This window comes from Frieseomelitta varia, unplaced genomic scaffold (assembly GCF_011392965.1).
Source record: "Frieseomelitta varia isolate USP_RPSP 00005682 unplaced genomic scaffold, Fvar_1.2 scaffold_130, whole genome shotgun sequence".
Taxonomy (NCBI): domain Eukaryota; kingdom Metazoa; phylum Arthropoda; class Insecta; order Hymenoptera; family Apidae; genus Frieseomelitta; species Frieseomelitta varia.
Window position 1 is genome coordinate 238,218 of NW_025108973.1, and position 72,089 is coordinate 310,306.

The following is a 72,089-nucleotide window of genomic DNA, read 5'->3' on the forward strand; positions in this document are numbered from 1 at the left end:
TACATACATACTATTTTACCTGAATGTAATGAGCAATTAGTAAGAGTTAATAACAAAATTAAAATGTAATTGTGAAATTGCATTGTGTGCGAACATTTGCACATGTGTTTCTTTAAACAGTAATATAAATAGGAGAGATATTTAGAGGAATAATTTTAATTTCTATCTCGTACAATGTAACAAATTACGTATAGATTTCTCGATAGATTTTTCTAAATTATCGAGGGGGTGTTACCGGCTGGTCAGTAGTCAGAAATGGATTTGACAATCTTCTTGTTCGAACATCTGCCAAGATGTAGTAGCATGTGGTTCTTAAGATTGGTCGGTTTACTGAAACCACGGCTACAAATATGGCACCTAAATGGCCATAGCCCATTATGCACGTACATATGACTCTTAAGATCTCCCGGCGTTGGGAACGACTTGGAGCATTGTGAACACTTGTGTGGTTTTTCCTGAAACATAAACGTAAAAGCACCCTTCACTGCGGATTTATACTGCGAATAAATTGAATCAAATCATTGCTTTGCGAAACAATGTAATTCCAACTTGAAAAATTTTTAGTTTCGCTTATAAGATAAGACCGTAATTTTTACAATAAATTAAAAATAGCTACTTATCGTTATGTATCAGAACATATAGCTGTAAATCTTTTATTTTTCGTAGAGAAGTCTACAATAAGTACACACATTTGCTCCTTTCATTGTAATTTGTACTTGGAAAAAACAAGGTTTATTATACATTTTAGGAAACAGTATTAATGAAAATTTGCTGTTCTCATTAGTTACAAATATTTTGCAACGAGATATTGAAATTGCATTGTTTTTCGTACTTGAATTTAAATATTTTATCTTTTGAAATTTAATCGTTTGTCCTATGTAGCAACAAAATAGCTTAAAAAGCTATGTTTCTATACTATGCTTCCAATACAATAATTGCAAGTCCGTCGTATTTATTAATTAAATATAAATTTAAGACAAATGTAACACAATTTTTCATATATAAGTACTCATTTTTCTTAAGCGTTTACTGTCTCTCTTTAAAAAAAAAAAGAAAAAAAACAAATGCCCCTGTCGATACTGTAAAACATGTATACTTCGATTCCGAAAATCTTCGATGAAGAATCTCTTTAAAAAGAATTTAATAAATATTACTCTAACTCATGTATTTTTTTTATCGAATACTAGCACAATAATTAGAAAATTTCTTCTATAGTACAAATTACTACTTAAATAAAGATAAAATTCTAAACTTATTTTTATTTCATCAATTCACAAAAATATATAAAAATTTATGAAATGTTATACTGATAAGAAACTACAAAATGAAATATAATAATAGATAGAGAAAAATATAAAAAGGCGACAATGATTGCGAAAGAATTTATACAAAAATAAATTGCTGTTCATTATTGTATAAATTGAAGTTAAAACTCATGAACTTTGAAAGAATAAAAGAACTTACAACATTAACTTGTTTCGAATTTGACTAGATAGTTCAATTAATCTTGATTAACATAATCATTTTCTTTCGTTAATGTGTATTTTAATATTTTAAAATATTTTGTTCCAGCTCATTTATACCATCTTCTTACTCTTTCAAAATCAAAAAAAAATAAAATTTCTTTACACTCAATTATAATCTGCAAAGAGACTAACTCACTATGCGTTGAATTTTCATAAGGGATGAATGAGGATGAAAGAAATTTTATTTTTCACTTTCAATTTCTTTGTTTAATATTTTTATATTTCTTTAAATGCAGCACTACACAGAGATAAAATTCTAAAAAAATTTACCTGAACGATCGTCGAACGTCAAGAAGGAAGAAAGAATAAAGATGCAAGTGGCGGTTCGATCGACTTGCCGATCGACAATAAAAGAACGCGTACTCTCGCGAAAACACGATGAAAAGGTGGCAAGGTTGAAGTGGGATGAGCGGCAAGACACGTGAAAGAAGAAGGGAATGGAGGAGGAACACGAATGGAAGTGAGTAGAAACGAAGGAGAAAGATGGCAGGGAAGATAGTATACAGGTAAAGGTAGACGAGAGATAGAGGCGGAAAGCGATGTTAACATAAGATCGAAGAGAGAACCAGAAGAGTCTGCCTCTGGGTATATTCTCCGTCTCCCTAATTGGATTGCATTCCAAGCAGTAGCGAGTAATGGACCAATTACAGTAGCTGATGGCAAGAGCAACCTATATGGCTCCCGAGATATCATTACTTCGCTGGATTAGAGAAACTCATACGGGGGTTTCCGCTCTGATAAATAAAAACTTCGACCGATCTTTTACCACTCGCGCCTCGCGTTACCGCTCCGCGTACCGGTTTCCTGCGTTTTCCCGATCACTGCCAGTCTTACACCCGGGACAAAATGAAGATAAACTCCCTAAAGGGACACGATACGACTTTCGATTCTCAAAAAGAACCGATTTATCTTTCCTTCTTCTACTATTCTACTTTTGATCATTTGTTACTTTATGGAGGAACTTTAATATCAAATATCTGGACACTTTGACTAATTTGTAGCAACAACAAGATTCTAAAAAGTTATATTATTTTGTATTACCATTTATTGAAGAAACATAACAATGAAGGAGGATATGAATTATATATTTATGAATATTTTAAATATTCATTAATTAATTTTTTGTCCTCGAATAATGTTATTAACAAAATGCAAATTGATTTAATTAAAAAGTGAAGCTTTTCAAAGTAAGATATTTTATGTGATTATTTGCTCACGAATATAAATTAAAGACCGAATGCTGACGATATAAAAATATTCATCTCTTTCAGTAAAAGCAGCTTGTTTGGAACGTACCTTGATGTGAGTCATACGATGATAGTAGAGATTCGAGGAGGCCGTAAACTTCTTACCGCAAACGAGACACTGATGAGGTTTTTCACCACTATGGATTCGCTTGTGCGTATTCAACGAGCTCGATGTTGAGAAACCCTTGTTGCACACCATACAAACATGCGGTTTCTCTCCTTCAATTTAACAACAAAATCAAATTACTTGACCGATGGTCAATTGTTAAAGGACTTACGTCCTTAGATGTAATAGATTGTTACCCTTTTCAATCATGTCATATTAAAACATCCTTTTCCGTTTTCAAACCAGTATTTCCACAATAAGTGAACTACGCGAAATCTCTCTAAATTTCCTGCGTACTTATCATTAATTACATTAAAAATCTTTTCCCTCATTTTAAATTCCATTGTTTCTTAAGTTCATGCAATGATGTAACATTAATGCAGTGTTAATATCTGGTTTGAAAATCACTGATTAATATGAATGAATTATTATTCACTTACCTGTGTGTGTTCTCATGTGACGTTTCAGGAGAGACGGTCGGTCAAAGGATTTCCCACAAACTTCACACGGCAACAGTACTCTCTCTCCTCTTTTAATCGTCGTTAAAATACTACAGTCTAAATGATCCCCTGTCAAGGATAACGTTGATGACGAGGATTCCTCAGACGTAGACTCGTATTCGTCTACCTCGTAGTACGGATGTGAAATCGTTGATGACGAATGATGAGAGAGCAATGCCATGGATAAGTCTAATGGGGATTCTTGAGCACAAAATCTGGTTAGTTAAACTTTATCATTGAGATCTTACTAAATGATGGACTTAAGAGAAAAGACATAAAAATAAATCTCTGTTTCTTTAAAGTATTTTATGGTTTGAAAACATTAAAATAATAAATTTTCATAATAAACTAAACATTTAATAATAAATAACTATTTTTCCCTCAAGTCCTTCATGTATTCATATGAATAAAATATTCACATTGTAGTAGTGTAATTGTGTAATTTCAAATCATAACTTTCTTTCATATATAATAAGAATTAAAATCACTATCCTAAATGAGTATTTTAAAAAAATGGTCGATTAATATGATTATACTATAATAGCCAGCTATATAAATATATATATAATTTATAATTATTCCAATGCCATTGAAATGACACATTCCCTTCTCTTTGAACATACTCCTTCAATAATGATCCCGCTTTTACTTGTCTTTACACGGAATTTTATCCCATCTTCACCTATATCGCAATTCTACCTTATCTCATATAATAATATCCATTTTCTCGGTTTCTTTCAAGGTCCGATCTCCTAGCAAATATCCCTGATCGCGACTGTAACCATCCCTCTCATGGTCACCCGTTTATCCGGCGGTTCTCTTCTTCGGTCGGCGAGCCCTCCTGTTCGGAATTGAAGGTTCGCTGGCATTGTACTGTCTTTTATATCCCCCGGTAAGCGCAGGGGTCTGCGCATTTGAATCATGAGCGAACGAACGAGGCACCTTGTGATCCAGCCGACAAAAATACCGGCGCATATTTGCATTTCAGATTTGTTAGCCGACTTTCTTTCCTTCTTTTTCGATTGGCTCGCGATTGCGCCGATTAACGCGATTGCACCCGGTCAAGATTTCAATCGCCGAACACAGACTGGCTGTTCTGCCTTCGCATCGGCACAGCGATTTTTTTCTGAAGGCATGAACTTATGTAAAAAGAATTCGTGCCTATAATATTCTTAGAAATCTTTTTGTCGTTAATCTTTTGCAATTTTCCAGAGACACTATTTAATATTGTAAGACGTATGAGTGAAATTTAAATTGATGCATTTAAATTTCACTCATTTGGAAGGTCTGTGGAATGCTGTGATTTTTGTGTTATTTAAGTCTTTAACTTACCATCTAAAATGGAGTCAATCGTGCATCTATACAAAGCAGACCTCGAGCACATGTCGTGTGGTATAAAGACGAAATCTTGTTCTGCCGTAGGAAGAAACCAAGCCACTAATTCCGTATCCGGTTGAACATCTTTTATTACTTCAAAAATTGGATCCCCTGCATCATATAAACGAACAGAAAAAATAAACATGAAGAAGTGAACGTCTAATTAGGTTTTACTAAAGGAAACGTATTGTTCACTAAATATAGAAACTACTTTGCAGAAGGAATACATTTAAAGATGTATCATGCAAGATGTGTCTAATCTATATTGTAACATACGTGTAACACGAATTTCAAGTTTATATTCAAGTTAAATATTCAAAACAAACTTAATTTATTTATTAAGTGATTGCATACGTATAATGATTATCAACTTGATGATTACGTAAAATGTTAAATATTATTTAATATCCTGAACAAACGATATTTGTTACTTATACAGATATCTATCGATCGAAACATAGAAAACAGATTAAGTTCTGTAATAGAATATTAATAATTTGAATAGAAAATTTATCACGACTGACATGGACGTACCATTGCTATATCATGTTGAATCTCATAATTTATTTTATTTTTATAATGTTAACATACCTTTCACTTTGGTACCAATTAAATTTACTTGTTCGTCGTAAGATTGAACTATACGGAGGAATCTTATCCAATTGCACTGACGCTTGTTAAGGCTGTAATTTGAAAAGAAGACTTCATCGTAGCAGCCGTATTCGCGTCTGATCTGAAACAAATCGTAGTTATGAGAAACTTGCATTAGAACGTAGAGAAAAAACCGTATGGGTTGATCCGATTATAATTGCTACCTGTATATAAAACATTCTAACGTGGCATAGCATGATCCTTTCATATTTAAAAAGAATTTAAAGCAATGAATATTTCTTTTCAACTTATTTCTGTTCTTTGTTTCTCTTATCGATTGACTTAATTAAAGTAAGAAGAGAGAGAGAATTCTAATAATCATCGTATTAACTATTTCATTAAATTTTGAAGATGTACTTGTTTTAATAAAAATTTAGAAGTTAAATATGAATTATAAAAGTCATAAAATAGTTATATTTTTTAGTTGAAAATGTTCGTTTTTTAAAAATAATTTTGTAATTCAGAGTACAATGAAAGAAAGTATTAATTTTTAATATAGATATTAATTAATCAAAAAAACTGAAAGCCACATAAATATTTAAATTATAATATAGACGTACATATATACTTATGTTTGACGAATTTCTTTATTATGATGCGAGTCTTTAATCTTATTCAGATTTCTTAAATAAAGGAATTCAGATGACGATTTTTTAATACGAAGAGCGTTTAGAATTATTATTCATATATCTCCAGCTATTATATCCTATTATCTTATATTCATTCTCTTTTACAGCTTCAACATACGAAAATGTTTTTGCAACTCATTCTAACTCAATACTTATAATCTAGGAGCCATCGCTCAATTTTGCAAGTCTAAACTGTGTATCTATCTATCAACACTAATTGCTGAAGAAACATGAAAACTCTCAAAGACGTTTTTTTAACACAGACAAGAATTGAAGCGACGAAATATGTTACTTACATCATTGTCATCAAGAAGGGAGTAAAGATCGATTTTGTCGAATCGAATGGAGCCCTGAAAGGGGTAGATCAACGTTCCTGCCGGAATAAGCACGTTTGACCATACGGATATCCTGACGTCCGTAACTAAACTGCCTGAATCATTCTTGAAGAGACCCTTGTAGTTTGATCGATCATTCGCTAGTGCCAAGGAAAATTCTTTTGGTATCAGGACGCACGTTTCCATAACAGAGGCCCCGTAAAGGGTTGCTTTGGGGAAATCACAGCTACTGTTGTCTCCACTATTGTAAACACTTTTCTCGATGGATCACACACGACAAGATCCTCGATTCTTTCTCTTACTGAATGTTCATCATCAGATGACCGACAAAATGACTAAACGTCGATGTTCTTTTTCAGTTGTTTCTGTTCAGAAATGTTATCTTCGGCAAGAGAAATGATAACTGAAAGGTGACGAAAGCGATTCTCTGAGTTTTCAAATTTTCGTTGAGAGCCACCACTTCCTTCGAGATTGAACAAAAATGAATTTTTCAAGTACAAAGACACAGAAAGACACTGTGTATGTGTATGTATATGTATATATGTGTGGAGCACACTCGAAACTGTCCCGTGTTCCCGGTTTAACGTCGTTTTCGTATCCGTTCCCTACTTAGATCTAGACAGGGAACACGATCCAATTGATATACCCACCGGGCGGGCAGATCGAGCCAAATTCGAAAATTGGAGCAAATAGAGCAAGTGCGGCGTGCGATGACGGCAAAGTGAAATTTCAGTTGCGAGCGTGAGGGTCGTTCGTCCTCCAAGGTGCAAGGGCCTCGGCTGACTGGATAGGATTAACCGACTGATCTTGACCTTGCGACGGGTTACCAGCATTTGCTACCGAATGGGTAGCCCTTCCCCTTCTTTACCTCTTTTCCCACTCACAGTACATGGCCCGCTGCAGACTTTTTCAGTGGCGTAGTCCTCTGTTTGTATCTTGATTTCACTCTCTCGTTCTTTCTGCCAGTTTCTTTTCAATCACTTCCTTCGTCTTACGATCGATCAACATTTTGCACTTTAAACGACTGTTATTTCTACTGCGCGTAACGCAATTCGTTTGTGTTCTATCGAACGGAGTAACGAAACAAAAGCTCATTAGAGACCAAGAGTAGCCGAACGGTACGTACGCCAATGGATCTCTTTGCCCCACTATGTTCATCCTGTGGCGAGTGCACTTGGTGTATAGAACGAGTATCGGCTGCTTCACCATTACAAGGAAGCCGGCTCGTCGTCCTCGTCGTCGTCATCGTCGTCTTCTTCACCCTTCTACCATCGCTGCAGCACCGTAAAGAGAGAACCCACGTGGGCGATTGGGCACCTGTCGCTCCCTGTGCCCTTTCCTTCTCCCTCGCGCTTCGTTCACATTCATATCCATCCTTTTCTAGTTCCCTACCACGTCTTTCCGCTTCCACGCCCTACCATATCCTTTTATCCGACCGCTCTCCTGCTCCTCACCATTTCTTCCACCTAACAGCCTTCTGGACTCTCTTATTTCTTTCTTTCGTCGCGTTTCCTCGGGCCTGCACCTTGGCGATCTTCTGCCAACCAGCCGAGCCTGCCTCCCTGATTCCACACCGTTCGCTCTCGCTTCAACTAACTTCTTCTCCCACCTTTGTCCAACTTCTTTCTTTCTTTCCTTCTTTCTTTCTCGTTCATCAATCTCTTCTTCTTCTTCTTCTTCTTCGACTTTTGCTTCGTCGCTTACCGCCACTCTTGATCTCTTTCTCTCGGTCTTCTTCTCCGTTCATCGTCATTCGCTCTACCTGTCACCTGAAAACTTCTCCTTTTATTCATTCGTTACGACCGAACATCGAGGAATAAAGTTACGAAATCGAGCGGGGAGCCACTCGTACGTTTTTTCATGATCCAGCTTCTTTTTTTCTTGATTAGGAATCTTTGAGGAGCGATACATTTCTCTCGTACAGTCAATGCATGGAAATGTTGACGAATTTGAAAGATTTTTAAGTTCTCTTGGAATTAATCGATGTTCCAATGATAGGCTGTTGTGTATGCAAAGTTAAAAAAAATATTTTTAGATTGTATTGTTGGAATTACTGGTGTACTTTATATATATATAATAAATTTATGTATATATATATATACTATACTTATTTATAAATTTATAAACTTCTTTTTTATTTACAGTCATTATTCTATATTACTGTTACGATTATAATATTCGTAAACATATACCAATCGTAAATTACTAACATTTATATTAAATACTTACTATATATAAATTATACGTACATTAATCATTGGTTGTCTCTTACTCTTAATGTTTGGTAGTCGCTCGATCTTCAGTAGTAGCCTGATCCTCAGTAGTTACTTGATCTTCTGTAGTCGCTTCATCGTCTGTTATTTGATCGTCAGTAGTACTTTGATCTTCCGTTGTTTCTTGATCTTCAGTAATCTCTTCATCCGTCAATGGTTCATATTGTGTGCCTTTTGGACTTCTGGGTATATTTCTTATATCAAATATTTTTTTTGCAGTTTCTCGAATTCTAATTGATGGATATTTTTTTTCAATAGTTTAATATTAACAAATGTAAAATAATTGTACATTAAATAAAATGATAGACTAAATATAGATGTAAAAAATAATTACCTTATGTAATAGTAAGACCCTACAATTATAGCTGCAACTACAATTAAAAAAAGAATCAACACAAAAACACCGACATAATCTTCATGGGGCAGCCAACCAAAAAAGAAACGCGTCGCCTGATCTTCCATCAAATGTGTACGCCAATTTGGAGGCCCTAAAACTTTAAAATAATGTAAATAACATTGTCAAAGTAATTGAAATCAGGAAATGAAAAGCATTGTAAAATATTAAATATTGAAATTTTGAATTCAAATTTTTGTTCTAAATCGTGTACTATCTACTAAAAAGGTAGTTCACTATGTTATCATAAGTGGATAAAATTTCTTAAAAATGCTGCGTTCTGATAAAATATTAAGATCAAAAAATTTTTAATTGCTTTCACAAGAGAAATATTAAATCATGTAAAATTCACTTAGGGAAAATTTTCAAATAATAACATCCCTAGGAGATCTTGAATATAATGTTACCCACACTGTTACCGGTTTTTCCGGTTCTCACAAGATTCTGCCAGGACTCGTTTAGTAAATTGTGCATATATTAAAAATGTACATGATTTTATATATAATAATTTTAGTCGATATGTTGTCTATGTATGTAATGCATTTGAATTGTTCTATGTTCTTTCTATCTCATATTTATTATAAGTAATTATAAATGAATAGTCAACTTTGATTATTTTTCTGTATCAGAAATATCAGATATACAATTTTACATTTAAGATTTTTATCATAAGTTTGTGATAGTTAGAATAATCAATGGTAATCCTATCATTATGAAAACGAGAAAGTTATATTATATTGCAATCTCTTATTAAAATGTCATTCTTTTAGCAAAAATTTCCTTAGAGACAATATATCAATGGCCCATTATATTCTTGTTATAATAATATCCTTTGATGAAAGATCAAAGTACTATATAAATTTATAGTATAAGTTTATACTTCTTATATAAGAATATAATTTATAGATACAAGTGTAGATAATTCTAATAAATCTAAACCAAAAATAGAGGAAATATACATATATTCTAAAATTTAAATCAAATTTAATAATTACCTCTAATATAAATCATATTTGTTATCCACACGAAGTTCAGATCGTTTTGTTTTACAACACATTGCCACATTCCATTATGTGTCTTGTTAATTTTTGTAACTTGCTCGAAGTCAGCTGCCATAGGAAGCGTGATGCCGTAGTCTTTCCATGTTTTATTCCGTACTAGCCAAAATACTTGAAGCTCCGAATAAATATGTCCTAAAGTCGTACAGTAACATTGTATAGTCATGTCTAACGTTTCTCGTATCTGTACAGTCGCCTTTGCTGGAATCACTGCCAAACTGATCACTTTAATAATCGAATACGTTCCATCGATTCGACGTAGTGTCATCGCATAAACGCCAGAATCATTTAGAGTAGCACTCATTATCTCTAAATAAATATTTTAAATGTTAATTATCTCTAAATGACAAATTCTCAGTAATAAGAAAATAAAAAATTATACTTTACTAATGTTATAATCTTGTAACTCTATTCTTTCAGGTTCCACCTCCACAAAGATACCATTTAAGGACCATTGCAATTCGGAACGAGGAGATTCTGTAGTAATTAATTTAACAATGTCTGAATCAGGTTCAATTGTGACTGGATGTTGTTCTTTAACAGTAAGCGCCGTGTAGTTTATTCTGATTCGTCGGTTTATCATGTTAATTGTATCTGTTCGCAATATTATAAATATGATATCAAATTAAAATCAAATTACATTGATTGTCAGTGGATGTATTTGGTAAACATTCAGCCTTGGAGTGAAATCGTTGAGTTTACACTTACCTTCAGTTATATCGCCGCAAAGAATTTCGTTGCAACGTCCAGTCATTATACTCGGTCCCACACATGGTTCTCCTCTAATGTTAGGTTTTGGAGAATCACAATGCCGTTTTCGAATACCAGTACCACCATTGCAGCTCACACTGCACGCCCATGGTCCCCATTCTGACCAACCACCATCCACTGCTGGTCCCTCTATATCTTTTTAATAAAGTTTAATTCATAAATTGGAAATAAAAAAAATAAATAAAATTTTTTGTATAAATATTTAGTAATAGAATACAAACCTATTGGAATGCAGTTCACAGACCAAGTGACCCAGCTCTTGGAATCAACTCCGACAGAGAAGAAGTAAAATATGAGAGGACTGTTATGCTGATAATGAAACACATTTGTTGCGTTGGAATAGATATTCATCGTATTTGCAGACCATCTGCGAAGTTTGAAAAGTAAATGTCATATGTCATATGGTAAAATTTTTATTATATCTTTATGCTATATCCTTTTATTGCAATAAATTGGTATTTTTCAATATTTGCACTAATTTTTACCTGATCGTAATATTGGTCCATGAATTTGTTGTAAATAAAGGTATACGTAACTTTTGTTTGTGGAAAATGGTCACCTTAGGATACATAGTTTTTGTGAATAATATCCAACGATCTGCATCACTAAGTTCGAGCACAAAATATCTATTGGAAAAGTATATTAATAAATTATGTTTGACGAAAGTTCTAACTGGAATTACTAAAGTGACGAATAATTTTAAAATAACATCATAACATTAAGAAATTTACTGTTATATCAGATTGTATATATACTATATCATATCTCATAATTTATTAAAATTATTCACGTGAAATTTAAAGTATGCCAGAAGAAATGATAAAATTAACTTACCCTGGAGTGCCAGGCATTCGGTACAAAGGCAAATAAACTGTACCTTGTCCTCGAAGTTGAAGAGTCACTTGTTCAGGAAGTAATATTTCTTTGTCAATCCATGTCGACAATGATAAGATTCTGGTATATCTATCAGTTTTCGTATTTTCTATATGACAATCTATTTATACAAAGAATCAATTATAATGATCATATTCATTTTTAATATCTAGTGATTAATAAATGGTGAACATACTTGACTTATGATTGAAAGCGAAGCCAACAGCTTTTCCTTGTTCACTACCATAATAATAATATGTAGGTAGAAAAGCATTGGGAGGATCAGGATGAGACCATTCAAACAGTGGTGTGGGATCATCTTCGTAGAAAAGCAAAAACTGTCCGCGTGGTATACGAATTATGAAGCTACTCCATTTTCCCACGTAAAGTAAATGCGGCAAAGTTTTTTTCTTAACTAAGGAAATCTCTGTAATTAAATAAATTTTACATGACAAGTAAAATAGTCATACTAAAAGATTGATCTTAAATATCGTACTTCAATAATAGAACAAATTAATTAAAACTTTTTCTTATTCAGTTTTCCTTTTGCGCACTTTTTTTTAATAATACATATTTTTCAGTATATAATATAATACATTTACAATAAAACATATCACTCGAGGGAAAATTTGGATGAGTATATTCGTTAGTTACCTGTAGTTTCCGATTCATAAAAGAGAAGCACTTTTTCATTGTCTGCTGTTCCTATTTTCAGAACATAACGCGATTTTAATCCATCATCGGCTAAAAAGACAAGCACGACAGAATCTGGATTATCCGGTTCCCAAGCTTTCACAGAAAAGTGTAAACCTTCGGAACGATATTCGGGTAAAACGTATATACGTCTATCCAGGCCATCTCCCACAGCAAGGAACGTATATTCTTCTATAAATTATCATTAATTATAATTAATCTTAGTGTCTCATCTTTAGAAAATTAATCATTCGAAATTTCTGCAATAAGCAAGAATCTTTAAAATTTTATTCTACGTTGAAATATAAGAACTAAATTTTAGATTTAGACTGAAATATTTAAAGAGAGGAATTAGAATTTCCTCTTTTTAGATCGTGTCACAATATTCACCTGGTTTTTCGCAGTCCCTAACGTTGCAAAGATCCTGCGGTACCAAAGAGTCTGTAGTGTAACACCAAGTACCGGCGATATTACGTGATGGATTCCTGCAATAATTACTCGCATTCTTGACACTTCCTTCTGGAAAAACGCTGTCATTAAAGTAATCTCGACCGGCTGGTAATTTGACTTTTGGAACTGCTACGCTTGGCCCCACTTTTGGAGATCTGATACGAGGCGGTTTGGTAGTAGACTTGGGCCGCGTCGCATTTTGGGGCACCGCTGGTAATTTGGGTCTGATTGGCCATTTGTCACAACGACGTCCTGAACGTGTTTTCGAAAGTGTTCCCATGTAATCGTTCGCGGTCCCAGCCATTCGACATTCTGGAAAATACGAAGCAAAATTAATTTCATACTCCAATATATTTAAATACAGCAGATTCGAGTTCGTCGAACCAAAATGTTAGTTAATATAGTTCTTTTACGTAATTAATTACCTGACGATCTACATTTTCGAATCAGGCAATATTGTTTCGAAATAGTCACACTCTCCCAAGGGATGTATGCATAACAATAAGGTCCACCAGAATCGCGAATAGGATTTCTACATTTATTAACTGCCTTCAAAGCAGATCCGTCGATAAAATTTGCGTCACTTTTGTCCTCCACTGGAACCTTATTGAAAAAAATAATTATAAATTTACATTACAATATATGCATGACTGTGTGAAAATTCCAAGTATCAAAATATTTATGACTAGACTGCAGAACCAAGATAGAAAATTGTTTTATCTACTAAACCTTTACTAATAAGTAGTAATATGCACATGTATGTATGTGATATTTCACAAATTTCAAGATGATTATTTATTTTTAATTAATATGTCAATAATTTCTATAGATTTCTTACATCCTCTGATATCCACGGAATACATGGAACTTCGTTCATACTTGTCCATTGTGTGCCCTTGAATCGAAAGTCCCTTATATCAGTGATACAATTCGGTGGCCAGGCATCCTCTACTGCATCTGATTCTATTTAAATATAACTTTCTTGTAATCGTGTTCTGTATTAAGTACAATCCTGCTGTATTACCATTAAATTGAAATCAATACACATTAATTAATCTAATGTAATTGTAATATACATGTTAACATGTATTAATTAAATTAATATCTAAATACAAGTTTTAGACTATGAAATGCTACCTTCTGGGGAACAAAACAGAGTCCACTGTGCTATGGTCCTCTCACTTCCAATGCTAAACCATCTTAAGCCAGCAAAGAATATTTCATGCATGTAGAGTAATTCGATGGCACCTCTGTGCTTATGCGAATACAAACGAAAGTGCCCCCCAAAAATACTAAAAACATAAAGAATCACTCGGTTAAAACTAAGAAGAATAGAAATGAAACAGAAGTAGAAAATTTGATAATCAAAACCTGACACTGAATTCCCTCCACGACCAAAAATCCAGCATATCGGAGATTGCAATTTCCTTTAAATAATGTTTGGTGGCCTCCTTGGATTCTTGATACGTCAGTGTTGTAACATCCTTGCTTATTATTATCTTTTATGACATAATAATTTAAACGATCTATTTTTACGTGTTTGAAATGTTCGTTTGTTTGACAATAATTGACCAACGTTCTTTTTCAAATAACGTCTACAACAAAAGTGCTGTCATCTGTTGAATCGATCCAAAATTCGGAAAACAGTGACGGGAATATAGAACGTGCGAGGAGGTATCCCGGTACGCGTGAGAAACAAGAAGCGCGATAGCGTATGACTAGGACAGACATACTTCTCCCAATGCATAGAATATTCGTTAATTTACCCATTCTAGAAATTGTATTAGAAAGACTGAGTCTCAAATCGTTTTCATTCGAATAATTTTCAATTGTCACGGGATGACTTTCCGTGTAATTGGTTAATTATTGGCAGTAATGAATCAGGCGTCAAGATCAAATAGTAGTATCGTTCATACTTACATTATAGTTGCTTATGTGTTTTGTGAAGTTTATGTGTTTCGAAGTATAAGAAAGAAAGCCGAAGGTCTAATTAGAATCTTGCAACAGTATTTTAAGAAGATTATAACAAACTAATCTTAATTAGTCTTTTCTTCCTTCTTTTGTTTTCACAACTGAAAATTTATTCGATTTGTATCCGAATACTAGCACCACGTATCGGCGAAACAATGAAACTAAAGACTTGTACGTCATTTTCGGCGCGACGATGCTGCCATCTACTGGATTGATACAAAAAAAGAAAGAAACACGAACACTCCTTTAGAATCACTGCACAAATTTGTTAATTACTGGTTTCCTGGATCAAATTGACGCACTTTTGGAATCGTAGAATGAAGATTAAACTCCGAGGAATATTCACGAATGACTTTGACTCGGAATTTCTGTTTCGATAATTAATTATTAATAATCATTTCATGTTGCCTCCTCACAAAACAAACAAACAACAAAGACCAACGCGATGAATTTTTGCAAAATTTACGTCGCACGTAATTCGTTTATGATCATTTACGCATGAAGAATGAAGAAAAGGGTTTAAAGAAATTTCCACAATTATACAAAATCTAAATTTATTTCGTAGAAGTTCAATATTAATAAAAAATTGAGAACACACAACGCGGCGGCTCTAAAGCGTGTCGCTATAATCGTTAATAACTGATTATTTAATGGAAAATCAACCTCAAGATTCTGTCTGAAACTTGCTCAAGGTTTAGTCTTTATTCTGCGATTCCAAAAGTTTACGAATTATTCCTGAAATTTGAATAATTAGTGAATATTCGACAGAATAGAGAGAGAAATATGTCTGTCCTTGTCGTTCGATAGTGCCCTCCTTCTCTGCCTACGTCACGTGTATCTGTCCTTTTTGCACAGTATTGCGCTTCTTGTCTAACAGTAGTCGAGATACCTCTGTTTATATTCTATGTTCCTGTTACATTCCCAAGTTTTCGGTCCAAGTTTTGCCACTCCGATAGATGGCAGCACTAGAGCATAGAAAAGAACAGCAACATCACGTGACAAGGATACATGTACTTTTCTGTCAAATTCATCGAATATTTATTAATTATTCGATTTCTAGGTGGAAATCGTGCACATTTGGAATCGTGGAATAAAATGCAGACTACAAGCGACATTCACATGTAGTTTTGTATCGGAGTTGTTGCTTAAATTAACAGTTATTAATAATTATTGCACGCCTATCCGTCGTGCTACGTCAATACGGAGAACCGACGGGATGAATTTTCGCATAATTTGAATTAACAGATAAATAATTAATAATCTTTGCACATGGAATAGAGAGTAGAGAGTCTAAGGAAGCTTCTACGATTCCAAATAACGAGCTTTAATCTCGCAAGAGCTCATTACTAATGAAAAACCATGGACGTGCTTATTACAGTCACGCGTAGGTCCAGGCACTTGTTGAAAGAATTGTTTATAACTAATTAGTTAAACAAAAAATCGTATCAAAAACTACATAGGAAAGTTGCTTGAGATCTGCACGTTGTTCTTTCATCCCAAAAGTGTACAAATTGTTTCTAAAAATCGAGTAATTACTGAATATTCAACAGATTGGAAAGACAAATATGTCTGTCTTTGTCGGTTGATAGTGCCCTCTTTCTCTGCTACGTCACGTGTCTCTGTCCTTTTTGCACAGTATCGCGCTTCTTGTCTGACAGTAGTCGAGATACCTCTGTTTATATTCTATGTTCCTGTTACATTTCCAAGTTTTCAGTCCAAGTTTTGCCACTCCGATAGATGGCAGCACTAGAGCATAGAAAAGAACAGCAACATCACGTGACAAGGATACATGTACTTTTCTGTCAAATTCATCGAATATTTATTAATTATTCGATTTCTAGGTGGAAATCGTGCACTTTTGGAATCGTGGAATAAAATGCAGACTACAAGCGACATTCACATGTAGTTTTGTATCTGATTTGTTGCTCAAATTAACAGTTATTAATGATTATTGCACGCCTATCCGTTGTGCTAAGTTGAACGGTGAACCGACGCGATGAATTTTCGTATAATTTGGATTAATAAAAAATTAATAAATAATTTTTGTACATGAAACAGACAGTATAGAGTCTAAGGAAGCTTCTACGATTCCAAATAACGAGCTTTAATCTCGCAAGAGCTCATTACTAATGAAAAACCATGGTCGTGCTTATTACAGTCACGCGTAGGTCCAGGCACTTGTTGAAAGAATTGTTTATAACTAATTAGTTGAACAAAAACCCGTATCAAAAACTGCATAGGAAAGTTACTTGAGACCTGCACGTTGTTCCTTTATCCCAAAGGTGTACAAATTGTTTCTGAAAATCGAGTAATTACTGAATATTCAACAGATTGGAAAGAGAAATATGTCTGTCCTTGTCGGTTGATAGTGCCCTCCTTCTCTGCCTACGTCACGTATGTCTATCCTTTTTGCACAGTATCGCGCTTCTTGTCTAACAGTAGTCGAGATACCTCTGTTTATATTCTATGTTCCTGTTACATTTCCAAGTTTTCAGTCCAAGTTTTGCCATTCCGGTAGATGGCAGCACTCGAGTATAGAAAAGAACATCAACGTCACGTGACAAGGACACATGTACTTTTCCGTCTAATTCATTGAATATTTATTAATTACTGGATTTCTAGGTTGAAATTATGCTCTTTTGGTATCGTGAAAGCAAAACCAGACTACATGTGACATTCACATATAGTTTTGTATCGGAATTGTTGCTTGAATTAACAGTCATTAATTATTGTTGCATGACAATCCATCGTGCGACGTTACTACGGAAAACCGACGCGATGAATTTTCGCATAATTTGTATTAACAGATAATTAATCAATAATCTTTGTACATGGAATAGAGAGTACTAAAGAAGCTTCTACGATTCCAAATTACGAGCTTCCAAAATCTTCTAAAAGCTCAATAGTAGCAAAAAATCATAGTCATGTATCGCGTAAGCCCAGACAACAGTTGAAATAATTATTAGTAATTAAATAAACAGAAAATCATATTGAAAGCTATATAAGAATCTCGTTTGAGGCTTTCACTTTATTATTTAGTATTATTAAGAATGTACGAATTTATTATGGTAATTTGCGATTATTCTTTAAAACTAGCACGCGGGAAAATTTGATCCATTATCTCGTCGCAGCGCTAGTGTTTGAATGGCCATAGATTGAGCAAATTTCTATTTGCAAAGGAAACTAATCAGGTGGATTAATTTGTAGGCTTTTACAATTGCTAGAATCTAATTAGAACTTTAACTTTCTTTCTTATACGAATTTAATGGCAAAATATGCATCGATAAAACTATAAAAATTTTTGCGCAAATATGTCGATTAAATCGGTCGGAGGATTTCTCGAAATGATATTTAATTTCTTATAAAATGAACTAACATTGGAATCAAAATTGTATATGAGAATTTAACAATTTTCACTCATAGTTTTGGATATAAATTGACTGTTAATCGATCGGTTTGAATATTAAATTATTTACTTACCGTAACAGAGGGATATTCCATTGATGGTTTTTGATAGAAACGTATTTGTATGTTTTGGCTTGCACGAACGAAAAATCGTACATCGATTGTATCGTTAGTTTTCTGCATGGCCCAAACTTGCGAGAAATCAATGCCAAATGTTGTATACGTCTCGCAATCTGAAAATGCATTTAATATTGCATTTTCCGTCTCGTCGCTACAGTAAATATGTTAACATTCTAAATCTTTGGAAGCCTCAGTTAACTTATCTATGAAATAATTCTTCGATATTAACACTGTAACGCTTGACGATATTATGTGATTTCGTTACGTATAATAATTTTCAGGAATTAATGCGTTACGTTACATTTTATAAATTCTTAATACTTAAACTTCTTCACCACCAAATTGACAATTATTCCCAAGAATACTCGACCGTTGTAACATTATTGGCAGTATTTTTTCCATATAATATTTTCTTAATTTTAATTTATTAAAAACGTACGATCGTGACAAAAGGTGGTGCTGCACAAAACATTTGTCCCTCGAAGTCCATAATATAGGAACGTATCTGGATACAAGCTCGTGATCCCACGTTTCTTCTTATATTCCTGCATAAGTATAGGTTTCAGCGATCCCTCGATCCCCGCGGAAATAAAACCACCGCCCCAAGTTATCCATATTCCCGTCCACTTCGTACCGACTAAAATCTCAGGTGTATTTTCAAAGTTCTCTTCCTCCTAATTCAACGAACATAACTGAGGACAAGCTTCCATTTTCTGCGCGTTCCTTGACCAAAATTATAAATAACTCTGACGTTTGGGACAGTAAAATATAGGAATAGAAAGCAAGGAGAAAATAATTGACACGTTTAAATGAATAAATAATAAAAAAATATGTATTTAAATTGAAAACACTCAATGGACAACAAAAAAAGATTTTAAATCTTGAGGCTAATCCAAGGCTAATGGTACGCTTTCGCTACAGTACTATTTACTTTTACGCTATTTACTTTTACAGTACTATTTTTTTTACGTTATTACGAATATTTTACATACTTTCTTAATATAATACTTTAACGTTATATCGTTTCTAATATTTCTCGAAAAATGCTGTTGAATTACACGCTACGTAATCAGAATACATGTGTTGTTACTAACATTTGCTGGGAATGTTTGACGACTACCAGAATTCGCAAATACTAATTCAACTCCAGCAGTCCATTTTTCCGCTACGGTTTCAGCAGGAGCAGGAATCGGTAAAAGACTAAGCAATATGCTAACTTGTGCCTATATTACGCGTGTACAAGGATTAGAAAGGAATACAGAGTATCGTTTCTATAAGGACAGAATTTAACTAAAATTTAAACTTCGAGATAATTTCTCACTAATATTTTCCATTTGTGCAAATCCTTCTTTTTTTTCAAGAATTAATGTACCTATAAAAAAAAGAATACTGAAGATTAATACTCTATTTTTTTTAAAACTGTATCTAAAAAAAATATTAAGTTTTAATAATGTACGTACCTTCTTTTCATCATCTGGATTCCACAGTTTGAACCAAAATGAAGTGTTACCACTGGCTGCGCGCAATTTTGTGAGTATAGGGTGACTAGTTGAATTCTTCGTAAATATTAAACAATCTAAAATGTATAGTAAAGAGAAACAATAAGACGAGAAAGATCATCATAAATTGATACAATAGAACAAAGAATAAAACCTCTATCGTCGCAAAATGGGACATCGCAATACTCTTTCTGAAAATATTCGAAACCTTCTTCTTCGACGTAACACCACGGCCCTCCGACATCTCCAGTAGGATTTCTACAGTAATTTTCAGCCTTTCTGCGTGATCTATCTGAGAAAACCCGATCCTCGAATTTCAGGCCCTAATAATAATAATTTACATCGTTGAAAAATCAATGAAATTGTAATTATATTAAATTTATTTGATACCTTGGCAGCCTCAAGATGATGTTTATGCCACGATACGCATTTACTTCCCGATGTAGTAATTTGCTTTGTCCCCCCATAGTCAGCTCCTGGTCCTGATAGTTTGCATTCTATTCGATCATCATATAGAATTCCAACGTGCAAAAGAAACTTTTTGGGGAATTTTACATTAAAATCGCATCTTAGTATTAAATTATTAATTATTAATTCTCTTCTGCTGCATTCTTAATTCCTTTACTCTGTTGAACTATATTTATTCTCCAAACATCTATACCCCATATTTATAATTTCCAAAATTTTTTATGATTAAAAGTTTCGGATTTAATTACGTACACAATTTGTTTTCTGATGTTATGTTTTTTTTATTAAAAAAGATAATTTGCTTGCAACTTGTAAGTACGATATTGCTTGTAATGATTTTTATTGACTATTTAAGAATTCCTGATGTTCTTTCAGCAATATCAAAAATATGTGTATTTATTACCTCCAAAATTACAAAGTGGTATGTCACATTCGTCGTCTATAAGCGAAGGTTCCAAAGTATAACACCATGGACCTCTGCTATCTCCTGTTGGATTTCTGCAGTAATTTTTCGCAATTTTCATCGATCTTTCGGGAAAATCCTCGTCGCTTATATCTTTACTAACCTGACATTTAAATAATACTATATGGAACATACGTTATTAATATAAACTTTAACTTTAGTGCTCGTAACATCAATAGATAAGGCTAAAATTAAGAATAAAATTTTGATTTTCATTTTAACATAAAAATCGTACAATTCGTAAAATACATATTCGTAAAATTCGTGAATCTCGTACGAAACACAATTGACATATGTTTAATTTGATTATCGGAGAAATTAACAAAAAAAATATCGGGGATATTCGCCAAAAATTCACATAACTTTTAAAATCACTCACATAGCGTATTAAATAAAATCAAGCAGCAGTATGTACATATACAATATAAAGATGATACTGCTAATGATAATAAGATAATACTGCTAATGATCGGTGGCAAAATTGATTACAAGAACAATTACTACGGATGTTTTTAAGTACATTTGTAGCAAATTGCACATAACAATTATAATATAGAAAAAAATATGCAAAATACGAAAAGTATAGCAATTTCTATGATATTTCGCAAATACAATTTCTTATCGTTGCCTCATTTCTCTAATTATATTTTCAGAAATATGAATTTACATAAAAATTCGCAGTTCGGTAATCACTTTTGCAGTTAGATGAACAATAGATATAAACGAGAGAAAGATTCAATTTCATTATATTATAACTGATATATACATCTGATGTATAATTGATGAAACATCTTTACGTATCACAAATGACAAATTTTTTTAATATATCACGTTCACAAAATATCACTGATGGTTTTTTAAACCGAATTAATGATTTAATAATGACTTTTCTGATCTATATCTGAGTATTTAAGAACTAGCAACAAAGAATTATTAAATTTAATAATATATAGGAACAAAGAGTTATTAAATTTAATATATATCTAAGTATTTAAAAACTAAAGGAACAAAGAGTTATTAAATTTAAGTAAGTTAGTTAAATTTAAGTTTTCACAATAGATGAAAATAAACTTGCATTTATGATTAATTTCTAATTAATAATTAAAATAATAAAAATATAATTTTTAAGGTAGGCAAAAGGTACGACTAAAAGTATGAAAAGCACCTCGTGTATTGGTTCTTCCGCGTACCAAGATTGACATCGAATGCTTCCAGCAGTTTTAGCTATTGTTCCTCTATATTCCATCCCCATTTGCGTTAATTTACATCTCGTTAAATCGATTCGTGTCGCATTACGTACTACAAAGAGAAATGAACAGTCTAATTTCTCACCTTGTCCAGAAATTATAATAATTCTTATTAACTTATCCCATATACTTCAAAATATAATTTCATCGTAATATTATATATTTAATACCTTCACCTTCACCTTTATGATTTTTAATTAAAATTAACAAACAGAACAAAAATATAAGGTTATATAAATACGAAATGATGTGATATTGCATATCGTAGCAAGCATTTCTCGACAAATTGACTTTTTAAAACTAGTCTTTATAATTAACTTTTCATCATCTATATTTTATTATTTTATGTTTCAATCAACTCTTTCATTGATATTTCCATGTTTCACATGAAGAAATGATAAAATAAACACGTGAATATCAATAAATTTTGTTTAACTTGAAATTTGATCTAAATAAGGATATATGTATTTATAATAACATATAATCATGAGTAAGCATTAAAAACAAATGTGTTTCTGAAAGACAAATGAAACTAGATAAAAAATAAATATTAAAAAAAAATTTGTTAAAAAATTATTTTAAAAAAAATTTAAACAATATACGTATATTTATCGAAAAGATGAAATATTAGTTGGATAGAGTAACATCCATAAACATTATTTAAAATTCCCCAAAATTTAATAATTCTTTCTAATATTTGTAAAATAGATGATGATTATAATCACGTCTTAACATACACGTTCGTTAAATCTAAGATTTATCAACTATTGCAAGTTCATTTATTCAAAAAATTTATCCAAAAAAAATCTGTTTCAATTTCTTATCGTTAAAATAAGGAGCATTAGAAACAAAGAAAAAATAGAAAATTTTAATTGCAGTTTAAGTAACTTCCTACATTTTTTTTTTTTTTTATAACAATTCATTCGCTATGCCAATTTTGGAATTCAAAGTGTCTTATTATATATGGATCAATTTTGAAAGAAATAATGTAATTATTTATATAGATAATTAACAAATTATTTCGTAGGTAAAAAGTTAATCAAGAACGATCTTCTTCTTGTCTGCTTAATTTAAGCCCATTTATCTTAAAAAGCTTTCCGATTATAATTATAGTTTTAATTATAATTAATATTTTTAAACAGTGTTTACATGCGCTATTCATAATTGTTATGAGACTCCTCGTTTCTATTTAATTATCATTAAAAGTTTTCAATTCTGATTAAATAAAAAAGAGAATTCTTATAATAATTTTGAATTCCAAGATTGGCGTAATAAATGGATTAAAACATTGCTATAAGAAAATGTGCAAAAATTGAATTCCTTTAACATTTTTTCTTTTTTCTTTTTTAATGTTCTTCATTTTGTAAGAAATTGAAACAGATTTTTTCTGAAAATCTGAAAGTTAGACTTTCATGCATATTCATATTTTTGACAATGTAAGTCCAAAAATAAAATAAATATAGAGATGCAAATCTCTTATTTACTGTGTAAAAACAAGCAAGGAACAAAACCTGTAATTGTGTTAAATCAGTCTTAGTTCAGTCTTATATTGTATGAATGTAACTAATACTTTATTTCAGTAATACTGAACTAAAAAGCAAATACGACCATATCAGCATTCTTTCATTAAAGACTGACAGATTGGACAACTAATGCTATTAGATTAAGTTTCGTATAGATTTTTTTTCTCTTTTATATTTATTTTATGATACTGACAAGGACAGTTACTGTTATAGGACTATAATATGCAAAAACGAATCAATGAAAAATAATAATCCTACAACTTATCCATGTCAGTCTCAGTTACATACATGATTAAATGAGGAACTTATTGAGATTAACACAATTTGATTCAAGTTATTTTTTAATTGTGTTATGTTGTCTTTTCAATAGATTCTCATTTTGTTATTTAATCATTTATATATATTTATGCTTCAAGGGTGTACACTTAATGGATGTAAACTTTTTCAATTTTTGTAAAATTCCATTTTTAAGTGTACACTTATTCTAGTGTATCATAAAGAACTAGAGTTTTATATTTACAAAGTAATTGTTTTCATTAGATTCTATCTATTATTATACTGTTTATTATTTATACAAAAAGTTCGTGTATATATGAAAAATAGTTGCTATTTTTAATAGAAATGTATGCCGTATTTGCTTTTCTATAATACATGTTTCTTCAAGAAGATTAAAAATCCATTTTATATTACTTTACTTTGGAAGGAATAAGCTACAGAACAAAGAGCAATTACTTATTTTATATGAAACTCTTTTTACGATTTAACACAATTTTTTTCTCTTTATATATATTAAAAAAAGATATTTCGTTATGTGACTGAATAATGTCCAAACGATAAACAATACAGAATACAACGATCGATGTTTAATTATTTGTATAAATTATTGATAATTATCTCCTGTTGGAATAAGCAAAGAAACTAATGCAATCTATCGTTGTGACTAAAAAGAGTTTCACACACACATATATATATGCTCTTTTTAAGAGAAAAAAAGATTTCATATATATGGTTTCAGCATACAAAGAAAAGAAGGAAAATTTCATATTCACAAAAAATTGCAAATCTCAAAAATTCTGTAACTCTCAAGTCACCTTTCTTAAGAGATATTCATTTATAGAAATAGTTAAATATCTTTTAAAATTCTTGTATTATATATTGTTTGTCATTTAGATGAACATTATTATTATCATTATTAAACAGTGTCCAATCATACAACGATTAAGATATTTTCTTTGAATATATATACATTTATGTATATTACTATATACATTATATTTTTTTATTATATTATATACATTTATTTGTATTTATTTATATATACCTCCTTTATTCTAAGCAATTATAAATACAATTATAAACATTAATTTTTCTATAAAAATAGGTCAATATTTTTTTATCGATTTATGTAAAAAATCAATTAATACAGCAAATCATTCTCTATTAAAAAAAGTATTGTTTTATGTATGTCGAAAAATTATTAGTTTATAATTACATTTATAAAATAAAATGAGATATATATATACAGGTTTCATAACTTGTGGGACCCACTTCGCGAGCTAATTGTCGCCTAAAAATAACTAAAAAAAGTCATATAAATATACGTCCTATCTGTCTTCGTTCATGAGATATAATGAATTTTATAAACAGAGCAAACTCTAGTAAGCTAGTTTTACCAGGGATGGTATATTCAATTTTCATAATAATCATAATTGGGATGAAGAAAACCCACATGTTATTGTGCATTCAAAACATCAACACCAGTTTAGTTTAAACGTATGGGCAAGAATAAATGATAAATTTTTAATTGGATGGGAAACTAACTAAAAAAACTATTTGCATCTATTAGATTTTCATTTGTGGGGACATATAAAATCTATTGTATACGCAACATCGATTGAAAATGCTGAAATTTACGAAATACAATAGAGTAAGGCTTCCGACAAATTCGAGAAACACCAGGAATGATAGAACCAGATCAATAACAAGACGCGTGCAAGTTTATCTTCAAATGCAAGGTGGTCACTTTGAGCATCTTTTGTAAAAGTAATTAAAACAGAAAATTTATTATATCTCATAAACAAAGACAAATAGGACATATTTATACGACTTTTTTTTTCAGCTCCCGAAGTGGGTTCCACAAGTTACGAAACACCCTGTATATATGTATATGTTAAAAGAAAATATCTCAATCATTGTATGATGTTTCATTCTATATCTTATTCCTTCTATGTGTGAAAAATAGCAACTATTTTTCATATATATATGATTTTTTTATAAATAACAAATAGTATATAATAAATGAAATTAAATAAAATTTGAATCTAATGCATCTCTCGTTTTTTACTCGAATGAGTGTACACTTAAAAACATTTTACAAAACTTGAAATTTAAAGTTTACACTCGTTAAGTGTACCCCCATGAAATATAAGTTTTGTCAAATTCAATTATATCAAAGAATGTTACATTTCTTTTACCATCGCAAAGTTGCACCATTACAAAGTTATAATTACAATTGTTGTTTGCAAAGCTAAAAAAAATGTAACATTCTTTGACAGTATTGAATATGTTGCATACTATTATATTGCATATAGTGTAAGTCAATTTTCTACCTATTTATTAATACTAGAAACATAAAATAAAATAAAATTTACTTTCAGTAAGTGAAATATGATGGCAGAAAATTGACTTATACTATTTTTGATAAATGAGTGCAATACTGATACTTTATATATGAACGTTGTCGTAGTATCAGTAGTGACTGTCTTTACAGGAAAAATATTCCCATCCATGGCGATATAACTAATATGATGATATGATCAAAATAGAAAGTTAATTTACTTTTTTTTTTAGTTCTTTGGCAAGTGAGAAAATAAAGTGAAACAAAGTGAAAGTTTCGATAAAAATCTACAGATTTCCATATCTGTACAATCAGTAGGAAAATATTACATCTAACATTGATCATATGTCGATCTTAGGCACTATATGCTTAAAATCGAAGAAGAATTAAAAACAATACTTTTCTACTGATTATATGTAATATCCGAATATTTGATGCTTCGGTTATCTTATTTCGACTTAAACCAAGTATAAAAAAGGAAGATAGAAAAAATAAATGAAAATTTTTCTGAAAAAATTAGTGAATTGCCTGAAAACAATGTCCGTATATTTATAAATAAATAAAATTTTCATTTTTAAGTCATATCGTTTAAATAGGAATATTTTTTTTTTTGTACTTGGCACTTAAAATGAATTTCTATACACAATCAATAGGATTATCCTCCATATCCTAAAAAAATTAAAGAATGCAAAATAAAAGTAAAAAGAGAAAGAAGCTTATATATATGTATAATGAACAGGCACATATTGCTTCTAACGAAAATATTGCGCGTGACATTTAAAATTCGCAGATAGCCAGCGTTGGAGATAATATTTCCAATTGATTGTATACAGTATGAAAATCCGTAGTTTTGGGTTTTCAGATTAAATCTTTACGTTTATTAGCACTCGTCCTTTTTCGTTTTATAAAACCGATCGGCCGATTGATTATTTAAATAAGAAGAACTCGATTATTACCAAAGTCTACAACAACGATTCTACCATCAGGACATAAAGCTATCCCTGATGGTCTATCCATTTCGTCTTCAGCTTTACCATAATTACCAAATCGCCATTTTAATATTCCATTCGAATCGAATATTTGTATTCTATGATTTCTAGAATCAGCTACAATAATGTTGCCTTCGTCGTCGATTACCAGACCTTGCGGTCTTAAAAATTGTTTAGAAGTACCTGAATTTTCGCAATCAAAAATTCGGCTTTGCATAAAATCAGCATCAATGATAATGAGTCTGTGATTGTTAAAATCTGTAGTAATAACATTTCCTTCAGGGTCAAAAGCTACTCCGCGCGGTGAGTCGAAGTGCTTCCACATGCTTGCTACTGATTCGAAACCATACTTTCGGAGAAAAATACCTTCAGGACTAAATAACTGGACGCGATGATTTCTAGTATCGGATACAACTATTTGGCATTCGGAGTTTGCTGCTACATCCCATGGATAATTAAATTGACCATAACGGCTGCCTTTCTCACCAAAACATAGAAGGAATAAGCCATCCATTGCCAAAATCTGAAAAATAATAATTAGTTTCGTAAGTTCTGAATAATAAATAAATTAAATAAATCTAATGATTTATATCGCAATTTATAATGGAATCAAATTATTATACATTTTTTTAGCTGCATTTTTGTAATTAAATGATATCCTACTAAAGACGAATAACAATTTAAATGCTTTCAAACTTTAAGTCAAATCAAAGTTCGATCAAAGGATAATGGAATAAATTAGATGGAAAATCGGGATCTATTATTATTTGCAAAACAATTTAAAATTTCCCCGCGGTATTACAACTATACATTGTCGAATTAATGCATAAACAAAAGATGATAGCGATGAATGTGTTCTGTTCTGGTTGATACTTTCTATGATACTTTGTGAGCATTGTGATCTAATTTTCAACTAATTATATAATTATTAATATTATTTAATATAATTTTATATTATTAATATAATATTTCTTATTATAGGATATCTTATTTGTAACACATCAAGATATGAATATATAAATGATATTTTCAAAAATTTGTACTATTTATAAAATCACATACTAAGAAGCAGCATACTAGATGGGATTAAATCGGATATCCAATTTTGGATGAGAGTTGGATGATTCCATTATTGCTTGATTGCTCTTTTTTTTATTTGATAATGAAAATAATAATAATAAAAATAAGGAAGGTAGTTGTATTTACTGCGGGGAATATTATGATGAGTCCAGGTTAATGGAAGATGAGTATAAGTGCTTTGGGTGGGCCTCTGAAGAAAGTATTGACTGAGCATCTGATGATATGGACGAGTGTCCATGTTATAGATATTAGGGATGATATCGGGTACCTAGGCGATGAGGTAAATACATATACTTCTATATATTATCATTATTTTTAGGGTTATTTTTTGCAAAAATTTAATAAGTTATTGTTTAATGAAAGGATTGTTTTAACGAAGTATCTTTAATTTTTGTTTAATCATATTCATTATATTATATGTATATATATGATGAGAAAAAAAGAAAGGAAGAAATATATATATATATTTCTTTTTTTCTTTTTTTCATTACCTATTACCTGTATACGATGATTATCTTTATCAGCTACAATTATGCGACGACGTGCATCGACTGCTACGCCAGCCGGACGATCAAATTGTCCTGGTCCAGTACCGTGAGAACCAAATCTTCTTATAAGCTGACCATCTTGTTTATATATTTGAATACGATTGTTCGATCTATCCGCAACAATTATATGTCCGTCTCTGTCGCATGCTACACCCCAAGGTCGGCATAGATTATCCATTGTATTACTATTGTTGCCAATGATTCTTAGAGGTTTTATTGACAAGTCGCAATTGCGATTTGTCCTAACTACAACTGGAAAAGTGTTTGAAGGAATGGGTCTTCCTATTCCCAAATTTAATGCAATAGTTTGCTTAATATGAGGTGAGTTTCCACGACCTCTTACAGCTCGTCGATCGCCTATAGGTCCTGGATTGTTCACTATAACTACTCCAAAATTCGCTATAGAAGTTAACATCGATGCTTCTAATCCGTTAAAAGAAATCCAGTTCTCTTCTTGCGACGGAAGAGACTGACGACTTTGTTGTATTTGAAATACCTGTATTCAATGAAAATAACACATTAGATATATGGATACATATTTTAAAATGTTGAAAAGGTATGAAATTTTTGTTACTATATTAAAATTCACGAATTTGCAGAATAATTTTTTTCAAAGTTGATTTTTGTGAAAAATATTTATAGTGATTTTTGTTTCTTTATATAACATTAGAACTTTATTACGAAAAATATGATCAATTTGTTGATAAATATTCTGTGCTAATATTGTTAAAATTAGTGGTTTTTAGTAATAAAAAATTGAAAAATATTAGAGAAATTTGATTCATTAATTAATACCTCCGCGGAAGTCATGTCCTTAGTAAGCAACAGGTTTAATGGATTGTTAGTCAAAATATTTGATTCTATCGCTCCGTTAAGTTTTTCAACAGCTATAGATAATCGAGCCAATCCATTCTGAAGTCCTTCATTTCTTACTTTTAGCGCAGTGAATTTGATAATCCTAGCTTTTTCAATTCTATTTAATAATTCTTTTTCTCTCGCCTCTAAAGCAGCAGCTACTCTTCTTACGCACAACATTACATCTGTAGCTGCTTGTCGCGTTTTTTGCTCTAATATTTCTATCGCCATCTGTAAAGTAAACAATACATTTTATAGTATATTAGTGTAGGTTATTTTGGCGAATTCCCTGTATTTAATTTTTCTTTGAAAGATTTTATCTAATTATATTTTAATATAGATGTTAATAACATTAAATATTCTTAATGCAAAGTATTGATCAATTATTAAAGCAACTTCTCAAAGGATAACATTACAAAAATAATATCATTTTAAGAGAATATTTCTACAAAAGAAATGCTACCTGCGTAGCGTCTAATTCTTCTCTAAGAGCTGAAACTCCAAGTTTAGCTTCGTTCAGTATTTCTTTCGCTTGAGTGCTAGCAACTTCAACGGCTTCCATGAAATTAATCATAATATGTCCTGGATGTTGTTGGAATCCACATTTAACACAAATAGGTCTGTTACAGGTTTGACAGTAAAATTGCGGATCTTCGTGATGAATCTCGCAAGGCATGGGTAAAGTTTTAAAATTGAAACTTGAATTATTGATGATTGGAGGATTCATTATTTCCGATGCATTAAGAAAATTGTAGTCACCGTTCGGTATATTCTGTATAAGAAAAAGAAATAATTTTTTCAGCATATTTATAATATTTTCCTATTTGTACACGTCGTTGGTTAAATTTAATTATTTTATTGAATAATTTCCTCTTCAAGTTACTATACTATAGTTAATAGTTACTATAGTTAAATAGAGAAAAAATATTTTGATTAATATATGTCTTTGATAACAGACTCTATATTGAAGTCTGAGTGTTTTATAAATTATTGATAAAAATATTACAACGAATTTTAAACGAAAAATTACATATAGAATGTATTTAACTACTTAGGAGAAATTAATCAAAATATACTTACACGAGGTTGTAGATTTGTAGAACATGAACATATCGAGTCAATACAATCTTTACATCTACTGTGAAAAGAATCTCTGAATTGTGAAAATTGAGTATTGCGAGAAGTCGGTACATTGAAATCGCCGTTCACTACTTGTAGTATAGTACTAAGTAATGAATCTACACCAAACTCATCTGAGTGAATTTGATAATTACTATCCTCAGATGATCCAGTGCCCGGTGAACTAGCATTAGAATTATGGGTAATTGGCAATGGATTCATCTGCGTCTGTATGTAACAAATCGAAGAATATATAAGAATATATAAGTATAATAGTGAGATTATATTATATTATACTGTATTAAGTATAGCATCTATAACGAAATGAATGACGAATGAGAGACGTAAAATATACTAAATGTAAAACCGAGTCCATTTCCTGGCATTATAAGCCGAAACAAATAAATCTATCTATTTATCTAACAATGAGTATAATAGAATAAAAATCCTGTATTTCATAATAAATCATCACAGCAGTATAAAGCATTTAAAGCAGTACAAAGCCGCAATATGAAGAATTTAATAAATTAATATTTTACTGTTTTAAAATTAAGAAACAAATTTAGTACCTTCGTACAGAGTAGATCTACTGCATTCGTATTTGATTCCGTTGCTGGAATGTCTTGGGGGAATTTTCCAAAAAAATCCGCTCCATGATTATAACTTTTATCATTATCCATTGTAAGATAGTCGTAAATTAATACTGTACGATAAATTCGATATGGAGCTGTTGTCTTGACGTGACAGTTTTATCTAGAACAAAAAATGATTAAAATTAAGTCTGATTTTAAAATTAATTCAGTTTAATCGACATATTCTCCTTTATTCTTTTCTTTAATGTACTATTCATTTTGGACGAAGTTTTCAATAAATAATTCATGATACTGTTTCATTTTTCTAATAGAAATATAAAACTTGTAAATTTACATTTATATAAATTATTATAATAATGTATGAAATTCCTTAAAAAAAACCTATCGTAACATTAAGTGTTTAATAATTTAATAAATCATCAAATCAAAATCATTATTGTCATTGTTACCATTATGTAATCATTCTATTTCTATATCGCCCCATTGCAAAGTAACTGTACTCTGATTTACACTCGACTCCTACGTACATATGTAAGTACGTCACGAGCATAATATAAGATTCCGTATGTACAATATACTTTTAAAAAATTGATAATGTTTATTTCTTCACAAATTTAAAATGAAAATTTATTTCTGAAAATATTCTTATTTTGAAATATATATATATATTTATAATAAACAATGAAAAAAAAAGAAAAAAAAGCATTCGGTTGAAGCAATGATATTGAAAAGAGAAAATTGTAAAGAGAAGTACATAATTTGTAACTCTATTTTGTTCTTTTTAAAGACCATTGATTGATCTCTTTTTTATTTCTTTTTTTTTTTTCTTGTATGTTATAACAAAGCGATTTAAAAAAGTCCATTAAATCCCAAAATGGAGTGATCTTCCCCCATAAGTTCGCCAAAAATTTTATTTCACGTTTCCCTTATAATCTTTTAATGGAACTTCAGGCAATATCTATATATGTATATAACATATCTTCTTTTTTTAAATCTTTATTCAAATCTTAGAACACATTAGAAAAGCTTGACCAGAAAAAGTTGGGATTATCCTATGCATAATTTGAAAAATTAATGTATCAATAAATGTCGCCTATGATACTGTAAATATCCGATATATTTGCAATGTCATAATTAGCAACTCAAATCAATCAAGGAAGAAATCAATTCATAAAGAAGTCAACGGAAAAGGATTTTGAATCGCACGGATGGCCCTTTGATCCAGTTTCAAAGCCGTAACACCCCTGCACAGCTGGTTCAAGGTCATCGTACAAGTCCTCAACAGGGAAGAACCGAGATACCCTTTTCAGTTTGGGGATCGAGAAGTAGGGTTCTACTTCCATTGGTGGGATCTCGCAGAAATCAATAACATTAGGAAATTCAACATAAATACATATCGCTGTTTATGTGATTTGAAATCAGTCAGTCTCTAATCGTAACTTTTCAATCCGTTAATATGCTATTGAAATATCGAAACTCATTTGACGGCATCTCTAATTCGTAACTTTATTTCATTGTAACATTTATCGAATTTTGTGCTTTGTCTATAATTCATTATAAATGATTTCAAATTCCTAGAATTTTTTTTCATTACTAGTAGGTACGGTGCAATTATTTGATTGAAAAAAAGTAATAAATTAAATGATTAAAAAAAAAAGTAAGAGAAGAATGAAATTGCTTTATGGGATAAAATTATCTTTTTTAATGAGACGATATAGCTTGATGGAGATTACGTATTTTGTCTATATTTCTTTAAGTGTTAGTTTGCATGTTTATTACTATGTTATTTTCTATTATACTTGTATCATTACTGTCAAGTAATTTATGCTACAAACTATCGAAATTAATGCGAATTTCGTGCCAGTTTAGAAGGTATTTTTCCGGTTGCATCAGAAGTTAGAAATTACTAAAGCAGTAATTAATAAAGTATGATAAATATTCTTTCAAAGTAAACGTGTTTCTCTTTAGTTATATTTCAAAAATTACGTAATAAAAAAATGTCAATCATTGAACGTATTTATTACAAAATGACTTATGAATCATTCATGTAAAAAGCTAAGTTTATTAACTGTTTGTTAAAGTTTTACGATAATATCGTATTTGCCGAATGTTTCGGCATAAAATGTAGAGATTAATTATTCTCAAATATTAATAGTCTGCTAATAACTTGCTTGATAATTTATCGAAAATTTAAACTCTAATAAGCAATAAACTATATGAAAATAATTATAAATATATTAATTAAATCAGAAAGAAGTTGATAAAAAGAACTTTATTTTAAGGAACTTATTATTATAAATGACCATCAACTAATATAATAGAATATTTTCAGTATTATATTTATATAACAATTTTGTTATACTTCAATATCCTGTAAACACGTCTCATGCTCATAAATATTTCTTTATAGATTAAACGTAACATAATTATTCTATAATTAAAGAGAGTATGAATAACATTATAGAGATAATATGCATTTAATATACAAAATTAGTTACGAATTTTCATTGATTCATTTACCTTTTTATAATATTCTATTTCAATCATCTGTTTCTTTATAAAAATTACTAGTATATAAAACGTAGTAATAATTTTCAGTAATTGAGAAGTATATATTAATGTATTTTTTCTTACCATGAAACTACTTTAGAATTTTAAAAAATCTACTGATGGAATTAATAAAATATTTTGGATGGAATTAAAAATATATCTTTCCATAATTTTTGTATGCTTATATTAATTTAATAAAATCAATAACATAATGAAAAATGATGCAAAATTTACTGTTTTAATGTTTCATAAAAACTCTTTCAGTATGACTGAAAGATGTCAGAATCACAGATGGCTTTTCTATGAAGGACATTTGGTTTACTACAGTTTCGGCCGAAAGCGCTTGTTTTGGTCTGCAAACTTTCCCTTTTTCCGTTTTTCCAGCAGCAGTTAGGGGGTGCTATCCTTGAAATTGCCATGACGACCAAGGTTAGACTTGCTATTCTTTTCGGGGATCGAAAAGAAAGAAAAAGTGAAGTATCTGTCATTTTCTAAGATCTTTCCCAGAGACGGGTAGCAACAAGAAATACTGAAGAATCGTAAACGCAGGTAGTAATAAACTACTATATATACATTATACATTATTTTATGAGGTATCTGCAAAAATTTTGTGCGAAATTCATTTTTAAAATTTGAAATTACATTTTACAGAAACGTGACAAAGAAAGGGTGGGAAAAAAATTATCAAGATTGTCTGTTTGGATTATTAAATGTATACGTAATAGCATGTTTCTTTTGCAAAAAAAAACATTCAGAACTGTTTCCTAAAATTATATATTTATCTTCAGAATTTTGCATCATTTTTCATAGATTAATTTTATATATATATATTGTATATTTATAAATGAGATTCAACAACTTTTATTTTTGGTAGATTAATTAATAAATAAATTAGAATTGAAATAAATATTAATAAAATATTGCTTCTCAAATTTGCTCTTAAGCAATAAGCGAAATTATGAACAATTGTTATTTTAATCTTAAATTTATGTTCTATTATTAAAATTTTCTATGTTGATTGTATGAATATTCTACAGAACACCATGCTTAAAATGTACCAAGAAAATAATAAACAATAGTAAACGTCGAAAGACATTTTTCCACTTTGGACTCTGATAAGATCTATTTTAATCGCTTTGTTATAACGTACAAATATAACAGAGTATAATAACAGAAAGAATAAAAAATAAGATCGGTTGAATTCCTCTTTTGTTTATATATTAGTAGTACATTTTAAACTAAAGCGATAATATAGTCTACGAAAAGAAATAGCTTGTTGATAAATTACATATTTTTTTCAAGGTCATTGCGGTCCGACCGCAATATTTTTATTTTTACCATTATTTGTACACGTTGTAACAAAGCGATTAAGGAAAGTCTCATTAAAATCAAAGGTGAAGTGGTTTTTCGATATATTCACCAATACAATAAATAAACTCATAAATTTTTACTATTTACAACCTTAACAAATGCTACGTATATATCAGACAGAATATAGCTGAATATACCAATTAAATTTTTATTTACAAAATATTAAAAATTGAAATAGAACAAGTACTGCCAATAAACAAAGCGTAAATATAACTATAAGAAAAGGGATTTATTTCTTAGATAAGAGAAAACATATGCGCGTGCGCATCTATTGAGCATTATGTGGGTGTATATACATAAATAAACTATAAATTGTTCATAATTTCAGTTTACTATAATATCCACCTCCGTTAAATTTTTGAAATTTCCTACAACACAATCCATAATTCAGTTTGTTCATTTAAAAAGTTTCTTGTATTTAAATTATATTAAACAAAAAACTGTAAAGCTGTATAAAGAAAATAGAGAATGGTTAATATAAATCCGTTGCATTTTTGTTTGAAAAATAATTGTAAAAGTTACGAAAAGTTGAAGTATCATTTAGATGCACTTAGCGGACCAATGAAAACGAATACGACTTTCCAAATTTCATTTTCATTGTCGTTGGACAGCGCCGTCGTAGATACTTTCCCTCTCGTTCGAATTTCAATGTCGTCCAAGAAAAGCACTTTATCACACAAATACGAGAATGTAAACGAACACATGTTCGACCCGAGTAACAAGCAACTGCCAAATTTCTAATTACAGTTCTATGTCGTTCTATTCGACCATAACAATTGTAATAATACCTTTAAATTGACCGAGAATCAAGAAATCGATGAGATCGTTTTTACTTTCGTTCCATTGCGGGTATACGTCTTCGAGAGCATCGTTTATGCTTTTTATCTAACAATTTCCATTTAAACAATTAAAAACAAACAGGAAAGAAATAAATTAAAGAAACTAGAGACGTTAAAGTATTAAATACGTTAAAGTATTAAAACAAAATAAATACCTTCCAACGAAAAATGTTCAATAAGAGGAACTGATTTTCACCAATGCCGGTCGATAATAATTACAACAGAAAAGAAAGAATTTAAAAAAAGAAATCAAATATAAAATCAGAGCACGTGTTCCGATGTAGCGAGGAAAATATTTGTTTTTCTTCGTATCTTCTAATTTTCTACTCGTTGAATACCAGTCGAATTCACGCTTAACTTCTGTCGGAGACACTAAATTGACTATCACACGTGAGAAGACCGAAGTTAAACTAACCACCTCAAGACACCGATCTACACTGATCCGTCGAATTCAACCATCTGACTGAATTCCCGTTTGAAACTCGAATCCCTCAGCACCCTCTGCCCCTCTACGTCACTTTTCCTCTGCCGCCCCGCTCTACTTGATTTCGCCAGGCAAGCGAGCTTTCCTCGACCAATCGAGAGAATGTATTTTTACCCCCAGATTCGAATTGGTGATTCACACCCCCGCACTATCCTTTCTCTACGTTCGGACAACCAATACACAATACCTACTGTCTCTATCTCTCTCATCCCATCTCCTTACCACCCCTTTCCTTCTACTTTCACCCGATTCAACGTTCCCGCACGTGGACGTAAGATACGCAATTTGCGTCAAACGATTAGAGTTTATCTCTATCACTAATATCATGTATCATGTCATGAAGAATCATCGTTAAAGTTCATAATTTGTTCGGAATCGAATTGAAAGAGATCCGGCGCCTTGGGCTCTTCCAGTAGTCAATGTGACTACGCGGAAGTAGTAGCGCGCAACAATATGTATCCATATGCAATGAAGCTTGGGATCCAGTCGAACGTGTTATTCGCCAGGTGCAGAATAAATGAATGACCAAGCAATGAGGAAGAGCAGAGAAGCCTGTTCCTATCCACGCATGATTTTAATGCGAGAATGATGTAGCGATCGTATGCGAACAAACACAAGAGATGAAAAGTTTTCAGTGAGGAAAACACGATTACGCCGTATACGTCACTACTAGAGGAGTCATTCGGAACAATTGCACTCGTGTAATATACGTACGTGGCATTTGGTGGATCGATATTTTCGGACTTTTCTTACGAGGGATGAAACTTATTACTGTGACGGCATTCCAGGGCGCAGACAGTTTGATCGTAGGCCACCTTCACCAGAGCATACGTGTGCATGCAGTTACGTAGTCCAGCGCCTACATAGTCGGTAGAAGAGTTTTCCATACCAAGGGGTGGAAAGACGCGTGCGCCGCGAAATCATGAATGGAGCCCACCGCTCAATGCGAGAGGAGTCCAGCTATACAGTCACAGTCATACAGCCACTCTACTTTTATTTATATCCCTCCAACAATGACCTTCAGCCAATGTAGGGTTGATCAGACAAATCAGGTCTTCCGTTCTACAAAGAAACAGGTGTCATTACGATCGTCCACGATTTTTAGGTAACGATTGTTCTAACTAAATAACAGAACCTGGTAGCTCTTTATGATTCGATACTCATGTCGTTGGATCCATGTGCAAACTTTTTGATTACACATGGGGATTACACACAGTCACTGATTTCTGTTGTGAAGTATATTTGTATAGATATTTAAACACGATTTTATTGGTCTTTCTGGCCGAGAGTTGAATAAATTAATATTATTTTATTCAATTTTTTTTTTTATAATGCGAATTCGTTTTATGAAATTACTTTTTCAGTATTGTATATTCTTTATGGGAATATTGTATTAATTTGTATTATTAACATCTATAGATTGATTTAAAATTAACATTCTGTGGAAATTGCGTTTCTGTTAAATGTGCAAATTTTATTATTATATTCCTCATTGAACGAGTAAATAAATATCGATTTCAGTCACGCATATATTACAATTATTGACGTAAAAATATATAAACAGAGAAGAAGAAACCATGAATAATGAACCTGTTTTTCTCATCAATTTATCTAAACAGAATAATAATCGTGCATATAAACAAACTAAATAATTATTTGGTATTGGAAATTAGACTGTTTTAAAAAAATCCTTCCAAACTTAATATTGAAATAACTATCGAGAAAATTAATTTCTTTAAATGCTTATATGTATCAATGATGATAACATATTAAGTAAATATATAATACAATAAATACGTGAGTGGAACGAGCTGTTGCATTCCTGTATTACTCAATACAGAAATATTAATTCAAATTATTGTAATATTTTTACATAATATAAAATAATTTAATCCAAGACAAAGGCAATTCTTCCTTGATATTAATATGTAATCTCCCTTAATGTTAACATGTAAAAATAAAACTAGACATAAGACATAAATAATATGATGTAATGGAGAAACATTTTTATATAATTCGCGCACAATCAATTTACGAATTGATTAAGATTCGCTTTTCAAAAGATCGTCATTAATAAGAACATTGACGTATGAAAAATTAGCGCAGCTTCAGGTTTATGAATGAGTACCTTGGGCGTGAGGATCACGTGGCGGGGCACTGTAGCGCTTTAACGATCGAGAACACCCTGTTCCTCCCTTCCTAGAGCTTTATCACACACTCCCCTCCTTTCTCCTTTGATATGACCACATTGTACAGGAAGTATCATTTATAGGATCTGGGTCGGACCCGGGAAATTAGGATTCAGTGGAAACCAAATATGTAAAATTCTGCAAATGAAATGTTGTTTGCTTGTAAAGTTCGTCGGATATTTAGTAAAGAATTAACGCGGAGAGTTTCTCAAATTGTTTATAAAGCATAATTAACCGTCTAAAGGTTAACTGCTGCAGAAAATTAATATCACCTCTTTTCGTATGATGCTTTCAGCTCGCTTATTTTAAAAACAACTTTAACTTTTCAATGGTAGAGAAAACAATAATTTTACAGGAACTTCATAATTTTTAAAAAAAAAAGGAATACTTTGTCTTACAGATCGTACATGTCAGAAAATATTCTTTTTCATTTAATTTGTAAAATGTTAAAGTAATAAGAGAATACTTTGATACAACATTAGTACTAAAAAATAAATTTAATTAAAAAATGTAAAAGATAGAACTTGTAAGCTTTGCTAGTAATTACAAATTTCATCCTACTTCGCTTCAGAATTACATTGAATTACATCATCTTATACTTACTAAACATATAATTGAAATTTTTCTTACTATTTCTTACAGTACAGTATTGCACAAAATAGTTAACTGATGATGTGTTGGATGTTACCCTACAATACTGTTGATCTTAATACGCATTGTAATCTATTAAAGAAAAAGAAACAGAAAATTTATTTGAAACTTAAATTCTTAAAAGAAATTCGCAAATAATTTTAATAATTCTAATAATTTTAATACATAATTTCAACAAAATAGTAATTATAAAGAATATTCAAATAAATTAAATTTAAAATATAATACTAAATTATAATACCTATATGGTTGCACAAACATCTGGATTTTTATTATAAAGTTATGTAAATTTTATTTAAGAATAAAAATAAAATATGAATAAAAATAATCCCCTCTCTACAATTTTTCGATTTCTCGAAACAAAGATTGATTAAAATTTTTTAGTAGATTGCAGAAAACAGGGTGACACGTGTATATATAAGTATGTCGTTGTACAGACGTAGGTGTAAATGTAGGTGGATTGCGAAGGAGAGGATAAATTTGTTGTTTTTGGCAAATACATGTCTACGCGAACGTTTAATTCTTTCCTGTAATAAAAAGATATGTAATATGCACAAACGTACTCATATTTTTAAAAATATATAACATATTAATTTATAGTTTATATGATTAAGTAAATTGTAATTGTTTCAAATTGGATAAGCATACATTAAAGTAAAATTAATTTAAATCATATTATTATATCCCATACTGTTACGAATAAATTACCTTTCATTAAAGTTGGATAGATATATAATAACATTATTCCTATTGAACGTAATACATTCTATCAATTGTTTACGTATTTCAGTATGAATAAATAATGCTTGATGTCAGAAGCATAATGCAACAAATTCATAATTTAATAATAAAGTATATGAATTATGAATGTAATTAACGCTGTAGTCAATAATTTTGAAAATGAAAACCCTGGAAATATAAAATATTTTAATAATATTAAAATTATCTTAATTACTCGAATTATTAAAAATACACTTTGTCTTTTTTTATCAAGCAGTTAAAACAATGAAACTCTAAAAATTTAGGATGTAAAATTTTGTATATGAAACTTTTTCTCCAATCATAATGAATTGATCATCAACATCGCAATTTCCATCAATAGCCACAGTATTAAACACGCGATGCAGTGAACTTTTCAGAACGAAAGTTAAAAACTTTTTGTCAATGTTTGTTACATAGTAAAACTCAATATGTCTCAAATTATTCGCTTTGTAAAGAATATTTTTAAAAGTTTCAATCGACGTAAACTGTGATGTTTGATGTGTCCTGTGAATTTTCGAGAAAAGAAAGGTCAGAAGCTTTCGTGAATGGACCAGTTTCGGTGAATTGAAACGGTGTGTAGCGCTAGCTAAGTACACGCGTATATATTCTCCACCCACGCTTTATGCGCGGGCGTCGCGATGAAGGCGCTGTAGCAGTTTCGCTCTTGCGATGACCTTGGAAGCACCCACGCGCCAAAAGAGACCACCGTGCGGGGGAGGTTCGTTCATCGACGTTCTAGCTACTCTTCTCGATTTTCCTCCCCATTCTCTCTATGTGTTTCCTATACGCAATTGTGAAATGCGCGTGCGCCATTTAAGCGCGTGAATGGCATCCCTCATGTTAAAATTCACGGTTTCCACTTACGTAAATATCTTAATACGCCTTTTCTTGTACTGTATGTCGTAAATTCGTTCATTCATCAATTTAATTTAATGGTAACGGTTTTGCGCATCAAATTATAAATTATACTTGATAAAGGAAATGAAAATTATCTAAACGTCCGTCACGTTTTTATCCTAAAAAACAGAATAAAAGAAATGCTTAGTATTTTACATGAAGAAATTAAATTATAAATTATTGAATATTTGAATTACAGGAATATTTTAAGTTATAGATAAATTATAGCATGAAAAATGTGAAAATACGAAATGTTAAATTATGTTTATATAATCATGTTTACATATTATCTAAAAAAAAATTTGAAATATAATTTAATTGGATAAAATACTTTAAGACTGTATGAATATAAAAATTATTACTTATGAGAAAGCTATTATAAAATGCATGAATGTGAATATTACTATGACAGAAATATATTTCCTAATGGTTTGTTAAATTGTTAGTTACCTACCATCAGCTTAACAATATAAGAAGGAAAGGACAGACTGGGTTGTAATTCGGTAAGTGGTGAGGACAGGTATAAGGAGAGTTTCACAAAGATTCATAAACAGTACTGAATTCTGAACCGTTAAAATCTTTTAAGATAATATCAGTTTTAATAACATATTTATAAAGAAATTTCGAAATTTTAAAATAATATGTTACTCTCATAAATACATATTACTCTTAAAAATATAGATGTTGTTTTTACTTTTTTATAAATTAAATCAGAAATTTTCGAGTGATAATTTGGATATAACTTTTCATAATTTCAAAAATAATTTTTACGATATTTAGTGATGAGATTCTTTTTAAATAAATAAAGCAGAATAAAAAATTTAGCAAATAAATAAAAAGAAAAAGAAAACGCTATCATGCGCTAAATAGGTATGTCACTAAGAAATGTTAGCAATTCTATTTAACTTTACATTTACGAATTTTCACGAAAGCACTCATTAGCTGTAAAAATTTGCTAGATTATTGTGCCTAAATTTTACTTAGTCATATATTTAGTCATATATTTAGCTTAGGACGAAGATAAGATGCAAAGCAAAGAATTGCAATCTGTCGAGAAAACGTTATTATAATTCTATTAATAGATAATAAACGTCATCTATAATACTAAATTAACATGTATATTTCATTTTTCAAAATTGCAACATAAATTATATCAAATATATTGAATATATACATACTGTTATTCTCTAGATAAATTTACGCTCAAATATTCTATATTCTGCACTCAGATAAACGGTTTACGGTGCCTATGTGTTAGGCAAAGTAAGTAAAGTTTTATGATTTAAACCTTTAATGCCAAATCACAAATCTTTCGTATTTAGTGTCAGGAAATCTGAAAAGTTTCGTTCTGGTACTATATTTTCTTTCTGTAATTACGTATACCTGCACGGATTGTAAGAATTTTCACCGAGGACACAAAAAAAATGTAGGTTCCGTAGAATTTCTTCAAATAGAATTAGAATTAATTGTTGTTGGTTCAAAGGTTCAAAATGCATTTTGGATCCTAAATACATTTTACCCAGATTTTATGAATTTAAAGATGTCAAAGTATAAAGAGAGATGTCAACTTTCGAAAGAACCGTTTTAAATGATTGTTTTCTTAATAACGTTCGTTTCATGATTCACATGGCAGCCACCCAAATAATGCTAAAAAACCATTTGAAATTTTTCGGTATCTATAATAGAGTAATACTTGTTGTTATTATAAAAATAAAAGTCATAAAATGTAATTAAATTTATTTATACTAAAAGTGGCAAAAACTTGAATGTATATTAATCTATATGCTTCATATTATTATCATAAATTATATGTGTTTGAATTTTATTACACTAGTTTCACAATTGATCGTTGAGAATTGATACTTGAAATTTTTTTCTGGTAATTTATAGTTATGTAAAAATAAAATTCCCTACGTGACAATGTTTATGTCTGATTTAGCCAAATTAGTTTCTATCTTACGTATAAAGTAATTAATTCAAGTTTTATGAAATAATAACTTGTATTAATGACATTAGAATTTAATATATTGAAATAATGTTGTTTTATACCATAGCACATATAAAAGCAATAATAGCATTAGTAATACTAAGTTGTTTAGACAATTGATTACGATAGACAAAAATTATTTGAATAATTCGCAAATCAATAACATTACAGATATTGCAGCAATGAATTAATGTTTTCATTTATTATTAAGTATGGAATTTTATGAAAGTATAGAAACAAATCTGGAAGCTGTTACAAATGTAGTAAGTCTTAAAAAAATTTTAAATTAATATATTTCTTAATGAATTTATATAAAATAATTTATATATTATATATTTTAGTCAGATAAAACATTAGTAGATGAAATCGTAACAGAAAAATCAGAGGAAAATATTGTAGAGAAAATATCAGAAATACAAACTAAAGAAAACTTGCTAGATACTAAGGAAAATGAAGCTATAAAGAATACTGAAGTAACATATCCAACAAATCGGTTTTATTATAATTGGAATAATTCTCCAAGATTATTATGTGAAGCAACTGCAGAATATGAACCAACAGATTTATGTGAAAACTTTACAAAGGGTTGTCAATGGTCTCCTGATGGAACATGTTTATTAGTACCATCTGAAGATTTTAGAATTCGTATCTATGAACTCCCTAAAGAATTATATTCTGAAAAAATTCCTCCAGAATTGTCATCCACAAAACTTTCAGCAGCTTTAACAATAAAAGAAGGAGGACTTATATATGATACTTGTTGGTATCCTTTTATGAATTCATGGGAACCTGCAACTTGTTGCTTTTTAAGTACAAGTAGAGAAAGTCCTATACATTTATGGGATGCTTTTAATGGTGAATTAAGAGCAACATATCGAGCTTACAATCAGTTAATATCACAAATTTCCCAATACTGTTAAATTATATTTTTATTTGATTTTGATTAGATTTTATATTTTATATTCTGTTGCTAGAGTTGATGAAGTAGAAGCTGCAATTAGTATTCAATTTGTTGATTCTGCTAAGAAAGTGTGGGCTGGATTCAAAAATGCTTTAAGAATGTTTGATATGGAACATCCAGGTCGACAAACAGATACTATTTTATTTAAGAGAGAGTTTCCAAATGTAACAGGATTAGTTTCTTGCATACGAGAAAATCCACTTATGCCAGGATTAGTTGGCTTTGGAACATATTCTAAAAACATTGGCAAGTGAATAAATAAATGATAATGACATTGGTGAATCATTAGCATCATAAATATTAATAAAACTCTTTTTAGGTTTATATAAAGATGGGCCGTTATGTACTTTTAAAACAGAAAGTGGCGTGACTCAAATTGAATTTAGTCCTTGTGGAACTAAATTATTTTCAGTAGTTAGACGTAATAATGAATTTTTATGCTGGGATCTTCGTAATCCAGGTATTGTACTTTACTCACTTGAAGGACGTCACTCTGATACAAATCAGAGAATTCAATTTGATATTATGCACAATGGAAAAGAAGTAGTCTCTGGTATGTTAATGTTAGAATATGTTACATTATTACAAAGATCATTTTTTCTATTATTTTAAATCTTTTAGGTGGTACAAATGGAGACATTATAATTTGGGAATTACCAGGAAGTACAAATTGTGAAAATCTTAATGTAACACATGAAATAAATCTATCTCACGATTGTATAAATGGCATAAGTTTACATAAAAATTTACCTATAGTTGCTATCAGTACAGGACAAAGACTTTGTGATACTCTACCACAAGATAGATACAATAGTGTACAACTATGGTTGTGTTCTTAAGTTGATCATATAATAAATTATTGTAAATACAGATAAAATCACTATTTTATAAATAAAATTTATAATATTTTTTATATTGAGTTTTTCATAATTTTAAATTAAAGAAATAGAAAAGAATTATATACAATATTTACATGACTATATTTTATTATATAACTATATTTAATTTAACTATACAGAAGTGAATTTATGTATTCCTAGATTTTAAATAAATAAAGTATTTGTTTATATCAATGAATTATATAAAAATGAAACTTCCAATGGAATTTATATTTTTTCACGTATATATTTTATATATTTTTCAATAAATTAGTAATTTTTTGGTATATATTATTAGTATTAGTATAAATTTAAATTTAATTTTTGAAATATTTTTTACTGATTTTTTTTTTGTACATATGAATGGAACTACTACAACAAGGAAATATATTGAAGTGTCACATTAAGAAAGTACAAAGCTTTTTATTTCAAGTAAAGTATGAAAGTTATAAATACAAATAATTTGCCTGTTGAAATTCATATTTAAATGAATTCGAATTTTTTTATAAATGTGAAAAATTTAAATTTTTTAAATAACAATTTCACCCTTGTCTATTTATATACATAGAAAATATATTACTGTTTCACAGTCAAGTCAACTTCAGTTTAGTATTCAAGTACCACGTGGTACGCATATTTTGGTGGATAGACGATTTTTACTGAAACATATTTTTCAAATCATGTTTTGTAGTTGATGAAGTGCCTCTCTAATTTGAGTACATGAGAAAAATAAAGAATATTTTTACTTTGACAATTAATATAATTCCTTGAACGAAAGTAGCGAAAATTTATTGAAAACGGTATCTAAAGTTGTGCGAGCACTTTGCAAACTTGTCGGGAATGTAAAACGTTAAATTGTTATATGACTACATGTCCAGTTGTATATCACTTTTAAAAATTCATCCTGATTGAGTGTATTGTAATTCCATAACGTAAATAAAAGAGGAAAAAGAAAATAGGAGGGGGGAAAAAGTAAATAAAGAAATAGCTGAAGAAAGAGCTGATGTAGAAGGTGTGTGCCAATATATGTATTCATACATACTAATGCTTAATAATTGCGCACTACAACCTGTTTTTCTCGATTGTTTGTAGGGGATAATTTATAAAGACATTGAATGTCTGTAAAAATACGATTCTCAAAAGAAATCAGTAAGCAATCCCAATCCTAATGTTCATGTGATACATCGGTAGAGGTGCAAAAATCTTTTGCGGAAGTTCTGTGTAGACATTCATTTGTGATGAGATGAACGAAGTTCTACTATTGTAATTTTTTGAGAAACAAAAATTTGTAGAATGGCTTCTGATATGCAATCTTTCCCGCGTATGCTGAAATTGCTGCGGGAAAATAGTAATGTTAAGGAGAAACGCGAAGCTTTAACCTATATTCGCAGGTAGGTACATTGACATTTTTACTTACACATTGATATGATATTTAAACTAATTGTAATCATATTAAACTTTGTTACGTGGAAAATATTTCATTCTGTTATAATAGGCAGATTTTATTATTTACGTATATTTTTTAAATTTTATGTATTATATATATTATGTTATTTTAGCAACAGCAAAAAATTAGAATCCACAAAAACTATTAAAGAAGACCAATATAAGGATTTATGTGAACTAATTGTAGATGCATTTGTAAATGGAAATAGTGACATACAGAATGAGGCATATGAAACATTAAATATAATTATTCAGGAATTTAAAAACCATACTTTGAATTTGTTTGAGATTATGTCGAAAATAAATAAAAAAAATAGGTTCGTTCATACGAGATATTTAAATTTAACAACTTCTTAGTAATAATATTCCAGTAACAATATTTAATCTTTTCATTTCAGATTAAAAATTCTTAAATTATTAGATATAGTTGAAGACAATGCTGTATCAGTATTTGCTTATGACCCATATATTGTAAATTTTTTAAATAATTGTATGTGTACAATACAAACAGATATAATGCCGTGGACAGCACCAAATGCATGTGTAGATAATCTACAAGCATTGATAGATGCTGAGAATAAACCATTGTCAGAGTACCAAAGATTAGAAGAAGAAACAATTAATTATTGTGTAACTCTATTAAGGAGATTATACAAAGTGGCTGCAATAACATCAGATATTAAAATTAACAGGGTATATAAATAATATTTATAACGTCACAAAAATGCAAAAATACTGAATTCATTGTTTTTACAGTTTAATCTTCTATTGATGGATAAAGTAACGATATTAGCTTATATGGGTCATAAACGACAACGTGGTCCTGCTTTAAAACTTTTACAACAAGCTTTAGCAACAAATATGATATCACATGTTCGTACTAAACTAGCATCTACATGGACTCAATATGTAGCAACATTACAGTCTACATACTGCAAACGTATGTTACTTTTAGTATCTGCATGTGAATTAGATTGGGCTACACAATGGAATGTTAGTATTCAGTTTCTTGGTGTAGACCTTCATCGTGGTGCTGGTTTAATAAATAATTTATTAAGTGTTGAAGAAAAAGCATTTAAATCTACAGATACAGTTACACGCAGGTATATTTATAATGATGATATATAAGATTATATTATTCGATTAAAATTAGAAATAATGTGATATTTTATGTGATATTCTAGGCAAGCATTCCTTTCATGGAAATTATTGGTAGACAATTTTGCTTTAGATCCACAAGAACTTGCTACTCCCAGACGAATAAAATTATTATGTATTCCATTGAATGCTAAAAACAGTAAAACTGAATTAATAGCATTGACAAAATTAGAAGTCTGGTGGCATGTGATTATTAAGCTTTATAAAGACATCTCTAAATTTGTTAATCCTGTAATTACACAATTCTTAAATTTTTGTTTTGGACCTCTTGGAGATACACCATTATTATCTTCAAAGTTTGATGTAGTTGCCTCACCAGGGAAAAGATTTTTTAAAACAAAAATTGTTTCTATGGATGTTTTATATCAACTTCTTGTCAAAAAACAAGAGAATCATACTACTCAGATTTTGGAAGAGAGACTTCCACATCCTATATCTGATGCTATCTTTCAAGAGTGTTACAAAAGCATAATTCACAGCGTAGGAGAAGCTCTGCTTATTCTTAGCCACCTTACAGATGCAGAAATGAAAAACAGATATCAACTTGGTAAAATATTATGGACAAGTTTAATAGCTTACATACAAGAATCAAAAATAGCTGTAAAGGTTGGTATTGGATCAATTTTATGATTGTTTAAAAAACATGTTTTTCATAATATATAATGCGATATGTTATGATAATACGATATACGTTTATTAAATAATATTTTACAGGAGAATATGTATAAAGATATGATACAGGTTGTTATAGAATTGATAAATCATGCTGAAAATAAGCCAATGATTAAAGATTTAATTCTTGATACAATCTTATTTGAAATTGTTGATTTGAGTTCAGATTTTAATTTTCAAGATGACACATTATCAAAAATGGTATTTAGACTTCTACAAATTTCAATTTTAAATAATGCCGAAAAGTGAGTATTAATACATTAATATATTAATATTAATATAATATTTATTATTGCTATAAAAAGATGTATTGAAATTTGTGTTTTTTAAGGAAGCATTATAATGCATTAAAATGTTTTTTCTGCCAATGTATTAAGTCTCAGAAGAAAAACATATATTATTCACATGCATTTGACTGCTTGAAAGAGATGCATGAGAAATTATATGTACTGTCAAATGCAAAAGATAATACTGAGTAAGTTGCAATCAGTATAAAATAATAATTAATATTAATTATAAAGTTCTATTATTTTATTATTTTCAGATTTATTATTTTTGAATTGTGGCTTATTTTAGCAGATATGTTAGAAAAATACATGATTAATATGCAAGGATCGAGTAAAGCAAATACTGCAGAACAGTACTTAAAAACTGTTGAATCTATTATAGTCTTTCCATTTAGATATATGCATTTGAAGGACCAGAAACAGGTTCAAGAATTAACAACGGCTTGGAAATGTTTGTACAAACAATTCAAAATACAACCAGGCATATCACCTGAAAGATCTAATGAAATATTTTTAAATATTGCAAGTACTATGCAACTTTGTTTAAAAAAAAATGAAGAAACTTCTTATCTCATTATGAGTTGTTTAGATATCTTGCTAAGTACTATCAACTATCAACTTGTACTGGGTGTGTTAATAATTTAATTTAAAAAAAAAAATGATTATAGTAAAGTATAATTAATATGAGATAAATATTCAAATTTCAATTTAATTTCCAGAGAATACAATCATTCCATCTATTATAAATCTTATTATGGATCTTGTCACTTATTTTTTATCTAACAAAAAGGCTAAAGAGAGTGAACATATTCTCAAAGCACTGACAGCAGTAATTATTACTATCTATGGATATAATCCAGAAAAAGTAATACAATATTTACAAGTTTGTAAACCTGCAATTGAACTTATGCTTCAATCAGAGTACAAAGAGGTATATATATTTTTGAATATTTTATTTTATTTAAATATGTAGTAAAAATATAATTAACCTAAGAAATGTTATATATATAGGTAGTAAATACATGGGAAAGTATAATTATTATCTTTAAAGGACTTGGTAAATTAATTAATTATGATCTTTTATCGTCTTACAAAAAACTAATTATTCAAGCACTAAATCATACAAATCATGATATACGAAATGAAACAACATCTCTCTTTGAATTACAAAGTGTGTTAAATGATAATTGTAGATTAGTGTTGGAAGAAATAGAAAGAGAGAATAGGAAAAATAAGATATTAAATAAATCTGAAATTACAAAAACGAAAAATGATAAAATTGAGAAATCACCGAATCAAGTAAAAATTAGCTTTTTAAAAGAATTTAGTAATCCGCAGACAGTAATTAATGACTCAGATAAAACTACAGGAAATAATATTCAAAAGAAAGTCTCAATTGACACTGATTCACAGGTAAATATATATTTTCTGTATTTTCCCTCTTTTTTTATTTTCATGCAAATTATTTCTTCTGTAATTATAATATTCAACATTTTTTCAATTATAGGATTATGTTTTCATTAAAACAGATTTAAAATTTGATGTCAATCGCTTGACAGAACACCAAAAAGAGTCTTTAAAACGTAGGAAAGAAGATATTGCAGCTTTATGTAATGATTTGTCACAATCTTCATCACAAGATACTCAAAATTTGCAAGAATGGTTTAATAAAAAAAGTAAAATTTTAGAAGAAGCAGATAAAAGTTATGATAAAAATGATAATATTTCGATAAAAAGTGTATTAGACGACGATGCAAATAAAGAAAATAAAATTGAAGTGAAAGAATTAGAAACAGTTAATAAATCAAGTGTCGACAATGATGCAAAATCAGATAGCGTTGGACAAAGTATGTCATCAGAATCTATGCAAAAAGTAAAAGATAATATTGACAATAATGAAAATTCGTTCGTAGAAAATCAAATGACAACAATGGAAAATACTTGTGACAATACAGAAGCAAAATCTTCAACAGATTTTACATCGAGAGAGTTAGACACCAACACTCAAGGAAAATTAGAAGAAAATAGAGATGAGCAAAGATTATCCCCATCTATACTAGATAATAGTAAACGACGCAATCGTTTTAATGTTGCTGTAAAGTCTACTTCTCCAAAATCACTAAACAAATTTTTAATAGAAGAAAGTATTAACAATGAACCAGGACAGTCAAATGCAATTAATACTTTGCAAAGAACTTTAAGAACAAAAATAATTCAAGGTAAATCTGAAATGTTTAATAAACAAAAAACTTCGGAAAATGTAGAAAATAAACCAATCAAAGAAGAAAGAAGAGGTATTAAACGTAAATCGACTTCGGATAGCGAAAATGAGTTAACTAATATGCGTCAACGTAAAAAAACTTTATCAATTAGTGATAGTGATAGTTGTAAATCTACAGGAAATAACAGTCCAACAATGAATTTAAATCCTATAATTGATGAAACAAATTTAAGTCAACGTACCAAAAATGAGATATCACGTTTACGTATAAATATGGTATTTGACAGTCCTTTATCACGTAGCCGCCGATCCAAGATTTCTGAGGATAAAGAAATTATGAAAAAACAATCACTAGAAAACAAAGCAAAGAAGGAAGTGAAACAAAGACGTAAACGTAAAAAATCAGATAAAATTGAAGTTGAAAATGTTGAAGATATAAGAAATGATAAAAGAACTGAATTAGAAGAACAAAAGGAAGTTGAAGAAACTGCAGAAATAGAAAGTTCAAAAAGTATATCACATAATAAATGCAATTTACTTGATATAAAAAAATTTACTGAAAATAATGATATTCAGCTTATGAGAACTGAAAATAAGAATCAGACACAAAATGATATGGAAGATATAATAGAAGATTCTCAAACATTATCTAAATTAAGTAAATTACCAAAAGTAAAAATTGAAATTAATAAAATTGAAGACTTGAAAAGTATTTTACAGAATAAAAAGAGTCAATTAGAAAATGAAAAAAAAGTAGGAGAAGAAGTTCAAGAAGAAGAAATACAAACAGAAGTTACTTCAAAAAGTGTATCAGATGATAATTGTAATTTACATTACATTAAAAAATCTACTAAAATTGATGTTGAAGCAGTTAATAATAATGAATCAAATAACGAAATAGAAAGTATAAATCAACATGTTAAATTTGTGGGAGAAAGAAACCAAACTCAAGATGATGTAGAAGATATAGTAGGAAGTTCACAGGAAGAATCAGAATTATTTAAAAAATGTAATGAAAAACAATATTTTATTAAAATTAATAAACTTGAAGATATTTGCTTCTCGACGAAATGTTATGAAACTATGGCTGAGGATGAGGAAGTAGCTCAAATTGTCTCAAACGATTGTGATAATGACAATATTAAAGTTCCTAAAGATAATGTTAAGGAATTTGAAGAAACCAATGAAGTCAATACCAGTGAACCAAAGATTTCGACTCCATTTATTGAAATTAATTTATGTGATAATGAAAAAGATACTGCATTTGAAGAGCAAAAAATAAATGACGGATCAACGTTGAAATCCTTATTTGATTTATCATCGCCTAAAAGTTGTATTAAACGTCAGGCAAAATTTAAAACCTTTACAGCACAAGGACGTGCGGCTCATATGTTAGGATTAGTAACAAAACAGGCAAGAATGGAAGCTGAAAGTAATGTAATAAATTCAGATGAAGAAGCTATAGCTAAAAAATTGAAATCCAAAGATGTAGATAATGATATGTTGCTTGGGAAAAAAGAACAAGGATCTACGTTAAAAGAAGTTGATAAAATAATAGCAACATGTAGTAGTAGACAAGAAAAAATTTTTAGTAATATGAGGTCAACAGATTACTGTTCTTCTCCTCCAATAAAATTATTTTCTAATTTGAAAAATGACGGAGAAAAAATTTTCTCAAAAGTAGATAAATCAGTAGATTGCACATCTGTACACACTGAGACTCAAACTGATAAAGTAGATGAAGAAATTGTGTTTGAAACAGATGAATTGCCAATTTTAGAATGGTCAAGTGCAAATCCACCTTCATTAACTGCATCTCCAAGTGCAAGTATATTAAAACGTCAGCGTCAATATATTCCAGAACCTGATCCTGAGTCTGTGACTCCTAGTAAGGTAATTTCTTTTAGATGTTTCTTTTAGATGTTTGATAACAGACAATTTGATGAAATATAAAAATATAGTATTTTGTAATTATATATTGATATATAAAATAATATTTATAGCTTTAGATTTTTCTATGTTTAAGTATGTTTCAACATAATTTTTTTTTTATAGAGAAAAAGAGTAAGCTTTGCGGACCCGCCAGTTTCCAAGGAAATGGGATATGAGATTACATCTACTGATTCGCCTCATAAAATTAATAAATTTGCTTCGCGTGGATTAATAATACGTAAGGAATCGCCATTAAGGTTAAAACAAATTAAACAAAAATCAATAGATTCAGATAAGTTGGAGAAAGATGAAGAAATTGACGTGGCGAATACATCTGAAGTTGACTTACAGTGTGAAAGGGAAAATGAATTATTAACAAAAATAGCTGAAGAATTAGAATATTCAGAGAATGTCACAATAGATACTGATGTGCAAACATCGTATAATGCTGTAGAAGATAAATCAACAAATACAATTCCTACATCTAATAATATTAATATTAATAACTTAAATGTTGAATTTAAAATTACTCAAGATTCAACGTTTTCCGAATGTGTAGAACCAAATTGTATAATTAAAAGAGATCAAAATAAAAAAGATGCACTTTCCGAAGTATCAAAAGATTGTAATATTAGTTTACAAAGCAATAAATTTGATCACTTAGCGACACAGGAAGATATATTTACTGGAATAGAGACAAAACATAATAATTCTGTTGAGAAACCTTCAGATTTGAAGAGAACTTCAAATGTTGATACAAGTGTTACACAAAACACGTCTGTTATAAATAATTCATTAGAACTGCTCAAATTCAATGCTCAGAACAATTCTATAATAGAACATTCATCAGAAAAACATACTGAAAATTTGGATGATACCGTAGATGCAGAAAATCTTACTGCGTTTAATTCTTCAGTAAATTCAGATGAAATTTTCTGTGGAAAATTAATAAGAACTAGTACACAATCAACCGAGAATACACAAGAAAATATTCAAGAACAAGATACTTTACCAGTTACAGATTCAGTATTTGGAAGTCTACCTTTGAGTCAAGATAATCAAAATATCAATGAATTTAACGTAGAAACTCCACACCCAGAGTTACTTGATTCTATTCATCCTATATATCCCGCATTAGTATCGTGTAAAGAATCTGTATCATCTATTATTGATCATTTAACTAATCCTCTTTGGGTGCAACATTTATTTATGTATTTTAAAAATAGAAATGTTCAAACTATAGGAGATCTCGCACAATTAACTGAGCGTGAAGTAAACAGAATTCCAGTAAAGGGCAGTTCAAAAGTTGAATTTGTAAAAAGTATATTAAAATGCTTTGAGAAAAAATATAGTGGAAAAAGGTTGGATAACGCAATAGAAGATTTAAATAATGTTTTAAACAACGAAATGTCATGTCCCGTAAATACCAATGTGCCTGCATCTACACCGAAAGTAACGCCTGAAGATCAGCATAATAAATTAGGAAATCATAATACACTATTAAACCAACCAAGTTCGAGTAGAGTTTCTGACAATGTTGCTGTAACCAATAAGAATGCACTTAATATGTTTAAAAAACCAACAGAATTCATTTTAAGTGAATTGACAACAGAAATGACTGCATTAGAAGCGCTAAATATGACACCTATGTATGTTTTTTTATTTCATCTATGAATTTATTATACTTATTGATCTTTGTAGTATTCAATTTATTTTATAATTTGATATATTTATATTTTGTATATTGTGTGACAAAAATTCCATTTTTTTTTTTTTTAGACAAAATGCAAATGTACCATCTACAGTTGTCACTTCTATACCAGAAAGTATCACTGAAAATTCTAATGCTTTTGTTAAAAATACAACACTATTAACGCAAACAACAACAGTTTCTGGAATTAGTAGTGATTCTATTTGTTTATCCAAGACTGGAGCGAATAAAGCGACAAAATCAGTTGCAGCACAAATGGCTTTGGAAGAGCTCCTAGACGAGATAGATGTTAATTTAGTACTAGAAAGTGCTGTGAGAAGATGCAGCCCAGAAAAACTTCTTCTACATTATAAGGTAAATACTTTGTTTTTATTTCTGTATGACTAATCAGAGAGTACCTAACTAAAAGTATACAATTATTTGCTTTTGCAGAACAAAATAAAACATACGTCACAGGAATTGGAAAGTGAAACCATCAGAATGCTTAGTGGTGAAAATAGAAAAAATTCTAATGAAGTAATATTGAAGGCGGCATGTCGTGCTTGCGGAGTAAATAAAGTTTTACTTCGACTTCCTGATATTTTCAGTGCCGACAAACAATTTTTCGTAAAAGTATTTAATGCGTACAGGAAAAAGATAAAGACCAGTGAATGTTTGGATATGCTTGATTTCAATGAGGTCAAGGATACCATTTATGAAAAATGTATGTCTTCAGAACTTGCTGAAATGTTATCCAAGAAATTGAAAGAAGAAGAGCAACAGGGAATAAGGAAGCCTATGACAGAATTGTTAAATTTGGATGCTATGTTGAAAAGAATGCCAATGGACGTAATCATTAGCCACACAGTGGCAAATGATGAATTAATACCACCGCGTGTTGTTTTGGACATAGCTTTACAAAATAATAGCCCAAGTGACATAGCGCAAGCTTTGGAATCTCAATCTCCTGTTGTCATGGAGAATATTTTCAGTCAACTTTGGTCTTCCCAATTTGCAGTTGAATGTATTGACAAATTTTGTGAATCTAAGGAAGATTTATTAAAGATCTTTAAAGCAGTTAGTTCCAAACTTAATCAGGAAGATCTTCTACAAGCATTTTATGAATCCATGAATACTAAATTTATGGTAAAGCAAGAGAACTAAACTCAAAAAATAAGAGTTTGTATTTACTGATCGATTCACGATTTTCGTGTATCATATTTATTATTAATACTAATTTGTAGTATTATTTGTTTGGCTCACAATAATATGATCCTCGACACTGACATATATTATAGTATTTTCTTTTCATATTAAATTTTGCGGATAAATCTGTCAATAGGACTATGTTACAGTACAGCATTTATTAGTAACTTTGTGAAGATATTTAATTTTTGCTTGAAATTATATTGAATGCCATCATTAAATGTATCTATTAGATTTATTATATATTCTTATGTAATATTTTCTTCTTCATTATATATAATTAGTTTCATTGAAATAGTAGATATAATTCATTTTCTATAATTTTTACGTTTATCTTATCTATTATGCAATAGCTTCAGTCATAATATAATTTTTATTGATAATTTGTAACTTCAATTTTGGAAATGAAAAAGATAGTGATATGTATATATACATGTAATACAATAAAGTATCTACGCTTTCATTAATAGATTAAAAGAATATCTTTCATTTCAAATACTGGTTATGCCATTTTTTATTTAAATGTGTTCAAAAGAAAGTATTCTAATTCCATTTAAAGTAAACTGAGAAGTGAAACGTAAAATTTACGTATATTCATTAAATATGCTACACACATAACGTCTATTAGCTTTAAAAGATATAATGTAAATATTATGTATGTATTATATTATATTAAAATATAATATTAATTGTAAAAAAAAATCGATAATCAATTTGCTTTGTATGATTTTATTATTGTTAATCTGTTTAGAGTAAATATCACAGTCGAGGATCAGATATGAATATTTGTTTTAGTTAGAGAATAAGAGAAAAACAAATCTAAAGCAAAGTTAAAAAAAATGCACTTGTTTTAATTGAAAAGAAATGTCAATTCAAACATTAAAGTATTTTACACAGACTATTATTTCAGAGATTATACGTTTAAGTAATTTTTTTTGTGTACAAAAATAAAAAATGTATTTTATAAGTAGTCTTTTGCAATTGCTTATGATGAAAATTATAAAAAAAAGAATAATAGCATAAAATGATCCAAACGTGAATTGACCAAAAGGCAAACTTGTTTCTAATTGCATAGAGTTGAAAAAGTGAATTTAATTATTGATATTAAAAATATTTTATACAGATTTTATGAAATCTCAGATTATTAACCATATCTTCAACTGATTGTAGTAAGAGCCAATTATTAGACGCTGCATTATATTTTAGGATGTCTATGAATATATATTATATAACACTTCAACATTATATGATCTATGAAGAAGAAAATTATCATTTAACTATTCAATCATTCTTATGTTATTGTCAATCATCAGTTATTTCCTCTCGTACAAAAATAACAAATTCATTTGTTGAATTCATCTCCAATCAATATTGCACGAGTACTATTCATTAACTTTAATTAAATTTTTATGTTGAGATGTTATATAATTTCAAGTTGAGTTTGTACATATGAGATACCTTGACACAAGACGGACTTATATCCATCATATCGTTATAACAATGACAGAAAAAGTAAATAGAGAAAAATGTAAAAAAAAAAAAAACGAATAATATTACTGTTTACTTAATATTTACTATCGATTGTAAGAAACGATAAGCTTTAAATATTAGAAGTAAGCATTTTTATAATGTCTATTAGATATAATAATAACATGCTAATCGTTATAAGCGCATGTTAATATCGATGTGAGATGTACGAGTGCCTCGAACAAATAATTATACATTTTCAAAGACGATGTTTTCAAAACCATTTGTTTTGTTTTTTACAAAAAAACAAAATACAACAGTGATAAATTTTTGCTATTGAGGACTTGCAGATAGAGATAAATTAATATGTGTTCACGATTAGTCTATTTTTTTCGTATATCTCACACGTTAATATCTTAAGTAAACGTTTAAATAGTCTGCTCCTTTCCAGTCGCGTCACAATTATTAGCACGTCTTTTTTTGCAGATGAAAATGAAATTCTTTTTTCCTTTTATTAATTAAAAAAATTGGTTTTAGGATTTAGTTTTTCAAAAAGCACATTAATTTTTTAAGAGAAAATATGTGAAAAAAATGGTAGAGGAAGATTAATCGAAAATAACTTCAATTTAGGATTAGGAATAAACAATTTTACTTCGCATATGCTTCCAAAGAATTCTAACTTACATAGTGATTTGCGGTTTTTAAATCGTTACGATTTGTTAATTGAAAATCTCGTTTATGATAATGAATTATTTATTTGTGCGAATCTTAAATTTAAATTATTGGTAGAAACCGTAATTTATTTAATTTGTTTGAAAGGAGCTATACACTTCTGCTATAGTGCATTAATCATACATGTGTAAATGATTTTAGTTAAAAAGTTTCAACGCAATACATACGTAGATTTTCTTGGATCTTAAACAGTATATAATACACATAGTTAATGACAAACTGTACAATAGATTGTACACGTATCCAATGTGTGACCTGTAATAATGAATCAATATTTTATACAAATTGGTAAGATACAATAAATAAGTTTTATAGTCATTTTATGTGTATTCTGTCTGAATATCTCTATTTCTTAAGGCCTCCAGATACCTCACAAGTAATTTTAATTTTATTATTTCTCATTTTCAAATTGATCAACATTGATCAAGTTTAATTATAATTGTTCAAATATAAAAATAATAATATTTTTATTATCTATAAAATAATCGTTTTATTATCTTTTCTTGTATATAAAATTTAATAATATTTTTATTGTTCTTTATTCCTCATTCAGCCTCAAAGAATTATTCATTTTAAAGTGAAAAGTAATTGTTCATGGATTAATATCATTTACGATAGCAAATATTTATTTTTAACTACAGTGCTCCATACGTGCATTTTTGTATAAAAATAATCACGTGCGCGTCTTATTTGAGACATTACGCTTATTGGATCGAAATCAGAGACACGCTTTCAATTATATTCGAAATTGTATATTCCCAAAGAAACTTGTATCAAAATACGATGCCCGCTCTTCGACGTCAGGGATGCGCGCCATATTCTGGTTCTTATAGCACGTGTAATCGATACACGAAATCCAAAGTGTTATGTATTTATTTTTCGTCCAATAAGTGCGCGGAAAAAGAGGAATGCCTTACGTATTATTAAAAAAATCGTCAAACTGAATGTATATATTTATAGAAAATTTTTTAAATATACAAAAATGTCTGGAATATTCAAAGAAAGAAAGATATAATGTTTAGAAGATGAAATAAATCTTTATCTGGATTCTATTTCTATAAAATCATTATGGGGTTTCATTGATATGAATTTGTATTAATATCTACAAACTACAATTTATAATTTGTATATATATTTCTTTTTTATTATTTTATGGCTTAACGTTTCATGAATTTCGTCAGATTATAGATTATAGAGATTATTGAGAAATAATTGCAAAAGATTTTATAGAATAAGAATTTCACTATATCATTTCTTAAAGATCTCAAGTTTATGAATAAAGGAAGAACTTATTCTTTTTTATATTCAACTTATTTTTAACGAACAAGTATAATGAAAATAATTTTTATTTATGAAGGGAGTATAAGCCTTGAAATGAAATCTTACCCAGAAAAAAACAGGATTTGTTAAAAACAACAGTCCAATAAATCTAAATTAAAATGTGCACATTTTTTTTTTTAGTTTGCAAAGTAGTTGATTGCGATTCCAAATATTTTATAGAGTTTATACACTTCTATGAAATATCAAGTATTATAAAATTATCGATATTTCAAGAATTCAATTTTCAATATCGAATACCATGATGATCTTGGTATTTTTAATATACACGTTGCCATATTTGTATCGAGTTGTGATTTTTATTATTAAATCATTACTTCGACAAACGGGCATTAAAACTAAGACTAAGAAAAATGATAAGTAACTTAATTACTTGGCGAGAGTATCGTCACATGAATAGAGGATGCTTTGAAACTTGTAATGAAAAAACTCGTTTCATAAGAAAGTTGCTTTTGTCAATCGAGTGATATTAATACACTATTAATAAAAAAAAAGAGACGGAAGATCCAAAAAAATGTTATATATATAAACACACACACATAAAAAAAGAATGAGGTGTATCTTTTTTAAAGGATCGATTTAATATTTACGGAGGGATATTTTCAACTATTGTCAACTATATCTGGGTACTGCATCGATCCATGGAGTTTTGTACAGGTCAACATCGGCGTAGCATGATATTCTTTTTTTTTTTTTCGATTGTTCATCTGCTTTTGATAACAGTTTTCTTTGCTCGTGTTTTGTGATTTTTGAACGCTTACCATCATTTTTTTGTATTTACGAATGAAGCTTGATATTTTCATTGCAAAAAGGAATTTGTAGAATTCTTTAAATTATTTTTATGTAAAAGTAAGAAGAATATATATATATATATATATATATATATATATATATAGAGAGAGAGAGAGAGAGAGAGAAAACGGAGACAATTTATGTAGACCGATTTAAAAAAAAGTTAGTATAGGTTTCTATATCGGAGAACTACTGTGCAGAATTTTGTTCATTTTTAAGTTATAGCTAGTAACAAATACTTACAAATACTTATATTATGTTACTGATGCGTTTGAAGCTTCATACGGAAGAACGAAAGAGTGGAAAAAGATTTAACTGACATTTTATCTTCATACAGGAATGTTGGAAAATGGAAACAACATTTTTGAAAGTATCGCCAAGATAGAATTATTAATTATAATTATTAACACTAATTTTTTAAATCAATTCTATCAACGTACTAATCTCGGTTAAATATGACTATTTTGTTAATAAATAACTAATTCTGTAAGTTTGCGATATTTCTAAATCATTTTGTAATGAAAAGCAAAAATATTTTAAAACGTGAAGGACCTCCAGTTCATATACCTTAGAACTAAAATATGAAGGCAAGTAATTTTCTCTGATCGCGTTCCGCGCGTATTAATTATACAAACATTTCACCGCGATTCTCATTCCATCATCACCTATTCCCGTTCTCGCTTAAAATAGCAACACGAGCTAATTTCAGACACTTTCAAACCCAAGCGAACTCGAAAATAAAACCGCGAAAAGTTACCGACAGCTTTCGCATTTCCCCTCGGAACACCCCCTTGGTATACCCCTGTCCTGTACACAGTTCCTCAAATAAAGTCACAGAAGGTCTTTGTCCTCGATTCAATTATCAAGTGTCGCTGACAATGCGACTCGCCACAATGTCTGCTTCTTCGACGAAACGGAATCAATGAGCTCTCCGACCAATGGGACAGAGAAAAAAAAAACGCACGTACGCACGCACGCACGCACACATACATACATACATATGAAACAAAAATAAACAGGACTAAAAAAAGAGAAGAAATGCAAAAGAGAAGTCAAAAATGCCAATAAAGTTTCCGCAGGAAAAACGAGCGACCGAGTCATCCCGTTTCACCGTGGACACGCAATAATCCACGGGCATATTAACCGGAGTCGTGGTTAAAAATTCTCCTGCTTCTCTCTCTTTCTCTCTCTCTCTCTCTCTCTCTCTCTCTCTCTCCTTTTTTTATTCGTTCCTCCTTTTCAAAGTGGTCCATCGGAGGAGGACGAGGTCTAACATAGCAGTGGGATCCACGCATATTGCGTGATCCACCGACAGCAACTCTCAGCGATGGTGTATGTACAGCATGTACCATTCGGTGTAGGTGTGCTCTATGGGGGATGGACGCCTGCGCGGGTGAAATGTACCCTATATAAGGAAACGGCCGCGTACACAGCCGGTACTCAGATTTGGAGAACCTCATTGGGAGGACACTGTGACAAAAAAGTTGAACGAAATGGGCCTGACCGGAAACCACCTCGTTAGCCTTTTGCTGTACATCACCGTAGTCAACGAGTTCCGACTTCCTCTGGTGAGTCTATGACCTTTTTCTCCTCGTGTCCCGCGTCACGGTCGTTCCGTTAGAAAGAGTCGACCCTGTTTCGCGGCAACTTTTCTTTTCATGCCGCGTTTAAAGTCAAGGGGCGAGGGTGGGTTATTGTTGATGGTTGTTTCATTGGTATTCATTGGTACTCGTTATTTTTATTCGTTATCGAATTTTAAATCGTCTGAATGCAGTGCGGTTGGACGAACGGAACGGAGATCGAGAATTTTTTTTTTTTTAGGTGTGGATCGACGAGAAATTAATTTAATTTTTAAGAGGGTTAATATGAATTTTTTTTATTGGAAATTTCGAAGCGTTTTTGTATAATGATTAAATTGATAACTGACGATTTTCTGTGACTTTTAAAAGGAGAAAAATATGTGTATCTTTTTACTTGTTTAAATTGAATTAAATTAAAATGAATAATGAATTTTTAAATTTTTGTATTTAGAACATATATATATATATATATATATATATATATATATATATATATATATATTTTATAATATAATATTTAATTTTATAATATATATATATATATATATATATATATATATATATATATTTTATAATAATTCACAGAATTATTTATAAAAATGTGCTAACATTTTATTTTCATGCAAAGAGGGGTAATTATCTTTTATTCACTTAGTAAAATTGTTTTCATTCGATATACTCTAATCTGTTCTTTGCTGACTCTTTTTACTTGATAGAAAATTTCAATTGTGCAAGAATTATGAAAGGAATGTTATACTTTTTCTGGAAAGTTTAATAAAACAGTTTCTTCTCGTTTATGAAAAGTCTAAAATTACACGGATTAAAAGTTCTTAACGCACTTACGAATTTAGATTTGACTCTAGAAGAAATGAAATTTTACAAAAGTACATATCTACAAAAATCAGAAAGTTTTATTCAGGAAATATATATATCTTTTATAAAAAAAAATTTATATATTTATAATTTCTATATAATATTGTGCAACATAATTTTCCCAATCTCTCCAAGTTATATTTTAAGAAATTAATCATTATCATATATACGTATATATCCAGAAATATTGAAAATTAATGAGCCTAATACAGTAGAACTTCCTGGACGGATACCGTTGCTTATTGAAAATTTTAGGAACCTGGATCGTCTGGTTATTAACGCACTCAAAAAGTGGTCAGAATTTCCGATCAAAGGGAATAGTTTGATCAAATGGATTAAAGCTCGAAATGCGAACCAGACATCGAACCGTATATCCTGCTAATGATTAAATCTCGTAGTTGATCTTTCCACCGTGAATGATTTTCTTCTTTTCAAAGCGATCAATTTAAGAATTGTTCGTCTTTAATTGAAATTGTATCTGACGTCTTTTTTAAATAATTTGACATTTGGACAGAAATCGTGCGAATTTGATAACAAATGTTTGACACAGTTGATTGCATAATCAACTGTGTCAATTGAAATTTTATGTAATGTATGTAGGTGATAAGATTATCAATGTTGAGTAAAATAGTTCACTATCTAATTCCAAAATATAAATCTGCCAATAATTGAGCTTATACGATTTTACTAACGCACAATTACGTTATAAATATTCAAACATCGTTGCTAGAGAATCATTTAAATCAGATCGACCAATTTTTTGGTAACAGAGTGCTTGATATAACCGTATCGCATTATACTATTCATTGAGTATTAATTTTCTTAGAAAGCTTTAGAAATTAGAGCGTTTACTTGTCGAATGGTTTAATTCAAAACTGTTTCTGCGATCCATTTCGAATAATACAAAGCACGTTTCGAGGAAAATCGTGACTAACGCGAATAAAATGTCGAGATTCATTCTACTCTCAAAAAGCAAACAATTTTTTTCAAGAAATTGTATACAGATTATGCAATCAATTCTAACTAAAATTTTCTCCAAGTAAAATCGATTGAAAAAGAAAGGAGATAAATGTCAGCTTCGCGTGTGAAAGGAGATAGATAAAAGCATCGTTCGAACGATGGACATTTTTTAATTATCGTCAGAATTGTTATTTGACGCTCTGAGGCAAGAATTATGGCCATTGATGTTTGAATAGTGTACATACAGTCAAAATTAAACCAATCAATCGTAAAGAATCTAGATTACGATGATTGTGAAGTATTTATATTTATATTAAACATTGAGGATATACCTATTTCCAATAAAAGATAAATTATATAAAATATATTTTATAATATGTATCCATTCATTTTATCGCGTCGATACTTTGTCAATTTGAGAAATAATCTGCAAATTTACTTATTTAAATTTCGAATGATAAAGCTACTTAGGAAAATTGCTTGCAAATGCAATTAATACATTTAATTTTGTCGCAATATGCAAATTACATTAATTTGCAATATGCAATTAAGAAGATATATCCTTTCCTCCTTTTTCCACAAGAATTTCCATCGTGTGAAGTTCTCAAACTTGTACTATCGTGTTAAGTAAGAAGTTTGATCATTTTCAACGATGAAAGCATTATTATTCAACGCCTCAGTGGCAGTTTCATGAAAATTGTCACCTGAAATTTTCTCTCACACGATGAACCACTCCATTTCGATTTACATCATGCACATCTTGCATCAAAATATTATTTATTTTTATCTCTAGAATTGAAAATAACATAACATTTAAAAATAACAAAATAACATCTCTCAAAAAGATCTCAACGCACGTATAATTTCATTGTGATTACGAGGTAAAAAAATAGCAAAAAGCTATCGGTTTCCTACACAATGGTCGATTCGAGAGCGCTATTGTTCTTTATTCTAGGCAATTCCCAGCCCCATTCATTGTCAAGTTTTATTTGCTGTCGCGATGCAGCGAAACCTTAGATCGTGGCCACTCTTTCAAGTTTTTTTTAATTTTGTAAGACTGTAAATTTGTACAAAATGTGATCCACCTTGGTTAGTTCATAATGAAATTTCGTAAGGCCATCGGCAAGCATTTTTACATATCGGTCCTCGTTTTTCCTCGCTCAGCTTCTCATGTAATTTCACTTTGATTTATTAAAAATTGTTTAGTTTCTTCCACCACTTGTATTTAATATTAAGAATACGAAGGAAAAGATTATTTTTAGAGACGAGTTATTCCGGAATAACTTCTTTCAAACTATCGCACGTGTCACTTCAAAATTATTTATTAGCTTCTATCTTTCTGTTATGTATTATATTATTATGAGACAACATTGCACATTAGTATTGCGATAATCACAGCAATTATTAATCGGAACTTGATCTCTGACTCTCCCAAGTGTAAAAATACTCGTACGATAAAGGCTTGAACGTACAATCGATACTTTTTTTTAAATTTTGTATAATGTACAAATAAATAAAATTATTACAGATATTGCACGAGTTTAAATTGTTCAGTATTGCCAATACTTCATTAATTTTTATTTCATCGCACCTGGCTACTAAATTAAGCAATGCTGTGAAATTTCCCATTTTTCATGGAATTTTCAAAACCGCGTTAACCTTTCTCCACCTTTCTTCAACCAAAGTATCAGAACACTTGAAACTCTCTGAAACTTCTCATGTATCTGAAAGTACGGTTTCCTGTACGCAGCGTATACTTTCTTTCTCTTATTTTGTTGAATAAAAATGTGCACTCCTTGATGCACGTTCGTTGCACAATTAACAAGAAGAACAAGTGCAATTAGATAATTTCGAGAGTAGATTTGCCATCGTTTTCTTTTTCGCCGGTTTTACGCGTTCGGCAGGGGCAATTTCTCACCAAAGGAACGCGTTATCCTTGCAAGAAATTTAATTAGTTTCCAAGAGTGGTTGTCCATTGTCTCTTTTATTCGCAGCGACCTGTGGATGACGTGCGCCGAACTTCATTTACATTCCGCCAGTTAAGAATCCCCCTTGGAAATAAACAGAGAGATAACGTATTTGCGAACTATTCGATGCTAGCGCGATTTTCATCAAAGTTCGAACGAACCAGTTAAATTTTATCTAATTTCTCTAATTTATACGTACGGAATTCCAAATCCTCGATTACTTCAATCATGGGAACTGACTAGTTAATTCTTGCTTTGAAACAAGTCATTGAATTAAAAAATTAAATTTCTAATATCTAACGTTTCATATTACATCGCCATGAACGATGTGAATGTTTGTTTCTTATATTGTTTCTTATATTGTCTCTGTTAAGAAAAGGGGAAAAAAATCAATCTTTTCGTTAAGTTTTTGAATAGGAAAAGCTTTAAATAAAAAAATTGTAGAATTGTTCGCCGATCGTATTGTAAAAATTTTTGCCTCCGTAGGCAATACAAGTCGTTCAAGTCACGAGCGAAGTTCCTTTGAACTAAAGTTCTTTTTTTCTTTTCCTTTTTTGAGAAATCCTTTAAAGATTTGATTGAAAATATTTCTTCATATCTTTTAAAAGCCTAGACTATTAAAAAAATTAAATGTTGTAGTATACTTATTAGCGAAGAATTAAATACTTGAAAATCTAATTAATTTGCTTTCCAATATCTAAAAATTTTTAAATCTCTTCTTACGAACTTTCGGCAGTAAATACTCAAAAGATTTACATTCATAGTATTATCGACCGACGTTTCATAAGACACAGTTCGGAACTGAATGGTAAAGCGTGCAAGGTTTATCAAAATGCGAATTCAAATGTGATCTGCGATGAGGACCTTCTTCAAGACATCGCGGTGGCTTTTATCGCCGATCAGTAATTTCCGTTGAAGAGAAAATGCGATGAGAGTCTGCTAAAAGTGAATTCGAGTACACACATTCGAAGACAATACCTCCCAATACCCTATTAGAGTTGAATAATAATTTGATTGTTTAATTTAAACATATATTTTGCAGTTGATAGGCTTGCGTGTGTCTGTAAGAATACTTTATATCTGGGTTTTTGTGGAAATTTCATTAGCGCCCTTAGTGGTTAAGAATGAATTTAATATCGCGTTAAAAGGCAGAAGAATATCAGTAGATATCGTTTATCGCATACCTAAATATTGATTGAAAGTCAATAGTGGACAAGTTAATTAAAGTTGGCGGTCTAAATGAATTTTTATATCCGAAAGTTTTATCGAATAGACTGGTTTTTTTAACGTCATTCAAGAGCCAAATAATTTGATCGAAATTTGTTCGTAGACTTTACTTATCATGATATTTATTTATCGGAAATAAATTATAAATGTATTAGTTAATCAACGTTCAAAAAGTGAATCTTTCGAGAAATAAATACCAAAATAATAAAATCACTCGTTTACAAATAAACGTTACAATGCATATTTTTCCGATATCAAATAAAACAAATCCCTCGCTGTCTCTCGTGAATAAATCATGCTTTTATCGATGAATTGACAATAATTGTTCGTCAACATTCTCATCTCAAATTATTTCCATATCCATAGAACTCCCTCAAAACAATCGAAATTTCTGCTCCAAACTGAAATAATTGACAAACAACGGTAACTCACAACAATTCAAACTCTACTTGTAATTAGCATTAATTCAACGTTCTGCTGGCGATTCACGTTTTCGCAACGCGTTGAGAAATCAGTATCAACCTAATATTACGTTATTATTTTATCATCGTTCCGAATTGTCAAGAGTAATTTAAATTCGACGAGCATATATTAAAAACCGATCTCGAATGACCTTTTACACTCGAACAGTTTACAGTCCACCTACGTGAGTGCTGTTACCATTAAATTTAGACGTCTGTTAGCCCGTTCAAAATCGAGCTGGTTGAAGCGAGGATAATTTTCTCGAAATTTGATAGTTTCCAACGATTTCGTCGAGTTTCGCGTAACAGGGTTAATATTCTGCGTATTAAAACGATTTACGACTTCCGACGACGACTTCCACCTCCTCCCACCTCCTCCGCCCCCTCGCAGTGTCCTGCACCGTCCGAAATGGTCCAACCGGTTAAATTCCCCTCGCGTGTGGATTCGCGGCCTCGACTCTCACGTTCCGGGAATCAAACGATAACGAAAGGTCACATCTTTTGCCGGATTACATGCGAGACTAGCTCGTCGAATTTTCACACGAACGGACAGCCATTCAAACTACAGAGACCTGCCCTTGCTACATCGTCAACCGTGATCCATTCCTTCCTTTCAACTGCATTCCTTTTTTCATCCCCTTTGGGAACGTCACTGACAGTTTACGCGCGATAAGCTGAAAAATGTGACTCGCGCGGTGCCCTTGATAGTCCGGACATGTGATGAAAGATATTTGATCTTTTTATAACTCGCGACTTTCAATCCGGGAACGAGGATCGGAGCTTGTTGTCGGGCAAATCGCTTTCGAAAGTTGATTGTATTTTTGCATTTGGCGTTCCTTGTATTTACACATATTGGAAAGATTTACGAAATTGCTTCTGGAAAATGGCCGACAGATTTATCCTTTCTCTGATTTGTGACTGAGTCCAGCTGGCTAAATCGATGAACTCCAGAAATTGGAAAGTACAGAAAATATTTCTTTTTAATCTTTGATTATTGAAGCTTATGCAACTACTATAGAAAATCTCACAGATCGTTAATATTTGCTACAATTCTTCTCGAAAAGATACGAGCGAATAAATTTGCAGTTATTACCTGAATAAAATTAGGAAAATAATTTTAGAAAATCGACTCCTACGCGTGGTACTGAAGTGCAACATCTGTGTTTGCAGAAATAATTTACTAATGCAACGTTAATTTCTGTGCAAAAAGAAACGAATTCTAGACTTTTATGGCATTTGTGCGGTACATTATCAGTCGTAAATTCGAATTTTATTTAACAAGGCATAAAAATTCACCGGTAGATTGGTAATTGCACGTATGTATGTACATACACACTATATACGCTATCGTGAGAAACGTTCGTCAAACAGTTTTGTCGATATTTTCTCGGTCTGTTGGTGCAAGTGACAAGAATAAATCACGATACACGTGTCCCAGGGACTAGTGCGATTCACATCAGGTGACAACATGCGGCGTTCCTATAGTCGTGATTAATATATTTTTTTTATAACAGCCTGCTCCTATCATTTACTAAAGAGAAGAAAATATTATATAGAATTTATATTAGTTTATCAAACTGATATCAAACTCGAACATTTACACAAATTTATGTTCTTATAAATAAAGCGAACAAAATGGAACTTGAGCAGAGATTTGTCTCGGTTGTTATGATTTTAAATATTTTAAAACATTGATGTATTTTTCGCAACTTTAAATTGCAGCTTGTACAAATACGTATCTACAATCTGGGAATTAGACTTTAACTTGAAGATAAATAAAACCAATTTCAAATTCACTTTTAACAAATGTACAAGTGTCTGTCTACAACTTAGATAATTAGATGATTCTAATTTGAAGACAAGTTGAAACCTCTGTGAAATTGTTTTATTAAACTTCTGCGATCTATATATTTGCCAACAAATTTTCTCAACGTCGCAGGAAAATTCCCGCGTCATTTCAAAGCGCCAAGGAAATCTTTATTCTTCGCGTATCATCGACGCAATCTCATTTTCTACCTGTCGAGTATGATCTCATTCGCAATATTACAACGTCGGTGCGCGAGTTGTAGGTTTAGAGGAGCGTTAAATCGATTTACGATAGGCGCGCTCTTCAAACGATTACTTAAAAAGAGCACGCGACGCGCGACGCGTCGCAATACGAAAAAGGCGGTAAAAATGGGAGGACAAGTGCACGTAGAATGCAGGTAATTGTATGTAAAGGAGGGGGAAACGCGCCTAGGGAATGCGAAATGCGTCTGCCGATCCTTACACAGAAGAAGAAACCATGTATCTCGAGTGGCTGTTATCGAGACATGTTCTGGAAAATTGGAAAACGCTTTGTCACTTGTCGTTGCACCCTGTCCGAACGATTTCCGGCCTATCTGTCGGTAAATTCTAATTGACAGAACTCCATATCGAATCAATTTCACAAACGGATGAACTTGAATATTACAGAATCGTTTCACAATTTTATAAATTGTTCGCCTTTGTGTTTCATAGTTCTTTTTTTAATTTCATTTCAACTTCGTAAATAAATAAATAACAATATTAATAAAAATTTACTTAGGCAGAATCTTGCAAAAACTGCTTGCAAAACTGTTGTTGTTATCGTTATTTTGTTAAACATAGTACTCTCGTACTATGTAAAACGAGAGTAAAAGGAAATATCGATTCCTTTTTAAGAAAGAAACTAGAAATATTATGGCTTGATCGATGAAGTTGGTTGTTTTCTTTGACAGGGATGATTTTCGCTCCATTAATTTCGTCGGTATTTCCCCGAGGTCGTTCCTGATTTATGTAACGAAACGAGAAACTCGATGATTGAAATAACTCGAGGGTAAACCACGAAATTAAGCCAGAAAGTTTAAAAATTCATCCAGGTCGAAATCAGGCTTAAGGAGTCATCGTCTTTAGGGGTTTGGCATTCCGGGAATGAGTTTTAGAATTTCACTCTTTGACGGATTGACATTCCTGCCATCTTTACATACACGAGATGTTAGACTTGTAAAGATTGTTGACTTTGAGGAAGCTTATGACAAACTTCGCGGAATACTTCACCAGCGAACTATGAAATTTCCTTTAATATTATCTATAATTTTAAAACTGTTTCATTGCTTTGATAATAATGATATTACGAAACTGAACAATTACTTTTCTTTTCTTTATATATTTCATAATTAAGATTGAAACTTTATCATTGTTTTCATTATTGATATTAAATATTCATTGTCACGTATATTATCATATTTTTCAATTACAATTACATACGATTCTAATTACAAAAAGAAAAGATTTGATTGGAAAATCTAATTGGATTTAATGAAAATACAATTATTATACAATATTAAAATATACATATACATAGATAAAATAATTTCCACTTAAGTTAGATTTGTGGTCTAATATTCAAAATGGAATAGAATAATAATCACTGTGTAACCTGTTGAACACGAACGAAGCTACATAAATGTAAATAAATTGTATTGTTTGCAAAAACAATAATTTCAAGTGAAATGAATAGAATAAATAACTGAGCTTAGTTTATTATAATAACACGGTGGTTTCATTAGATAATTCGTTGAAATATTCGTTTAACTTCTACATAGTAGCCAAGTGCCGCTTTAGGAATGCAATTTAATTTAGGTGGCCAAGGGTAACGTTGTTATACGTGTATGAAGAAAATGAGGGTGATGTGGGTAGATTTAATGAGACACGTTCTTGATTATTAGCGACAATACTGCAATCTGCTGTCGCTAATGATCTTAAGATTATCAAAATGACACGTATATAACATCTGTGACGCACACAATTTTTTTCAATAAAAAGAAGAAATATCATTCACTTTCAGTCATTTTTAAGTAAAAATAAAATTTGTTTACTTGATGTTAAATTTAAATCTCAATAGTACTTTAATCCCTTTTGATTTAATTATCTAATTGTAAAAATTAAATTATAATATCCTACGTACATGTATATTACAAGTAAAGATAGTGAAAAATTTCTTTTTGTTTCCTCAGAATGTTTAATTTTATTCTTTGGCAAAATTTAATTACTTTACAAAGCAGTCTACTTCGAATTATTTATTTTAGCTACAATGTCAAATTGAGTTTATAGTTTACTGAAATTTTAAATTACTTTTAATAACTTTGGAATTAAATTCGTTCCCTAACTTTCTACGAAAAAGATTTAAAATATTTTGCTTATATAAAATTTTTTACTAACAGAATTTATTTAACAGCGTTATTTTACGTGAAAAGAAATCGTGAGTTTACGTGGAAAGAAATTAAAGTCAAAATTTATGTTTACCGATGGGGATTGGTTTTGAAACGTAGGAAATCTGACATTCTGTTTAGGTTAATAATTATGTTAAATGCTGCGTAAGAGATTAACATTTCAATGGCATTGCATAGAATGTCAAATGCATTGTACATTTCTCCTATTATGCATGAAACTCACCGATTTGTATTATTCATAAGTTCTATAAGATATTGACGAACGTTCTAATTATTCATGGTACAAATACGAAGTTTTTAAATGAAATCACAATAGAGAAGAATTGAGGAACTGGAAAATATTTTCCAATAAAATATACGATATCTCTTAAATATAAAATTATTACGAATCGCGATTCGGCGGTAAATTTCCGGAATAGTACATGTCGCGAACCGAATTGTTATCCCAGTTTTAGGTCAGTCCACTAAAGATAAATTGACAATCAAATACCGTTTCATTATAATATGAATTTCAATTGTAATATATTTGTATTTAAATTAATAAGCAGAAGTATTTATAATAATTTTATTTTGACATTTAATTCTTAATGAATGTGCAGCACTTTGCAGGGAAAAATACAACATATTTCCGGCTAAGAATTAAATTTTATTAATTTAATATTTTCAATCTAAATATAATTTGATTATTAAGGTAGAATAACATTTTAAATCAAAAATAATCATTGAATGAGAACGGTTCTAAAATATATTATATTTTAAAAATGTTTCATTTGAAAGGTGAATTGTCACCGTTTTTCATCGATTTTTCTTACAGTTTTAGCGTGATAAATACTTTTGCTTTATTATAAGTTGGTGTGTAATGAAGCTCGTGTAATATCAAGTAAGTCGAGTGCGCGAAA

General features: G+C 30.2%; 6 protein-coding genes and 2 long non-coding RNA genes across 15 annotated transcripts in view; 4 read left to right on the forward strand and 4 right to left on the reverse strand.

Annotated features, from left to right (window-relative positions):
- The window catches only part of LOC122528886 (zinc finger protein 189-like), an 8,513-nt gene extending 509 nt beyond the window's left edge, over nt 1-8,004 (reverse strand). The window contains exons 1-6 of one of the 2 annotated variants that reach the window (XM_043654506.1): nt 6,333-8,004; nt 5,348-5,489; nt 4,712-4,867; nt 3,320-3,436; nt 2,823-2,992; nt 1-455 (exon numbers count right to left, since the gene is read on the reverse strand). The exon at nt 1-455 is cut by the window's left edge and continues 509 nt beyond it. In XM_043654506.1, coding sequence (XP_043510441.1) covers nt 243-455; nt 2,823-2,992; nt 3,320-3,436; nt 4,712-4,867; nt 5,348-5,489; nt 6,333-6,557 — 1,023 coding nt within the window. In that variant the 5' untranslated portion in view covers nt 6,558-8,004 and the 3' untranslated portion in view covers nt 1-242. Of the gene's footprint in view, nt 456-2,822; nt 2,993-3,319; nt 3,581-4,711; nt 4,868-5,347; nt 5,490-6,332 lie in introns of both variants that reach the window. The other variant, XM_043654497.1, reaches the window with a different exon arrangement.
- On the forward strand, nt 2,943-4,461 carry LOC122528900. Its single transcript, XR_006306689.1, has 3 exons — nt 2,943-3,061; nt 3,348-3,601; nt 4,122-4,461. It is a non-coding gene; the product is annotated as an uncharacterized LOC122528900 (long non-coding RNA).
- A 78-nt stretch (nt 8,005-8,082) lies between the features above and the next one.
- On the reverse strand, nt 8,083-14,879 carry LOC122528878. Its single transcript, XM_043654486.1, has 17 exons — nt 14,804-14,879; nt 14,255-14,409; nt 14,021-14,175; nt 13,722-13,846; nt 13,309-13,486; nt 12,824-13,195; nt 12,395-12,625; nt 11,937-12,167; nt 11,702-11,861; nt 11,353-11,493; nt 11,089-11,234; nt 10,805-11,002; nt 10,484-10,690; nt 10,034-10,405; nt 8,979-9,138; nt 8,621-8,874; nt 8,083-8,370 (listed from the first exon to the last, which is right to left on the reverse strand). Exons 2-16 carry the CDS (start codon nt 14,290-14,292, stop codon nt 8,646-8,648), a joined length of 2,943 nt encoding a protein of 980 aa, XP_043510421.1. The 5' UTR covers nt 14,293-14,409; nt 14,804-14,879; the 3' UTR covers nt 8,083-8,370; nt 8,621-8,645.
- A 4,966-nt stretch (nt 14,880-19,845) lies between these two features.
- Nucleotides 19,846-20,433, reverse strand: LOC122528775. Its single transcript, XR_006306664.1, has 3 exons — nt 20,269-20,433; nt 20,033-20,201; nt 19,846-19,955 (listed from the first exon to the last, which is right to left on the reverse strand). It is a non-coding gene; the product is annotated as an uncharacterized LOC122528775 (long non-coding RNA).
- Nucleotides 20,434-26,785: 6,352 nt separating this feature from the next.
- LOC122528953 (E3 ubiquitin-protein ligase TRIM71-like) lies at nt 26,786-36,198 on the reverse strand. The gene is made up of 7 exons (XM_043654625.1): nt 36,090-36,198; nt 31,357-31,540; nt 30,749-31,015; nt 30,132-30,440; nt 29,609-29,899; nt 28,764-29,309; nt 26,786-27,708 (listed from the first exon to the last, which is right to left on the reverse strand). Exons 2-7 carry the CDS (start codon nt 31,465-31,467, stop codon nt 27,127-27,129), a joined length of 2,106 nt encoding a protein of 701 aa, XP_043510560.1. The 5' UTR covers nt 31,468-31,540; nt 36,090-36,198; the 3' UTR covers nt 26,786-27,126.
- Nucleotides 36,199-43,049: 6,851 nt separating this feature from the next.
- Nucleotides 43,050-44,984, forward strand: LOC122528942 (telomerase Cajal body protein 1). 2 transcript variants are annotated; one of them, XM_043654606.1, is made up of 5 exons: nt 43,050-43,373; nt 43,452-43,999; nt 44,085-44,317; nt 44,391-44,624; nt 44,693-44,984. In XM_043654606.1, exons 1-5 carry the CDS (start codon nt 43,323-43,325, stop codon nt 44,908-44,910), a joined length of 1,284 nt encoding a protein of 427 aa, XP_043510541.1. In that variant the 5' UTR covers nt 43,050-43,322; the 3' UTR covers nt 44,911-44,984. The 2 variants fall into 2 exon arrangements, with proteins under 2 accessions (XP_043510541.1, XP_043510547.1); XM_043654612.1 differs by having other exon boundaries at nt 43,050-43,370.
- A 571-nt stretch (nt 44,985-45,555) lies between these two features.
- On the forward strand, nt 45,556-58,078 carry LOC122528781 (telomere-associated protein RIF1-like). 4 transcript variants are annotated; one of them, XM_043654303.1, is made up of 16 exons: nt 45,556-45,961; nt 46,042-46,340; nt 46,509-46,712; nt 46,794-47,088; nt 47,152-47,335; nt 47,414-47,498; nt 47,580-48,159; nt 48,268-48,470; nt 48,557-48,700; nt 48,770-49,140; nt 49,232-49,443; nt 49,524-49,925; nt 50,020-52,626; nt 52,789-54,314; nt 54,445-54,730; nt 54,809-58,078. In XM_043654303.1, exons 2-16 carry the CDS (start codon nt 46,243-46,245, stop codon nt 55,517-55,519), a joined length of 7,908 nt encoding a protein of 2,635 aa, XP_043510238.1. In that variant the 5' UTR covers nt 45,556-45,961; nt 46,042-46,242; the 3' UTR covers nt 55,520-58,078. The 4 variants fall into 4 exon arrangements, with proteins under 4 accessions (XP_043510238.1, XP_043510229.1, XP_043510212.1 ...); XM_043654294.1 differs by having other exon boundaries at nt 46,042-46,098; nt 46,165-46,340; nt 47,152-47,498; XM_043654277.1 differs by having other exon boundaries at nt 47,152-47,498.
- A 3,231-nt stretch (nt 58,079-61,309) lies between these two features.
- Nucleotides 61,310-72,089, forward strand: part of LOC122528842 (neuropeptide-like 1) — a 22,075-nt gene continuing 11,295 nt past the window's right edge. For 2 of the 3 annotated variants that reach the window (XM_043654404.1, XM_043654413.1), the window contains exon 1: nt 61,310-61,458. In XM_043654404.1, coding sequence (XP_043510339.1) covers nt 61,384-61,458 — 75 coding nt within the window. In that variant the 5' untranslated portion in view covers nt 61,310-61,383. The remainder of the gene's footprint in view (nt 61,459-72,089) is intronic. The other variant, XM_043654421.1, reaches the window with a different exon arrangement.

Coding starts and splice junctions, on each gene's coding strand:
- LOC122528878 (XM_043654486.1), bottom strand. CDS start 14,292: ATGCTGGATTTTTGGTCGTGGAGGGAATTCAGTGTCAG. Junction 13,847..14,020: donor TCTGTTTTGTTCCCCAGAAG/GTAGCATTTCAT, acceptor ATATTTAAATAG/AATCAGATGCAGTAGAGGAT. Junction 8,875..8,978: donor GGGTCTTACTATTACATAAG/GTAATTATTTTT, acceptor TCCATCAATTAG/AATTCGAGAAACTGCAAAAA.
- LOC122528953 (XM_043654625.1), bottom strand. CDS start 31,467: ATGGATAATGATAAAAGTTATAATCATGGAGCGGATTTTTTTGGAAAA. Junction 31,016..31,356: donor TAGATCTACTCTGTACGAAG/GTACTAAATTTG, acceptor TGTTACATACAG/ACGCAGATGAATCCATTGCC. Junction 27,709..28,763: donor AAGATAATCATCGTATACAG/GTAATAGGTAAT, acceptor ATTATTTTTCAG/ATTTTGGCAATGGATGGCTT.
- LOC122528942 (XM_043654606.1), top strand. CDS start 43,323: ATGGAATTTTATGAAAGTATAGAAACAAATCTGGAAGCTGTTACAAAT. Junction 43,374..43,451: donor TGGAAGCTGTTACAAATGTA/GTAAGTCTTAAA, acceptor TATATATTTTAG/TCAGATAAAACATTAGTAGA. Junction 44,000..44,084: donor ACATATCGAGCTTACAATCA/GTTAATATCACA, acceptor TTCTGTTGCTAG/AGTTGATGAAGTAGAAGCTG.
- LOC122528781 (XM_043654277.1), top strand. CDS start 46,243: ATGGCTTCTGATATGCAATCTTTCCCGCGTATGCTGAAATTGCTGCGG. Junction 47,499..47,579: donor ACAGATACAGTTACACGCAG/GTATATTTATAA, acceptor GTGATATTCTAG/GCAAGCATTCCTTTCATGGA. Junction 49,141..49,231: donor CAACTATCAACTTGTACTGG/GTGTGTTAATAA, acceptor TTTAATTTCCAG/AGAATACAATCATTCCATCT.